Raw genomic sequence first — 72,089 nt, 5'->3', positions numbered from 1 at the left:
TGCTTTTGGGTTTGGGGTTTGTTTGCTGTGCACTTGTGTGCCATCTTTCTTTTCACTATACGACTTCATTGCTTTTCATTTGCCCCATATCATGCACTGTATATAGGCCTATAGGAGATAGAGGTATCTCACATTTCAACATTGTGCTCTGTATCAAAGTAGGATGAGCAACTATGATGGAGTATGTCTCTTTAGAAAACAGTCAAAGAGCGCCCGTCAGCCGTGCTGCATCTAATCAAAGATGACATTTCTGTAGGGCGCGACTCGTAACGCAAGGAACGATCGTAACCCACAGCCAAACGGACACTTTACAGGAAGGACTTAGAGCTATTATCACGTCGGATATCCAAAGAGCTCTGTCACCCACGGTCAAATTTCCCTTTGTTGCCATTGCTAGGATCTGCATCAACACTGACATTATCTGACAAACAAAGTAAATGATAGCTCCTGTCTCTCTACCTCCGCCTTACGGTAACTTCCTATCAAATCAAGCTGTCACCAAAACCTTCACTTTGATACCTCAATATCAATGCTTTTGCTCAGTGCCCTCCAGTATAAAATATTGCATTTTGCGGTATGCTATTCCTCCTACAGTTTTTAAGCGATTCATACCAAGCACTCTTTTTTTTCTGCAAATACAAAAAATCACAACTTCACAACAACAATAACAATCATCAATTCACAGAAAAAACTATAGGATAAAGGACAAACTAAATAATAATAAAATAATTTAAAAATAAATAAAAATAACCTTTATTTATACAGGTAAAAAACACATTGAGCCCCAAGTGTGACCTGTTCACAGGCATACAACATCCACCACAAACAAATACAATACAAAACCTGGCCTACATAGTCTAAAACTAAACTAAAACTACATAGTCTAAAACTAAAACTAGTCTAAAACAGTATAAGATAATCTAAAACTAAACTAAAACTACAAAACCTAAAACTAGACAGCTTAAGAGCTAGGGACAGGGAGGGGTCAGCAATGGGCAAAAGGGAGGGTCAACTCAATTGCAAGAACAAATCATGGACTCGCACTGTATGTCTCTCAGCAAGAGCTTGAAACTAGAAAGAGGGATCAGATGAGACAGTTTCAGACTCTGCTGTAAAGAATTCCAAGAGGAAGGGGCTGCAAATGAGAACGCCCTTTTGCCTTTCTTGGTCCGGACCAAGGGGATGGAGAATGTGATGATGTCCAGTGTGCGAAGGCCGTAGACAGATTGCTTGCGTGACAGGTGGTTAGGAAGGTAGGAGGGGAGCAGACCAAGGATGGATTCGTAAATGAAAATATACCAGTGAAGGGTTCGGCGGACAGAGAGAGATGACCAGTTAACCAGAGAGTAAAAAAAAAAAAAGCTTAGCTTCAATTTCAGTTTCTTTAGAAGGTTGTCTATGTGCAGTTGAAAAGAGAGGCTGTCGTCCAGTTGAATGCCAAGGTATTTGTAGTTTGGCACAAGCTCAATAGGTGAACCCTGACATGATACAATGTCAGGAAGAGCACTTGGCACCCGCTTGTTATTGGAAAAATGCATGACTTTGGTCTTCCCTGTATTCAACACCAGTCTGAGCTGAAACAGCTGGGACTGAAGGGCATCAAAAGCAGTCTGCAAAGCCTCGAAGGCACGGTTGATAGAGGATGCAAAGCAATACAAGATTGTGTCATCCGCATAGGCGCATACAAATGAACAGCAGCATTAGAGATTAATCCTATTTCATTGATATACTGTAAATGGTGAAGAGAGTTGGCCCAAAGACCGAACCCTGTGGCACCCCATTGGAAACAGTGAGCAAGTTGGATGAGAGATCACCAAACTGCACAGACTGTTTCCGTTGTGACAGGTAGTTGGTGAACCAGCCAACAGCATGAGGGGACAGCCCAATATCAGAGAGGCGCTGGCATAAGATGGCATGATCGACGGTGTCAAAGGCTTTAGACAAGTCGATAAAAAGTGCAGCACAGTGATTCTTGTGATTTCCAAAGCCATAATATTGTGACATGTGGGCTTCCTCTCATTTACTCAGCATTATCATACATGAGTTCCATATTAGTGGTGTCTCTTTAATGTTACACTTGTTCCTCTTTCTTGTACTCAATCCATTTTGCCCATTTCGAGTCAAACCCCTCCCCTCTCACCCTCAATATGTGTGTGAACCTCTCCATCTTGTATATTTCCTCTATCACATTCAGCCATTGTTCTTTCGTAGGTGGGTCAGTCCTATACCATGCTCTTGTTATAGCTTTTCTGCTAGCAACCAGCATGATTTTGGCTATATACATTTCACCGCCCTGTATGTTTTCCTCCGTCAAATTCCCCAAGTATAATACTAAACCCGTCATTGGTACCTTCAACCTTGGACATTTCCAGAATATGTCCAAGCACATATTTAAAACGTGGTCTAACTTGTGTTGCCTACATTTATATTTTCCAAGCTCATAATACTCTTTCAACTACCCAGCCATCATCATTTCCAACTATCTATCTATATGCCTATGCTACCCTCTGAGCATCTTTTATCCATTAGTCCATCCTACTATCTCACTTTCTTTCAACTACCCAGCTAATCAATCCAGTTAACCATCTTTTAACTTTTATACTATCAAAATAAGATGGTACAAGGTTTCTTCTGGAATGTATTATTATTAGTTATTATGTGGAGCATACCTATAATCTACCTGTGGTTCACAAACGCAATGTAAATGTGAATATATGTGAATATGAAGTACCTATTGATAGAGAACACATAGACACAGAGGGTTTGTGCAAAATGTCGGCCATTGAGAAAAATCTGCCATCTTTACCTTAATATTTTTATATTTATTTTATTTATATATATATATATATATAGCTGCTTTTTATTATGAGACATAATCCAATGGTAGTTTTGGGAATAATAAGACATATACTATAACACATATTATGATTAAGATTGGCGACTTTGCTCACATTTTTGCCCATGCAAATTGGAGCCCGATCAAGTTAGTATCTTGAAATAATGAATTCATTAATTAATGCTTTATTTGTTGGCAAGGGAACCTTTTCCATACATCACAGGCAGCAGCAGGCATATGAGCACAGCAGTGGAGGCCGTTCCACTGAGGCTCATTATAATGCATGGAATGGAATGAGGAATGGTATCAAACAACATGTCCATATAATCATGGCCTGGCCTAGTGGATAGTGAGTTGGACTGGTGATCCCACCTGGGATGGTGTCCCACCTGGGAACACCATCACTAATGTGCCCTTGAGTAAGGCACTTAGCCCTAAGTTACTCCGGGGAGACTGTCCCTGCCCCGCTCTAATTGTACGCCACTTTTGATAACAGTGTCTGCTAAATGGTTCAAATGTAAATGTAATAATGATATAAAAAGCCAAACCTGGTCCTCGATCTGCACTCCTCCTCTGAGCGGCTGGGTGGATACAGGCCCTGGGCTTGTTCGGTGACAGAGAGAGAGAAGCTTGGTTGCATGAGGCCCCCTGGTGGCCTTTTTGTAAATGACAAGAGACCACTTCTTGCACCCCCATATCTCTCTGAACTCCTTCACACCTACACTCCCTCTCGCACTCTCCGATCCTCCGCTGCCTTTCAACTCACTATACCTTCTGCCCGCCTGACCACTTTGGGGTCTAGAGCCTTCAGTCACTCTGCTGCCCCCCGTCTCTGGAACTCTCTTCCACAAGACATCCGCAATATTGACTCTCTCTCCAATTTCAAATCCTGCCTGAAAACCCACCTTTTTAAACGTGGCGTATATATTTGGTGGTCTTCATTGTGCTTCTGCGCTCTACACGTGCCTCTACACTGTCAGCATTACCCCCACCACCCCACCCCCCCCAACTAAAATAGTCACCTGTGAATATTTACTGACAAATCAAGTCCCAAATGAACCATGTTTGGTGTTTTTAGGACTCTTTAAAATGTTTTAATATTTAAATGTTTGATGGTTGTTTTTTAAATGTTTGATGGTTGTTTTTAAGTTGTTTGTTTGAATCACTGTTTTGAATCACTGTTTTAACCTGTTTGAATCTGTTGCTTGTTTTTCAATTATGCTCTGTAAGGTGTCCTTGAGTGCTCTGAAAGGCGCCTATAAATAAAATGCATTATTATTATTTTTATTATTATTATTATTATTACTTCTCTCAGAGAAACAAGTCTGTTGGGTGTACCGCTGGTGGAGGACGGGCTCATTGTAATGCATGGAACGGAATGCATCAATGAGTGCTATCAAACTTGAGCTGATCCTCAGATTTGTTTGGGACAGAGATGAACCCATAGAGATAGGCTGAGCCTGTAGTCAGGTCTGCATGTTTCATATGAAATACTTAGTTTTCGTTTGTCAGTGTTTTTATTGAAAGGCAATCCAAATCAGTCCTTGGATCTCATTGTAAGGAGCCTCGAACTATAGAAGAACAAATGTTGATCTGCTGCCATCTAGTGATATGAAGAGTTAGTCTCTCTCTCTCTCTCTCTCTCTCTCTCTCTCTCTCTCTCTCTCTCTCTACCCCCCTCCCTCCCTCTATCTTGTTCAGTCTCTCTCTCTACATACCCAGCACCCAGACCCCTAAAGCGACACACAATGGAACCTGCGGCGTCCATTAACATGAACCTTTACCTTAATCCTAAGCTTAACCGTCGCTAAATTTCAACATGGGTTTGGAGGTCTGGTCATGCCCCTTTAGTCTTTCCTGTGCAAACGTGTGTGTTATCAGGTATGTTAGCCTGGCACTTTTTAAATCCAAAATATTACAAATGAAATTTAATTGAATCTCGTGGTGGTGTATTGTTTAGGGGACAGGTTAGGAGTGTGGGTCGGCAGGTAGCCTGGGAAGATAAGTCTGTATTACACACTATGGGGCCGACCCAAGCTGTGCTTGTCCATGCCAATAGTCCTAGTATTAAATAGCCTGCTTTATTCTCTTATTATTCTCCTCTTACTCACATTGCCCATCACAGCCCTGTTAGGGAGGGAGCAACAACAAAAAAGCATTACCACTATTACCCCTTCTTCTAGAGGGGTAGTTGAGGTCTTGTGGATAGTGAGTTGGACTTGTGATCGGAAGGTTGTGAGTTCAAATCCCGCCTGAAACCACACCACTACTAGTGTGCCCTTGAGTAAGGCACTTAGCCCTCAGTTACTCCAGGGGGAATGTCCCTGTAATTCGTAATTGTAAGTCACTTTGGACTAAAAGCGTCTGCTAAATGGCAAAATTAATTAATTAATTATTTCTACCATTGTTATAGTATAGATGACTTCTTACCATGACTGATGGATATATGACTCACTTACTGAGATAAATATACTTGTTGTAAGTCGCTTCGGATGAAGGCGTCAATTCATGGTTGTCCAGAAGTGGGTTATATCAATCAGGAAGGAAGGATGGAATAAACACAGCATTCACTTCTTCACCTCATATTCCTCACATTAACTCAACATCTACAATCCACACTTGAGAGGTCAGAAAACTAGTGATGACAGGTAAGTTGCTTTTGCTAAATGCCAAAAAATGTCAACGTGTAAATGTCATGACAGGTGTGGTTGGATAAGCTCATGATTGCCTGCCAGTTTAGACATTGTTATCACTGCCCAACCGCTGTATGTACAGTATGGCTTATTTAGCTTTAGACTGGTGAACTAGAATGTTGCTGGGCAGGTTAATGAAAATGCAGAGATTAATGACAACTGAATGGCTGCTGGTGTCAGAATCCAGGTGCTATCGCCTGCCTATACTGTACCCTTGGTACAAGGCCCGCACTGGAGCTCACGGTCCTGCACTGTGGTGGTAGTATGTCGACTTGGAAACCTAACTCATTTAGATAAAGACAATAGCAAACATGTACAATATCAAGAGCTGCTTAATCCAAGTCCGGTAGCTACCAGGCCTGACCTGCACCATCAGGTAAAGGTATGGTTCAGGGGAGGCTGGTGGAGGTAGAAATCAGAGGATAGTTTTCCGATTTGGTGTGTGTGTGTGTGTGTGTGTGTGTGTGTGTGTTGTCTAGAGATCTTGGAAGGCGAGTACACATTTGTTTTCCCTTGAAACAAAACAAATGGACAAAATAGGCTGCCTATAGTTGTTTATAATGAAAGTTGCTTGATGTAAATAAGGGCAATGCATGTGCCTTTGTCCAATAAAGTGGAATTATAATTCTCTCTCTCTCTCTCTCCCCCTCCCTCCCTCCCTCACCCATGAAATATGCACCTAAGGCTTACCCACCACAGTATGCATGGTATTTTCCACACCTCAAAGAGAATCAAATTGCAGTCATTATTATCAGGCTTGTTTTGGGTTACAGAAATGTACAGCCTTTGATCTATGGTTACACCTGCCTCAGAAGACCAGGCTAGACGTAAATCCATGACAGGGATCCATGACAACGTCCCGCGCTGGTGAACGAAGCTACGGCAGGATGACAAAAAGCTATCATATGGTGTCGCGAATAGGTCTAAAATTCTATTCAAAGAGGTCTAAAAAAGGTCTTAAACCCTGCATTAGCATATAGCTAATTTGCTGTAGGCTGCTTGACTAAAAAATCCACCACAAGGAAACATGTGAGGGTGTGTTCTCCCTAGAACATTTGCTTCACTTGGAATTGAAGTTTTGTATAAATGTCGTTTGGAGCTGTGAGAACACGAAGTTGCTCCCGGAGCAAACAACCGACGCATGCTTCGCTTGAAAAGGGTGGTTTCGCTCCGGTTAGAAACGACGCATCGAGGCTGTCCATAGGAAAACAACAGTGCATGCGTGTTGATTTGGATAAGAGCGGGACGAACGGGCAGATCTATCTATCTATCGATCGATCGTTCGTTCATCCTAATCTGTAGCCTACATTGCTCTTCAAAAAACCTATAAGACCATTTCCCTGTTATGTTGGGCACGCACCTCTCGAATTCAATGCATCTATATGGACTAGTATATACAGTATATAGGCCTACTTTACGTACGTCCCAGGACAGTCCCAAGGCAGTCAACGGGTCGGTGGGCATTCAGTCGACGTGTGTGTGTGTGTGTCACAAGCTTGCTGCATGTGGAGACCCCCGGTAAATGAAAGCGTGCAGCTGTCTCTAGATCAAGTGCGTGTGTTCTTACATTCAGGCCCAATTCCAACTGCTACAACATACTTAAGTCATTATTTGGATTTGAAGGTTATTGCTTTGAAGATTGCTACTAACAATGAAATGCCATTCATTGGAAAATAATGGCATACCTGCGTCAGTCAATGGGATTCTCTGGCTTGAAGAAGAAAAGCAGTTGCATGTTTGAAAAGGTCAACATGACCATCACAACCTTTTTGAAATCCACTCTGAAACAGATTAACATCAAACATCTCTATTAAAACAGAGAAATTGCATTGGTAGCTAGCACCACCAGGCAATATAGCCTCTGATATTACAAGTCGAGATCTTCCGATTTCAATGTAGAGTACCAATTAGCTCTTTCGGGACTGCGTTAGTATCTGGTATACGCAGTCCTTTGCTACTACATAGAGACAAGGTCAATACCCGACGTAGAGCTACGATCGTTTCCACGGTCAAATTGATTCACGTTGAAATTGTATAAATCACTACGTTGACGTGGTTTTCTACGTACGACACGGGTAAGATCATATTTGATCCAAAGTACGTTCTATAAATGAGGCCCCTGGAGTTCATTTTGCAATATTTATAGCAACTTTAATACAATAAGTGATTTCTGAAGCAATGTGGAGGAGGATTCTATGTAGCAGCAGAAGTGTCTATCATGGGGTAAGTTATGGCAGAGTAGTTGAGCTCTGAGGTGATGAGCTGTCTGTAACCAGAATAGATGTCCTCCAGCTGTCCATCCTCATCCTGTGTGTCGTATTTGTTGGTGTAGATCGTCACCTGGAACACACGTACACAGTTTATAAACCTGGACTGTTCACATTGTCACACATGCGTTTTATAAACCACACTGAGGTCAGTTTCACAAGTAGTACAAAACCATAATAAGAGAGTAACAATTGCAGGTCAATCTTCTGTGCGTAAACCAACGAAATGGGTTCAATTAACAACTCTGGTCTAGGAGAGAAGTGGCTCTGGATTGTCAAAAGAGATAAAGTATTACTTTAGGAAGCTGACTCCTGGGCTGGTTACATTAATACACATGCAGTGTATAAACCATGGCAGACGTTGCTCAATAAAACATATTCCAAACACATCAAATGTCCTCAGTTGTTTTAACCCACAGTGGCATTCTGCAATGATTCAGATCACGTTTGAGTTTGCCTGTTTTTACATTAAAGGGGCAATCAGGGATTGGTACAACAAATGTTAGACTTTTAGATTAATTATATATAGCTATTGATTAAGAATATAACTTATAACAGCTTATGATGGCATTCCTGGCTGGGTGTTCAGGACGGGCGCTAGACCACTGACCCTGGTCTCGCAAGACTCATCAAAAATAAGCCTGGATTTTCCTTTAGCGACGTTGGTGGAATACCCCCCAGGTCAAGCTGCGGTCTGACCCACCTTGATGGTTCTGAGTAAGGTCTTCTTGTCCAGGCGTTTCTGCAGCTGGTCCAGGAAGCTGATGTTCAGGAAGGCCCAGACCATGAGGTAGGTGAGCCTGGAGCACATCAGAACCAGTGCCAGCAGCTCCTCGTCCACCGACTCATGGCTGTTGTTCAGGTCCAGGGTCAGCTTCTGAAGGGAGGTATGACAACCACATCAAGGACACCACTACATTAAATAGATTTCTAGGACCCCTAGGAGCCTGAACAGGAAAGGGACATCAGGGGAGGCTAGTGGAGGTAGAAATCGGGCTCATTGTAATGCATGGAACAAAATGAGGAATGGTATAAAACACCAGTCCTCATTCCATTCCATGAATTACAATGAATGGTATACATGAACCCATGTTCCTCATTACAATGAGCTCACATATTCAATAACACCCCTATAGCATTATCAACACTCCACTGCTGACTGCTACTGTGTATTGACAGAGCAGAGCATACCATATAGTACAAGAAACATCCTCATTCAAATCAACATTCCATGGTGGGTGTAGTGGCGGCCATCTTGTGGTCATCATTTGGAAGTTTTATCTCACAGCATTATTAACAACCAACTAAACTCAACTGACATCGGAATGTTCAGTAAAATGAGGCGTGCTATTAGTCCCGCCTCTGAATTAACTTCTCTCTCTGTTCTACACCTGCAGCAATAATGGTTACCCTAGCAACTATATATAACAATTCCTTGTCAGTCTGAGGGACCATGTCCATTCTAAGAATAATAATAATGCTTATAATTGATTACATTTATAGCACTTTAAAAAATAAAAATAAACAACAACAACAAAAGCAAAACAAATACATAAAACCATGTCATAAAAGCAGCAAACAAAGTCTAACAAAGTCTAGCAATATTATCATTATGAGTATTCTACTCATTCTATTTCTATGGAGCCCTCCCAATCCCCTTACCTGTAGACAGTTGCTGTATCAGGGCACCAAGCTGCTCAGAGCTGGCTTAGCGCTCCAGTTCTGTTCCCACCAGTAGCAGCTGGTGAGACTGAGTGACCTCAGAGGGATCTCTCTCAGCAGGATCCCACCCAGATGGTCCAGGTTCAGGATCCGTTCCACAGAGATCTGGACCTGCATGTCCGGGCAGCGCCGGGCCAGGTGAGACCAGGAGTCGCCCCAGATCACCTGGACGTGCGGCTCAAGGATGTGGCAGCGCAAGGTGAAGGAGCGTAGGGAGCCGCCGCCGCAGAGGCTACGGCACGACACGGCCAGGCCGGCGAGGAGCTCGTTGGACAGACAGGTGTAGTCGAGGGTGAGGGTGGAGAGGCCCCGGAACCTGGTCAACATCAAATCAAGGTGCGTTTTAAAGACTGCAACAAGTATGTGTGTGTTTGCAGGCACATATGCACAGTTGCACACACACAAGTCAAAAAAGAGTAGCTAATAAACAAGAGTATGTAGGAGCCACTCAAACACACACACACACACACACACACACCTACATCCACACCCACACCCACACCCACTTGTTGATGGCCTGTGTGAAGCCCGGACTAATGTACACCGCCAGCGGCTGTGAGAATAAGTCCTCCAGGTTGAGGGTGGCGGACCAAGGCGGTCCGGACGCTCCGGCACCAGGCCGAACGGTCCAGCTCCATGTGGGGGATGGTGAGCGAGCGCAGACCTGGAGGTCCGCCCGTCTGGCGGAGAGCAGCCAGGAACGTCCGCATGGTCTGCTGGAGGCGTCGTGACACAAGGGAGTTGAGTGACTGGGGGAAACGGACCTCCAGGTGTTCCAGGTAGCGGCCGTAAACTCTGGCGTAGCAGACGGCCGACTCCAGCTCGGAGCGGCCCTGCGTGGAGATGTGGCCGGAGAAACTGAAGGTCCGGGCCCTCCAGAGGGACGGGGAACGCATGACGTGGTGCCAGTGGCGGCAGACCAAGGTGGCCCGTGCCCGGTCCTTGTTCCTCAGACACCTGAACACCTGGCGAAGACACAAGTCCGGGAGATCAGCCCAGCCACATTTTGGCTGGTCCTCTTCTTCCACCTCCTCCAATGCTTCCTCTCCTTCCCCCTCTTCTTGGGCCTCCATCACTTCTCTTTCATCCTCTCCTATCTGCTCCTCCTCCTCCTCCTCTCCATACTCCTCTTCCGAGAGGCGGTCCTCCTGTTCGGGCTCCTCGGGGTAATCCATTTGTGATTAAATATCACCTAGAACTAATCTATAGTTGTCTATATCTACCTATGTGTCTCTGGGTTTAAGATGGACAACAGAGAAGAGTCCATTGATGGCCAGTGTGGAACCCTTGTACGACTTTGCTAATGACTGACTCAAAAACCATAGTTCTGGAACCTTGACGTTTTATTTTTATTGTCATTGTCATTTATATCACCGTTGTTACAAGGTTTTGTGACATCACAGTAGGCCATTTGGCCTATTTAAATTCTATAATATAGCAACAGAATAGTGCTGTATGTGTACACACAGTAAACTTACGATCATGTCACACCAGTATATGCAGCATACAAGTCTTTGTTAACATGTATTAAAAATGACTTGGAATTGTTTGGAATTGGGGAATTGTAGTGGGAAAACTCTTACAATGTCTTAAACAATCATTGGCAGGACACAGTTCCTGTCTTTGTATACCAAGGCCATGGGGGGGGGGGGAGAAGGGGGGTGGGAAGAGTAGATAACGGGAGGCATGAGAACTGGACTGGCAGAGTGAATCTGTGGTGGAATGTATGTGTGCTGATTAACGTGTGTGTGCTTACAATAAACGAGCGCTTCTATGATAACCTGATCATTCTCTCTTGTGCTCTGTTCTGATATTCAATTGGGATCCATTAAGCCTACAACACAGCCATAAGAACTTGCCATGGAAACAGGAATTGGTTGTGCTTTTCAGAGTCTTATGCCACCCCAAAATGAACAGCACAGCCAATTCCTGTTTCCATGGCAGTCTTGAAAGTGGTGTATAATGGAGACACGGGAAGGCGCAGTATCAGCACGCATGTGTTTGATGTGGGAAAAACAGCTGGTCCATCCTCTGGGTGGAGAAACTCCAGCTCTGGGTGGGTTGGGAAACCCATTGCTGGAATCTTCTCCAGCCCAGTGGCGAATATGAGGACCTTCGTCAGCGCCAGAGGGGTTTCTCCATCTGTCAAAAACATTTTTGTAATCAATGAACTTGGCCTACATAACGTAAAGAACATTAACAGTTATTTTACTCTTTAAATTCTAATAATAAAATAAAAGAGGGTATTATGTTAATATTGTACACTTGAATAGACTAGACTACTGATGTGTATTTTGGTGGACTGAAAAACTCCAGCCAGCACATAGTAGTTTCATGTGCACGCACAACACTCCACTTGCTCTCTGTGAGAGTTAGCTACACAATATGTACATTGTACAGTATTAAGAGTGCCCTCTGCTTCTGTATGTGACTGTAAATAAATGCTGGCCCAAATAATGATTTACTAGGAAGGAATAAACATTAATTAACAGTAAGCTTAACCACGGTACTACAGAAAACAGTTTAGGTGTCCATTTCCCCCCTCTTAAATTTTTTTGTTTTACAAACACTTCACGTAAACTACAAAACATGTTCATATTTGGCACTTTCTTACCCTCCACCTGCTGGAGCCAGTCCCTCCAAAAGACTATGGTCCTGGTCTCACTCCTCCTCCTGTTGGACTCAGGCAGCGACAGTCTTGACGGCGTAAACGCCGCCACCACGTCTGCCGCAAGCAAGGATCTTTGGTCCTCCAGGAAAATGCCTGCGAAGGCTTGGCAATGGGCCTTCACCGCCTCCAAGGCACCAAATATGGACAGGCCCTCTCTGAATCTGTAAATGTAAGAAGTGAAAGACATAAATCTAAATGTGTCAGTTCCTCTGAAATAAACACTGTAACAACCTACTGACTGCTTCCATTGTACAGTGTGTGAACATTATGAATATTTTGTGCAGATAAATATGATGAGATCTATTATACTTGAAAGTAAAGTATTTTTAACTTAACTGTTTAAAAAACGTTTTTCTTTCTCATTTCACCAAGCTTACAGTCTCAGTCCATCAGTAGTAATTTAAATGATGAACATTGCCATACTATACTTACTGTTGGAGGGCTGCATGAATGTGTCCCTCTGTGTAAAACCCTAGAACAGCAGCCACCAACTCGTCGCGCTGCTCTAGGGTTTGGAGGTAGGTCAGGGAGCCCATGAGTGACAGCTCCTCTGCTGCTGCATTGACCTTTTCCCTGGCCTCTTTGCAGTGGCAATCTAAGTCATAATATTTGGAAAACAAAAATATTTGATTACATTCTGCTTCAAGAATCATCATTCTGAGTTTTCAACACCTATAAGATTGCAAAACATCTTATTACACTGCATAATGTATTATTGTCTTGTTGTGTCACGCGTTGACACTTGTTGTGCATAGTGACTGCTTAGTGCAACGGACAAAATGCAGAGGGAACGAGACCGAGGAAGAAAATGTTAATCGGGTGCTGAAAAAATAAATAAAAATAAAAGAAAGGAAGGCTTCAGGGCCTCGCTTAGAGGTTCGTTCGAAACATTTCTAAAAACAAGTGAGGCTCCCGTTAGCACCGAAGAAGCTAACGTTACTGCTAGCACTAGCAATGCTAGTAGTAGCACGGCACAGCCCCCCCTGAGAGGCAAAGATGATGTCCCGGAGGTGGAGGAGGACACCAGCTACACCGGCAGCAGTGGGGCTGCCCAGCCCCAGGTGATGATGGTCAGGAGGGCTGCCCAGCCCCAGGTGATGATGGTCAGGAGTGGCGAAGTAGAGGATACGGAGGCGGAAGATGGAGCTACTCAGAGCAGCAGCAGCAGGGCTGAGAGTGAGAGTGACATCGACATGGACGCAGCCACAGGTGATGGAACGCAAGACGAGCCTACGGTGTCAGATATGTCATATGTCATGTAGCCTATGATGATCCTGGTAATTGGCCGGTACATATGGACTCTACAGCTACAGATGTGATCAAGAGGTCCCAAAGATGAAACCTGGATTTAGTTATCCTAAAAATAATGAGAACAGAAACTTCAGTGAAACTTTATTTCTCCGAAAACTACCAAATGGGGAAAAAATAGAAAGAAAGTGGCTTGTGTACTCTCAAAAACGGGACATGTTTTTTTGCTTTTGCTGTAAGCTTTTCAACATAAAGGATAGGCCTACATGGTGGTGAGTAACATCTCTATTCATGTCAATAATGGCTTGTGCGTATTTAATGTTGGGTATTGTATTAAAATATCTAGAAGTGATAAATCAAGTACTGTGTGTTCATTTAAATAATATGTGACTGAGGTCAGTTGAAGTCTCACAGAACCATAAAAGAGAGGTTCTGCTTTTGAGCGACATGGGGGTAAGGGGCTCCTGACTGGGAGAAAGTGTTGTGGTTCAAACCGCCTGTAGATTGCTTATTTTTACCTATGTACTAACAACCATTTTGTATCTGCTGTTATGATACTCTATTTTCCTATACTCATTTTATACTATCATAACTAATGATTAATGATAAGTCTATTCTTCTATACTGTATTTTAACTTGTTAATCGAATCCCAAGTCATGGGAGTCTGTGGGCCTGGCAACAGTGATGTTTACACAAGCGATCCTGATAAGGACATAGGACCTACAGACCTGGTCAGGAGGGAATGTGTTTGAAGATTAAATAACTGGCCAATTAGTGCTTTAGAACGCACATAGAATACACCCAAAATAACTATCAAAATATCTGTGCATCCTAAAAACATAACTGTGTGCATTATGCTTACTGGTTCCTTAAAAAACATTAGAATGTGTGTGTATCTAACGTCGCGCAAGACTAGGCTGCTCAGGATACCGTTGCCGACAGAGTGTCCGAACACTCTCACCATGACAACACTCTCACCATGACAAACGACCGGGGGGTCAGAAGCAGAAGATAACACACTCGCACGGACACCGAAAGAAGTCGAAAGCCACATACTGATATAAAACAGACGCTTACCATAAAACCTACCAGAGGGACAGCCCATCCCTAAATGTTAAGGAAAATGTATAAAGACTATGCACCAAATCGAAACGGGGCTCTTGTCCGGTGAAGCTTCTGCAGTTAACCAGCTGATCCTGGCCTGCGGAGGTGAAGCTAGATAAGACCCCTTTCCATGGAATGAAATGCTATTGTTTGCTGATGCTATTGTTTGCTGATGTGCTCGAATAAATATTCTCTTAAAGAACAGTTCAGTAGTGGTGCCGAATATTTGATTGGATCATTTTATCTTAGAAGTTATATCAAGGACGTCTCTTTGAGATTAAACGAACTCGCTTGTAAGTGACGACTCAATTAAATCAATTCTGGAGAAGTTGATCGCCTACAGTATGATGACTGCTTTATCCTAAATCCTAATCCTTTACGAGTATAAAAGGTTTGAAATGAAACAAACATGGTTGTAAACTATCTAAATAAGTAGATATTCTATTGTCTATCAGCACAGCATGTGAGCGCATTTCTTGCAATATATCGGTGCGTGCGTGTCGCGCGGTTATAATAGTAGCCTACATCATTATAAAAGGCCTCGCATATCTCCCAAACGGCCCTGGTCTTAGGTCTTTCGGAGGGACAGGATCTGGAATGAAAACTCGGCTGACAAGTCGTCTTTATACTGGGCTGCTAAAGCATTTGTGGAGTCCGACAGATCAGTCTGTTGCGCGCAAAAGTTCACGGGGACACAGAAAAGAAAATCGCTGTGCAAAAGATCTACTGATTTGACTCCAACACTGGTTAAAAGTCTTGTTCCAACCAAATAGACTCCAGAATGTGTGTATGTGTGCAGAACATGTATTATGTTAAATAATATATTATTAACAGGCACACGACCCCCCGATTAGAGCTGGTGTCTAATGTGGGACACTGAATTCACGGCTTCGAATAATGTATTTGTGGGAACGAGAGGGGAAAGACACAACCACCCATTCAGATTCAGATTCAGATTCAGATAACGTTTATTGCCATTATGCTTGACACATGTAGGAATTTGCTTTGGCATTTACAGAAGGTGCATTTAAGCTTTTTTCACATATACATGAACAAAACAAGTACAAATACAAATGCAAAGACAGGCAAAAACAGGACAACACAGGACAGACAGTGCATGAATAGTGCTGTATATAAAGTGCAGTGCAGAGTTATTTAAGGTCCAGTGCATGTTCAGTCCTGGGCAGACTTGGAGGCGGGGGGGAGGGGGAAGCCAGAGTCATTTAGCAGCCTGGCGGCTGAGGGGAAGAAGCTGAGCCTGTGGCGGGCCTTTAATGCCTTAGGCAGCCGCAACCTTCTTCCAGAGGGAAGCAGGGTGAGGAGGCCGTGGCCGGGGTGGAAGGGGTCTGCCATGATGGTGTCATGCAGGGAGTTGAGGGAGGGCAAGGGACAGCCGATCACCCTCTCTGCTGAGCGTATTACCCGCTGCAACTTGGCCTTGTCCTTGGTCGTTGCAGCAGGGAACCAGGTGATGATGGAGTGGGTGAGGATGGACTCTATGATGGCCGTGTAAAACTGGACCATCATGGACCTCGGCAGCCTGATCAGCCGTCAATCCCCGAAAAGCATGTCGACACGCATCGACACTTATTTCAATAACTGTAGGCCTCGTTATCTCGAACTGTCCAGATAAACGTCTAGGCTACAACAAAGACACATAACAATGAAGTTGTTTTTGCTTAGCTAAGCAGTGAGGATGACATTATTAATAATGTAGGCCTATTACCACTGCGTTGTTATGTGTCTTTGTTGTAGGTTGGAATGTACATTTAGGCTATGTCCACACCAATACGTTTTTTTGATAAACGTTTTTTGTATATAAAAATATCACCTTCCAGACGAGCACGTTTATAACATATCTGCATCCAGATGCATACGTATGAACGCAATATAAACGCTGTCATTGAGCATTCCACACCAGTAGTCGGCGATATAATTTTAACCCCATAGCTCCGCTGGCCAATCAGACGCCAGGAAAAGCTGGAGCGGTTCTTCCGCGTTACATCCGCGAAATACAAAATTCCAATCGTAAACAACATGCCGCCTCGGGGAGCAAAGGAGTCGTTCATTTGGACAGACAGTGAAGTAGAAGTATTGTTGAGTTTAACTATTGAGTACAAAGTACAAAAAACATATGCAACCATTGACTGGGAGTCTTGCCATTTTCGCAGTGTTTGAAACTTTTTGTTGGACAGCTCCTATGTTTGTAAATCCGTCAAGATGACATTTTATTTATTTTCTTACAATATTTTGTATGCACTGCAACATTACCCAGTGAAAAAACAAAATAAACATTCTTTATTGTACCTTTGAATTGTATGTCGTAATTATTATGTCGCAAATAATAAACAAAAATGTCTTCACTTACAGAAATAAGAGTGTGTAATAATCTACTGTGGCTCTCTACATTGTCTTTCTCTTATGCACCTCTCCTAGTAAGTAATGGCAAAAGCCCCCAAAAAAGAATAGCAATGAACAATTTACATAAACACAGAACAGGACTTCTGTATAATATCTTCACTTACAGAAAAGACTAATCTAATGTTCTCTTAAGTGTCTTTCTCCTATGCAACTGTCCTAGTAAGTGTCATAGTGTTGTACTGGTGTAATGTAGCGTTGCAGTGTAATGTTGTGTAGTGTTGTATTGTATTGTAATGTAGTGAAGTGATGTACTGATTGACAGTGCATCTGTCTAGTGTAGGTCTGGCACTATGTGCAGTAGGAGGTTCTAATGTGAAGTCAGGAGTGAGGTGTGTGTGTGCTGGGAGGTCATGGTGTGTGTAGCTCCCCCGGTTAAGAATTACGAGCACAAGGTGTCCTTTGCATACAGGCATTTATTTATTTATTTCTGAAATTATTATTTAATCAAATTATGAATTAACTGATGGCAGCCACAGACAGCCATGCTGGTCCAGGGCCTGGAGAATGTCTTGGGTCTTCTGTGCTCTAAATCCTTCACATCCTGTATCCCTGGAGGGTCACACACACACACACACAGGACAAAGGGGACAATAAGGGAAATTAGATTTGGTTATGTTATGAGGTATGTATATCTGTGTGTGTGCGTGTGTGCATGCGTGTGTGTGCCTGCGTGTGTGTGTGCGTGACACAGTTAGTCAGGTCAGTTGTTGTGATGCTGTGACATACCTGGTCTTGCAGATAAGCTGTCCCTTTATGGATCAAGGTATTTAGTGAGGACCCTCCTGACCCTCTTCCGCTCTTCAACGACCAAACATACAGTAAATGATGCTGCACATAAGCACCCAAAATGCACCCTGTAGCTCCTAAGTGACAAATAATATTTATCAGATGTTAATAGAAAAAAAAATCTTCCCCAAAAATATCAGTCTGTTTTTCAGTCAGTCCTTAAGGGTCAAGGTACTCCGTGAGCACTCTCCTCACTCTCTTTCCCTCCCCTTCATTACAGTCAGTGAGATATCTATTGCACTGTGTAGGAGGCTGTGAGTCCCTTTCACCTTGTATTGTTCCCAACACAGAGTGATCATCCACAGCCTCCTTACTGGCCTCACAAAAATTGTGGAGGACAAAGCAGGAGTAAATGAAATAGGGCAGGTCATCCATGTTTATGTCCATAGGCCTTCTAAGTGCAGCAAATCTGGCCTTGAGGCGACCAAAAGCACACTCAATGACCATACGTGCCCTACACAAACATAGCCCAAAGTACTGCTCCTGAGGTGTGGAGCCACCGTTTGAATATTCCTTCATCAGGTAAGGCAGCAGCGGGTAGGCAGGGTCACCAAGAAGAAAGATTGGTATGGCCTCCTCGTCATCCACAATCTGTTTTTTCAGAGCAGGGATCTTGCCCGTCTTCAAGAACATGTTTAGCTTTGAATTAGCAAAGACCCGTGCATCATGCACACTCCCAGGCCACATTATCACAACATCCAAGAATCTGTACTTGTAATCACAGACAGCCTGTACATTAAGGGAATATTTGCCTTTCCTGTTGATGTAGTCCATGGAGTTGCTAGATGGCTGCTTGATTTCGATGTGGGTGCCGTCGACTGCTCCAAAACATTGTGGCATGCCATGAGCACGATGGAAGGCCACAACTAGATCCTCAGCCGCAGGCTCCGTAAAAGGCAGCTTGATGTATTTTGGACCCAGGTGGGTGGCGATCGCTGTTCATGTCTGCCTAACAATGACGGACACAGACTGTCGCGACACGCCAAAGGCGTTAGCAGTCTTCCGTAGCCTTCCCTCGTCGCTCAGGTAATAAAGTGTTACCGCAACTCTTTTCAGTGGATCAATTGGTGCCCTCATGTTTGTTGTTTGCCCTTCGATATATGGGCGCAGTTCTTCGCTCAGCGCGATGACAGAGGCTCTGGACATGCGAAAGTTCTCCTTACATTCATCATCCACGACAACGCCATTCACAAAGTTATCCCACCAACTGCTGGTTCTGCCCGGTCTCACCCAAAACCTTCGCCTGGTTGCCCTTCTGGTTGTCCTCCGCGGTGTATTGAAGAACATATTGTAGATGTTCTCCATGTCCATTTGTTGCTGTCGGTGGTAGTAGAGGAGCAACAGTACATTTTGCTGTAAAAGCCCAATCAAGCTCAATAGCTTCTGCAGCACGAACGCAACAACCCTGTAAGGCGCCATTGTTGTTGTTGTTGTTGGCTGGGTTAGCGCTTACTTAAACTCTGCTCCTACTTCCAGTCATCGCCAGATCGTAGCCACTTAATGGTTGGTCCCAGTGTTCGTTCTCTCCACTCTCTAGTTCTTACACGTTACCCTAGCCTAACCCTATTCTCCTTGTTCCCCGCTAAGGATTCCCTGTCTGCCGACCTGCTGCCGTTCTGACTACCTGCCTACCTGCCTGACCTCCAGCCTGTCTGCCTACCTGCCTGATCCCCTGCCTGTCTGACTACCAATCTACCTCCAGCCTGCTCCTCCTGACACCCCTACCCTACAATAAATCATTATTATTGTTTTACTACCTGTTCCCCGTTGTCTGCTTCTGGGTTCCGCCCTCTGGTCGTGACAGAAAGTGTGGGCATGACACAGTTGATTAAATAATTAACTGTAAATAATTGTTGAAGTGCCTCTTGCTAATGTGACGGGGTGTATCTTTTCATGAATCACTCTCAGCTGGATGGCTCACGTTCATTTATTCTGTAGAAAACAGTGCATCAATTTCTGGACACGGGACTTGCAGGGTCATCGAGCTACATTCGCATCAGTGGTTAAGAATGAACTGAGGGAGATCACGTTACGTCCCGTGCAATTGCACTGTCCAGCTATATTTACACCGCATCCGGGTCACGGACACAGCATCCGGGTCACGGACACAGCATCCGGGTCACGGACACACCCCGGATATACCACGTCATTAAACCCCTAGAGGGCGCAGTTTATACCTATTTTAGCTATAATTGAACTTGACCTTTCTACTCCGTTACATACACCCCCCTTAAATTATACTAAAATGGGGCAACAGCATGAAAACCGGAGGACAGTAAAAAAAAAAAACAGGAGCGAAAAAACAAACAAATGACAAAACAAAAAAACAACGTGGATCTGGAGCACTGATGTACCAAAACTCAACATTATAAATTCTTCCATAAGAAGTGTGTAAGGACAGATTGGTACCAAAACCCGTACTTATCACAGAGGAGAAAGAGATGCCATCTACATCCCACAGTTGTACATAACTTTGCCCTTACAAGAGGATCTCATGACTCTAGGTCACGACTCAGACCGGAAGCAAAATAAATAAAGAAAAAAAACTGGATGCACTACGCCCCTACATAGACGCCGCAATGAAACTAAATGCAGAACTTATGAAAGGCTCAGTACTCCCTTTAAGCATCTGCCCTGACATCTCACAAATAAGCCTATTTGGGTTCCTAACACTCCTCCCACATCTCGTGACAACTGATGGAACTTGAGCACTCTGTGAACGTGTGCAAACTACCTGCTCCGGCTCAACCTCAACTAGAATTGGAAGGTCACCATGGGCATCACATCTAGCTTCAGGTGAGTGTACTGTGTCACATACTGTGTCAGGGGGATAATCAGTGTGGCAGTCAGGTACAGAGTCATCAGGAACACTATCCAGCAACTCATCTGGTCGGTCTTCCTTCGAGGCACTCGGCACGGGCATAGTCCCTCCGTTGACTTCTTCCTCATGGATGCTCTCTGCCCCCGCGTGCTCAGGCGACTCCAAGACCCAGTCCCTGGTGCGCAACCGAGAGGCCTCTTCAACATCAGAGGTGACAGAGCCCTGAACACTGGCACAGGAAGCTATAGACTGCGACTCCTCTAGGGATGCCGGGTTCCCATCTTGTTCCGGAACTGTCAAGAAGTCAACCGGAAGCAGCATGTTCCTGTGTACAACCTTCTCTCTATTCGTGACAACATCTCTGATCCTGTACACGTTGATGTCCGATCTCACAGACACCACATCGAAAGGAGTTGATTCCCACCGGTCTGCGATCTTCCTCTTCCCTCTCTCACCTCGATTGGCAAGTAGCACTTTGTCACCAACACCCAACGGCAGTCCTCTGACCTTCCGGTTGTACAGTTTGGCGTGACGATCTTGTTCCCTGATGGCATTCCTTTGAGCGATCTGTGCTGCTTCAGAAAGATCTCTCCTCAGATGTTGCACAAACTCATGACGACTGACAACGGCATCATCCTCCAGCACATGATGAAACATGACATCCACGGGCAGCCGTGGGACCCGTCTGAACATCAGGTAGAATGGCGCGAAGCCCGTGGTCTCATGCACAGTGGAGTTGTAGCAGAAGGTCAGTGTCTGGAGCATCTGTGGCCATCTGGACTTGCTCAGTGGAGGGAGGGCCCTTATCATGCCCCCGAGGGTCCTGTTGAACCTCTCTGTGACGCCGTTGCCCATGGGGTGGTATGGAGTCGTATGGGACTTATGCACACCTGCCATCTCTAGTAGATCTTTTAGAAGCCGACTCTCAAAGTTAGCTCCCTGATCCGAATGGATTCTTTTGGGGAACCCATATATGCAAAAAAACTTGTCCCATAGACAGCGGGCAACTTGTTTCGCAGTCTGGTTCCGACAGGGGAAGGCAAGAGCTACTTTAGAAAAATGGTCCGTAACAACAAGAACATCAATGGTCTTCTTGTCGCTCTGCTCTGCGGTCCAAAAATCGATGCACACTAAGTCCATAGGAGCTGAAGTGCGGATGCTCTCAAGAGGTGCTCGGGCGTGTGGTTCAGGAGTCTTCCCCAAAATACATCTCTGACAGTGCTTCACGTGATTCTCAACATCCCTCTGCATGCCTGTCCAGAAGAATCGTTCACTGGCCAGAGAGGATGATCTTGAGCGACCCTGGTGGCCAGCAGCATCGTGGACTCCATGCAAGACTTGTCGCTTCAGAACTTCTGGAGTGACGAACTGAAAGATCCTCTTGTCCCTGATGCGGTCTCTCTTCACACGGTAGAGGAGTCCACTACGCACTCTCAACTTCTTCCAGTGTTTCAACAGCCTGAGCACACAGCTAGACTCAGCTGTTCTCTCGTGTGCATTTGGTTTCCTATGTCGCTGCATATAAAAGAGAACCCTGCTCACTACAGCATCTTGTTGCTGGAGATTGTGTAATTGACTCTGTGGGATGGCGATGGAAGGGTCTTCCTTGGGCAATTGCAAATACTCCGGATTAATGTAGGGCAGCTGAGAAACACCCCCAGTACGATGGACGTCCATGACAGCAGACACCTCCTCAGCACTAATGGCACCTCCAGAAGACTCAGGACTCAGGACCTCATCTGTGTCGACATCAGTGTGCTGAACACCTTGACAGTTGGTAGTCAGCCGGAAAGCGTCCTGCACCGTACCAGCCACTACTCCATTCACCTGATCCAGCAAGGACAGGTAAGGCTCCCTCACCAGGCGATGGCTCACACAGGACTTAACAAATGGCTCACGGCTCAGCGCATCAGCGACTATGTTCCTAGGCCCTGGGATATAATTCAGATCGAAATCATATGCAGCAAGTTTGGCCACCCACCTCTGTTCGCATGCATCTAACTTGGGCTTCGTTAGGATGTAGGTCAAGGGGTTGTTATCCGACCACGCTGTGAAATGCACTCCCTTCAGCCAGTGGGAAAACTTCTCGCATACAGCCCACTTCAATGCCAGGAACTCAAGTCGGTGAGCTGGATAGTTCAACTGAGCATGTGACAGCGTCCTACTAGCGAAGGCAACTGGTCTTGCAACTTTATCACCAGGCTGGAGCTGAGAGATGACGGCGCCAATCCCATCGAATGAAGCATCCACTGCTAGGATAAATGGCTTTGCGAAATCAGGATGGGCCAGGGTTACAGAATGCAGGAGATCGCGCTTCAATGTCTCGAAAGCATCCCTACACTCGGGCGTCCAGTCAGCTGGTTTGAGCTTTACAAGATTGTGACATTTCTTCACTGGTTTTCTCCCTCTGCGTGCCTTTTCTCCAGCGTTCTGTCCAGAGAGAAGCTTGAATAGGGGTCTGGCCTTAGAGGAACAATCTTCAATGAAGTGCTGATAGTAAAGCATCATGCCCAAGAAGGACCTAATCTTCTTCTGTGAAGGAGACACCCCATCACTGTCCATCAGATCGGATACCTGTACTTGGCTAATGGCTTCAACCTTTCCAGGGTCCGTCTGCACTCCTGACTCATTGATGATATGGCCGAGAAACCGTACTGATTTCCGCAGAAGATAGCACTTCTTTGGAGCCAATTTGAGATTGTTGTACTTCAAACGAGAGAAAACCATCTCTAGACGCTCGAGTGCCAGCTGTTCTGTAGGAGCGAAGACCATAACATCGTCTAGGTAGCACAATAGACTGGTGAAATTCTGATCCCCAAAGATCGAGAGCATCATCCGCATGAACGTAGCCGGGCTGTTGGACAACCCTTGAGGCATCCGGTTATATTCATGCAGGCCAAAGGGAGAGGAGAACGCAGTGTATTTCTTGTGGTCCTCATGTAAAGGCACGTTGTAGAAACCAGAGGTAAGGTCCATTGTGGAGAAGTAGGCATTACCACCTAGTGCAGCCAGCGCGTCAGCCTGATGAGGCAGCGGATGTGCGTCTTTCGTTGTCCTCGCATTAAGCCATCTGAAGTCCGTACAGATGCGCAATCCTCCATCCTTCTTCCACACAAGAACCAAGGGCGAGGCATATTCGCTGTTGGACTTACGAATTATGCCCTTCTCCTCCATGTCGTTGATGGCAGACCTCAGCTTCTCGTAGTGGTTCGGTGGCACTCTGCGGTAGGGCAGGCGAAATGGCCTCTCGTCCACCAGATGTATCTTGTGCACGAAGTCAGACGCCTCACCACAGTCCAACTTGTGGCGTGAAAAGATTGACTCGTATTTCACAACAAGCTGACAAAGCTTCTCTCTCCACAGGTCAGAGACTTCACACGCGTCCAAGTCTAGGTCGCGTAGACCAAGTTCCTCCAGTGCCTTTCTGATGTCTTCTTTGGGCCTTGCTACAGACTCACCAGTCACGGATTGTGGGGAAGACTGAATGTGGTCGGGCGGGGACAGATCTTCAGCGGCAATGCAGGGGAACACGTCCGCCAATTTGGTGTTTCGCTTCAGCACTACCGGCTCACCGGTGGGATTCACAACCTTCATAGGCAGCCATCGGTCGCCCCACATCGGCGTAACAACTCTGCCAACCAGAACTTTATTCGGTCTGCATCTGGACTGAGTTGGTTCCACAACCACCGTACTGCCCTCTGATATAGGTGCCGACACAGGGAGTCTGCCCCATACAAGATGCTCACTATTTGGCTGTAGCACCACACACTGTTGTAGCTTCAGTGTGCCAACCTTCTCAGGCACTGTCTCACCCCTCCATCTCTCTGTATTGGAAAGGAGAGAGAAGAAGTGATGACAGTCCCCATCACTGCCACCACCATGTTCAGATATCAGCCGCCAATAGCTGTCAGTCTTCCTCATCAACTCTATGATTTTCTTGATGGCATTACTGCCTAGTATCATGTCATCGGTCTGTCCAGGCACCACAAGCATTGGGATGACCATCTTGTAGTCATACACCACCACATCGACATTGTATATTGCCTTAGGTACAACTCGGTGACCACCACATCCTATGATAATGACATCATCAGCGGGGCATCCTCTCAGATCAGGGTTACGCTGCAAGAGACGCGCCTCCGCAGCTTCGCTAAGCGTGCATGCCATAGAACCACTGTCTATCATCGCTCTAAGAGAGACATCTGCAGCGGAGACAGTGGTGTAGAATAAACTATCAGACCTTTGGACTCGGTGTAGACCTTGAAATACTACTGTTTTGTTCGAAGGCGCTCTGGAGATGAATGACTTGTATGTTGACTCACAATCAGCCATTTCATCATTGGGAGAGATATCAATAGGATCTGCACAGTCCTCCCTTGAATGCAGATCTATAAGTTTCCCTGCTGCGCCGACTGGGCACGCCCCTGCATCGGACACTTGGATCTGGGGTGTCCAGGCGAATGGCACTGGAAGCAGAGCCTCTGGTCACGGCAGTGAGTCCAAGCAGAGTGTCTAGCGTCGCCACACACAGCACACGGCAGGTTATTCAGACCCTCAATCCTGGGGGGGCTGGGTCTATACTGCTTGTTTGACATGTCCTTAGCAGGAGCAGACTTCTCCACTAGGACTTTCTCTAGCATTGAGATGATACGTTCAAAGGCCTCTGCCCCCTTGTCTGGGCGAGTATCCTGCTTTTCAGGTGAACACATATCAGTGCCTGACATCTCAACTCTGTTCACTAGCACACCCTCACTGGGCCTTTTACTCATGGCTGCGGCAACACCGTTCGAGCACACCTGAGTGTGGAACTCGTCAAGTACATCTTGGACCTCTACAGCAGTCCACTTATCGATCGTCTTTGATCTGAAAGTCATGGCAAGCTCTTTGGATGGACAGTTCCTGATGAACATACGTGTCACCTCCAGGAGAGGGCACTCAAGTGTTTTACCTTGTTCTTTGAGGCGATCAGTGGCAACATCTGCAGCTTGATTGAGGCGTAGCCAGTAGTCATACGCATCCTCACCACTCTTCGGCAGCGTGGTGTAGAAGTCGGCTAGGGGGATAGGTGAACAGGGAACAGCAGCAAAGTGCTTACGTAGAAGACCATAGATGGCCTCTGGGTTTTCAGCGACATTAATGCCACTGCTCCTCGTCCCATACTTCACTACATCCTTAGCCCTGCCCCTGAGATGGGTGAATATTTCTTCCGCCTGCTGATCTGCTCTGATGTTCGCCTTTTTCACATAACTCCTCATTATGTCTTCCCACTCACGCACATTCACTGCGTCCTTATCATCCCCTCTGAACGTTGGAGGCTCCTTCACCCTCCTGTGAGGTACCAACTGGACTTGGGACAGGTCTAGACTCTGGGTGGATGTATCAGTGGGCGTGGTCTGTACATGCGCAGTGCTAAGAGGAGGTAGCGTTGAGTCAAGGCGTGCAAGTATGCTATCTGCCAGCTGTAGACCAACATCTCTAATTATGTCACTCATCTGGCTCACTACATTAGGTAACTGGAAAGCAGAGATTGGGGATGGGGCATCACTGACCCGTGTGCTCGGTGCATGATCAATGTCGTGGCTCTGAGAAGGAACTGTGTCCCCACTAACTGAAAAGGCCCCAGCAGCATCCTGACTACCCACAACATGAACATCACCCCCCTGAACAGGACTATCATAACTCAACACTGGAATCCCCCTACCTCCACTGAGGAGGATCGCTCTACCCCTCCCAATGCTACTGCTTAGTGGCGTACTGAAACATCCTGGTCTGTGGCTCATGTTGAATTACAATTCAAGAAAACAGTACTATACAGACTAATCAGATAAAAGACCAGTAAAGAAAAATGTCACCAAAACAGCAATAAAACTAAAATAAATCACAGATCACATTCATTAATTCAACAATCCATTTGTGCATAACATCACCGAATGAACTGAGTGAAACCATACGCCGCCCACCAGACAGCACGCAGGAGCGGTCCAGCAGAGTGATCCAGCAGAGTGGTCCCGGGTCAAGGTGAAGAGTTGACTTCAGGTCCACAGGTCACGGCACCAATGTGACGGGGTGTATCTTTTCATGAATCACTCTCAGCTGGATGGCTCACGTTCATTTATTCTGTAGAAAACAGTGCATCAATTTCTGGACACGGGACTTGCAGGGTCATCGAGCTACATTCGCATCAGTGGTTAAGAATGAACTGAGGGAGATCACGTTACGTCCCGTGCAATTGCACTGTCCAGCTATATTTACACCGCATCCGGGTCACGGACACAGCATCCGGGTCACGGACACAGCATCCGGGTCACGGACACAGCATCCGGGTCACGGACACACCCCGGATATACCACGTCATTAAACCCCTAGAGGGCGCAGTTTATACCTATTTTGAACTTGACCTTTCTACTCCGTTACACTAATATGTTTTTAAGACATAAATAATATCACAGCACTGGTTTATAGGCTATTTATAGCACAAGTCTTGCGCTGAATGGTTGGGTCATTTGCTTTCATTCATTCGTAAACTCCAGCAGTCCCGATCAATCTCTCCACTTACATTACGTCTTCATCCAAGACATGGCATGCATACGTTATTAATCTGTGTAATTTAACGTTTGCTATTCTGTTGTTCAAAGAATAAAACTGGAAACATGTATCACATGATTGTCGTTGTGTGAAAAATGAATATGTAGCCAATGTGCACGTATAGGCTATCAATCAATCAAACTTTATTTATAGGCTACAGCATATGGATGTTACGTGCCGCTTTCATAATTGTATTTAGCCTACAAGTCATGCATTGAATGTAACCTCAGGTGCTGAACAGTATTATGATGAACCTGTGTGGGAAGGGACATTCGGGCCGATTGCCTAATTATGGACAGCCGTGCGCTGCGAAATGCTGGGAATGATTCGGGGGATAAAAGTTGCGACGCTGCCATTAAGGGTTGCTGGGAAGTAGGACTTCCATGTTTGCTAGATTGTTTATTCGAGCTTGTACAGCGAGCGAGAGATTAGGAGGGGAGGCTAGGTGCCTCCTTTAGTTAGAGAGGGCCGGGGGGTGTGCTCTCCTACATTCTCCAGCCTTGGATTCCAGTGCTCGGCCTGCTGCCGCTCGACCAATGTGCGCATACATTTTAACCCTCCATGATTCCATGTTTAATGTATGTGTGTTTTGCCCTGTCTGTCGGTGTTAGGGTTTAGTAATTGCGGAATACCGGGAGGGTTGCTGTGGGTGTCGCAACTGTGCTAAGATCAGAAGATCATATCACTGCCGCTACTTTTGAGCATGCATAATATTGGCGTTGTGTGAAGCCCCTTAGTGTGGGATTGAGTGCTTCACCTGCTTTTTGTCTGGTCTTTTAGTACATGTGTAGAATGCCGTGTATTCACCTGCCTTATGTGTGTTTTTATGAGTACAGTGCCAGGTTTTAACTGGGTTGGAGTGGTTCACGCTAAGGCAGATAAATAACTGAGCAAGCCAAGTTGAGTGCGATATTGTTACCCTACCGAATTCCCCCCTATGAATTTTAACGTACTGCACTCAATAAAGATTGTTGTTTTCTAAATCAGCGTGTGGTGTTATGTTTACTAAAGGAGACTGAAACGCAGAGCTCAAGTCGGAGCGTACTCCATTTATTCAACGTGTTAACCACATAACGTAAGTCGTCATAACACAAAACAGAACACGGCACTGTAGTGAAGTCCAAAAGTCCAGACGTAACATTTCCCCCCCCCTCACACAACCTAGGTGTGATACTCAGTCATGAAGTCACGCAAGTGTTCGGGCCTGTTGCGTGCTCGAACCAGACGTGGCAAGACTGTGGAACGAGCATGTTTTGAATGGCGCTCGTCCTGAGCTGACATTATGGATGACTGTGGTAGGTGACTGGGAAGCTCTAACTGGGGCAGACCTACAGACTTTGTGAAAATGGTTTAGTTTCCCGCAGTTGGAGCAGGTTTTACCACGGGCCGGGCATGTCTGAGCTCTTGAATTATGTGCAGAAGAGCCACAATTCCCACACGGCTGGTGTGGCTGGTCGCGTGACCAAGAGGCCAGTAAAATGCTCTCCCAGCCGCTGGCTGCACTCACGTGGAGGAGGGGCACCTGTAGGCTGTGCGCGCCCGCTGCCAGTGAGCTGGGAGAGGCTGAAAAACTAACTGCACATTCCAAGGCTGTTTCAACCTGGACCGCTATGTTCAGAGCTGCTGCTAATGTAAGTTAATCATTTTCCAGTAACAGTTTTTCCCTAATCTTGTTACAGTTCGTGTGTAAGATGAGTTGGTCTCTTATCATTTCGTTCTGTAAAGTCCCGAACTTGCATAAGCTCGCCAAACCCCGCAGATCAGCCACGTACTGTGTCACTGTCTCACCTGTACGTTGGTGTCTTCGTCTGAATATGACGCGGCGGAGAAGAGCGCTTTGTGGAGGGGCGAAGTGTTGCTTCAATAGTTCCACAGCGTCTGTGTATTTCGCCGCGGTGCCGAGAGTTCCGAACACGCGCTGACCCTCCGCTCCTAAACAGTGTCGCAGCAGCGCACATTTCCTCTTGTCGGATATGTCCTCCAAGCTGGCAGCTAGGATATATTGTATGTCTTGAAAGAGGAAATCCAGCGGTTCCACGGAATCGGTGGTTCTGCCGGGACTGCTAGGAAAGGAGAGGGTGGTGGCAGAGAACAATCAGCCATCCTCGTCGCCAATGTTATGTTTAATAATGGAGACTGAAACTCAGAGCTCAAGTCGGAGCTTACTCCATTTATTCAACAACGTGTTAACCACATAACGTAAGTCGTCATAACACAAAACAGAACACGGCACTGTAGTGAAGTCCAAACTGTCGTAAAAGTCCAGACGTAACAGGTGTGTTGGTACAGCACTGGCTATTTATAGCCAGACTTGCGCTGACTTGCGCTGAATGGTTGGGTGCAAGCAATGCGCACATGCATCGATCAATCACTTTATTCATACAGCATATGGATGTTACGTGCACACTTGTCACTTGCCGCTTTCATAATTTTATTTAGCCCATATAGCACAAGTCATGGAATTCGGCAGAGTCGTGTACCCGTGAGGTGCAAACGATATCAGATCATCGCTGGCACCCTGTCGCCTATAGGCATGAAACATACTCCCCTGCTGAAAGTTTAAATTGGATCGTTCTTAACCACACCTCTTGGCTTAAGTTTCACACTGACGTAGGTGCCTGCAGGGCAGGCCCGGGGTGGCTAATCGGGAGGATCTGGAGTTTTCCCGATGGGCCGGTCTGGTTTTGGGCCGGTCTGGGCCGGTGTTCAGTCGTGGTAGTACTTGCAAGCCGATACCGTTCTGGGCGGCTGGGCCGGTACCATTCTGGGCCGATGCCATATATAGGGTGACCAGATGTCCTGCTTTGCGTGGCCACGGGGCCAGTGTCCATCGCAGAATCTATGGAACGTCTTCAGCCTATCAGGAAACAGCATTCATGCTCCCATGGCAACGGCCCCACGTGGATATAGGGAGCTGGCTGAATGTGCTAACCACCCGCTGACTCAAAGGGCTCGTAAAGTGAAACTGTGTCAACAATATCTAGTTTTCGTATTTTTTTCAACACCAACTTGAAGTTTTAAAGTACCCACTCGATATAATAAACAACAGTTTAACGATCACTAAATACTGATAATGTGTGCATTGGATTCACTGTTCTCCTTTTGCCGTAGGCTACTGAACATACTGGTAAGGGACCACTTTACTTGTAAACATACTTTTGTTTTAGGACGTGTTCAAAATCAAGGACTGTGTGTTCATCTGTTTATGTGTTTTTAGCATGTTCATGTTCTCAGCATGTGTGATGTTATAAAAACGGGACGGGTGGATTCGGCAGCTTTAAGACCGGTTGGGCTGGACATTGTCAATTCCGTCTGGCAACCGTGGTAGCAAAATATGTGCATACATTACAACATCGTATCTGGTAGCCTACTGGACTGGGTTGCACCAATATGGCGTAAGTCATTACTAAATGCAGGCATTTAGTAGTTACTAAACCCCTAGTTGTTACTAGTTAGTTTCAAACTAGTTGTTTACTAATTTCGGTTGCACCACGCCAATCTTTTGCCAATCTTAGCTAGTAAATACTCAGTTTTGGTAACTGTTTTTTGTTTCTCTACTGTAACATAACCAGGTACATTAATAATAATAATAATAATTAATAATTACAATTTACAATACAAATACAACAATTGGGGGTCCCTCCCCAAAAAATTGGGCGCGTGGCGCGCGCACAAAATCACCCACCAAGCCCTCATTCTGACCCAGGAAAAACCCTGGTATGTACTGTATAACATGATAGCCATCTATGAGCAATGCACTGTATATAAGATGATGACCACGGGTCTTTCTGCTGCTGACCAAGGGGCTGAGTCCTGTTGATGGGGCCAATTTTTCTTTTAGAGTCTGTAGGCTACTGTATTTGTTTATTAAGATTTCATAAATATGATATATTGTCTGAATTTTTTTCTTGTTTTATAAAATGTTATTATTTATTATTTTCATTTCTTGTGCTGGTTTATTATGAACAACGTGTAAAATTGCAGGAAACTAGCACAAATAATTGGGTGGGAGAGAGGGGCCGCCGCTGCCAAAACGTGCACAGTTTTGGGTCGCTCCACCGCCCAAAAATATCACTCCAAACTTTTGGTGAAACTTGGCAGCCCTGCTTATGGCCTTCCATAATATATCCCGTCTGGACGTGTTCAAATATCCCGTGTGGACGCGTAAAAAAATATCTTCCATAGGAGCACACACTGGGTTCGACGTCATAAAGGGACCAAGTCATTTGATTGGACAAGAGGCATTGCTTGAGTGCTGATCAGATTTCCAGAGCGAGTTTACGAACGCAGCCTTTCAGACGCGTGAGGACACAGAAGGAAAGCCGCTCTGAGGTAAGCAGCTGAAACACACTTTAACACACGGCTAACTAGCGACATGCGTAATCAGTGTACGGCGTAAAGTCAACATTATTACTGTCTGAACACCGGTGTTGAGTGAAGCGAGGTGATACTATCATATTATGTCCGAGGCGTTTCTACTTGTCTGTCTCTGACATGTCAGTTTGAGGCGATGCTAACGTAGCTAGCCCATGTGGCTGTGTGAGGCGTGGGGGCATGGGGGGGCTGAAGGAGAGAGAAGCCTCTGTGCTGCTCCACTATTCAGGAATGACCGTCATCTCCTGGCTGTTTGTGGTTAGGCTCAGTTGTGTTTTACTGTCATAATGTTATTTGGTAGTTATCGTGTTCGCTAACTAGCACGTAGCTCGTGGCTGGCTAGTCAGGCTAGTTAGCTTAGCTGTCAAAAAAAAACTGGCACCGCCCAGAGTTGTGTGCGCGTGTGTGTGTGTGCTAGCCGTTTACAGTGAAGGCAGGTCAGGTGAAGCAGCTGGAATGCTTCTATGTCGTCGCATTAATGAACCAGCTGACATCTTCCATCGTTGTCTAATTACACTAACGAACTTGTTTCGGTAGCAACCTAGGATCTAGCATCTGTCTAGCCAGAGAACATTAGCATCATGACAGTTTAGCATGACAACATTAGCATCATGACAGTTTCATGGCAAAGAATAATGCGTCATCCGACTGCGCTCCTCTTATCCATGGCTGCGTTCGTAAATACGCTGTGGAAATAATATCAGCACTCATGGAATGCTTCTCGTCCAATCAAATGACTCGGTCCCTTCAGGACGTTGACCCCAGTGTGCGGTCCGACGCTCTCAAAGCGAGTTTACGAACGCAGCCCCCAGTTTGCCCATCATCACCATGTTGATTTCACAACACTGCTGCTGCCTGCCGTAGTCAGACTTCTACTATAACACATCTAGCTAGTCCAACATCATCATCGTTAGCTAGGCAACGGTTGTCAAGTTCGTTGATATGCAAGATAACGCAGCTTCATATCTACAGGTTTAACAGGAGTTGGGCGGCTGTGAGGTTTTTGCTACAGTGTAACTTGTTGTCATGTTGTGGCTAGCTAGCTTAGTAGCCGTCAATTTGATCGATAGCCTGTTATTTCATTAGGCCCAGGACTACTAACCTGAGAACCTGCCAGCTACCCTCAACCCCCCCCTCCCTCCCCTTCCCCCCTCCCCTCCCTCCCCTTCCCCCCTCCCCTCCCTCCCCTTCCCCCCTCCCCTCCCTCCCCTTCCCCCCTCCCCTTCCCCTCCCCTCCCCTTCAGTAATCCTTGTCACCTCTGATCTAGTCTTCTGTCTCTCTTTCCTGATACAGAGGAAGGAGCTGTTACTCGACGATGGAGCACAACAAAGCCGAAGGCAAAGGTATGTTTGGAGCCACTAGGTGACCTGATGTGGGAAATGTAGTAGAAATAAATAGCCTAGGCCTACTTTAGTTTGGTTCACCATAGGCGAGGCTGGTGGAGGTAGAAATCGAGGGCGGAGTGAGTGAGACTAGTCATTGTCCTAGTTTATTAAAAGCATACAAAGAAATAAGAATCCTTCCTTTTTTTCAAACATTGTGACTGCCAATGGCATCTGGTAGTAGCATCGATTTTTGCTTATGACGATAGTTACACTTACTTTAGACAAATGTCTAAAGCGACCTGATAAATGTAAAATGAGTCATTCTAATGCATGGTATGGAATGCAAATGTCTTTGATTCCATTCCATTCATTACAATGAGCCCTTCCTCCGATTTCTACCTCCAACAGCCTCCCACTGGTTCGCAGTAATTCTTATTTTGCGGCCTAATCTAAGTCTTAAGATTTTGAGTCGGACCATCGGCATCCTATTGATTTGACTGCACTCTACTTGCAGCAGTCTCAATGCTGTGTCCATTATCTGTCACATCTGAAAGACAGATACAGTGCAATGTTACACCCACACAACATAGCTTTTAGTTGGATGCAGCTTCTGATAGGCACTCTTTAGATTCCCTCTGGGTTGCTAAGCGTTAATGTTGCTGCATTAAGTTTTGCTAAGAGAAGGTGCTTAGTGCTTTCTACCCTTTTGTCAGAAACTTGTGACACACTGTTTTCACAAGAGTGTGTGTGTGTGAGAGAGAGAAAGGGGTGGGGGGGGAGAATGAGAGAGAAGGGACTAAGTCAGGGTATCTGTGGTGTCTTAAAAAGTATTAAAAGTTGATAAATAAATTTTGGGAAAATTTATTAATTAATTAGAATTTTATTTTAGAGTTTATCCTCTGGAACAGAGCTTTGGCTTATCCCGAAGGCCTGGTCCTCCCCATTGACCAATAAAAACAGGTCATTGTTTTATTGGGGTGTTTCATAATATTCATTTGCATGTAGCCTTTATGCCTGAAAAAAAAAGTTCTTCCTTAGTCGGCATTTTAATTGCATGTTAAAGAAAACAGTGTTAGGGCTCCTAGAGAATGGTGTGTGTTATGAAACATGCAGTGGGTAGGGCTCAGGGTCCATTCTCTTTACTGTCACTCAATGTCATTCCCACACAACTGCTGACACCGTATACCAACTGATGAAACAAAGGCCTCTTTAAATATGGAAAAGTGTAGTCTTTGGTCTCAACCCTCGGGCATCTCAGGTGAGCTTCTGAGCTGTAGGTGAATAGAAAGAAGGCTTGGAAAGGAGGTTTGCCAGACACTTTAATACCTCTTAAGTTATTCTGCAGTCAATAATGCATGAGCAACACGATATGCTCCATCTAAGGACCATCCAAATGTCTTGTCGAAACAAATGATTTTGAGGTCAACTTACGCATGTTTACTAAGTGTGATTGACGGGGAAACCAGTGCTCAGGTGTGACTGTTTGCTGTGATTGGCAGGTAAGGGAAAGTGACCAGAGGATGGCACAGCTTAAGTGCTAGACTAAGGTAGACCACTTGTCCATGTACTAACCTCCCAAGATGCAGTAGGGTGTCTACCTCTATCAGGGATGCAAACTAGTCACCTTGCGGCGGAATCCGCCGTTTTGAATCCAAAATAGCTCACCTATGACTATCCAAATGTCATGTCGAAAAGTTGATGTTTGAGGTCAACTTACCTTGACTGGAAACCAGTGCTCAGGTATGACTGTGCTGTGATTGACAGGTAAGGGAGACCAGGGGAGCACAGGCGGACACATGGAACGACCAGATAGCCTCCCCAACATGGAGAGGTGAGGAGGAGGGAAGGGTGGCGTGTTGTGTATGTTCAATAAAATCAATACAGTTGAATATCTCAATATTATTTTTGCACAACACTGTCCAATCCAGCCTTAGCGTCGTTGTTTTGTTATGCGTGTTGTTTTATCAATAACATACGGTATGCTACCAAGGTGGTACACACAAGTTACAGTTTCAGTTACATTTAAAATGTTGAGTAAATATATTGTATCATATCATCCTTGCCAACTTTAGAGACATATATATTGTGTTGAATTTAATTACATATAAAACAAAAGATGAAGCCAGAATTTTTATTTTTTGGGAATCCAACATATCAGAATGTTATGCTCTTTTTTTTCTTCCTTTTTTTTTTTTTTTTTTTTTGCTTTTCAAAAGCCAGGCATGAGATTACATGTAGCACTGAACTGTTGTACTCTGCCCCCCCCCCCCAGCCTGCTCCCCAAGGCAGTAAAGAGGCGAGTCCATGCCCTGAAGAGGCTACAGGTGCAGTGTGCTCACATAGAGGCCAAGTTCTACGAGGAGGTCCACGAGCTGGAGAGGAAGTACGCTGCCCTCTACCAGCCCATCTTTGACAAGGTACCCTGCTACACCACCTGCCTCCGTGCCTGGGGTAGAAATCGAAGGACGGGCTCATTCTTAATGCATGGAATGAGAAGTGGTATCGAACTTGTTTGATGCCATTAATGAAAAATTTTGGCATTTAGCAGACGCCTTTATCCAATGCCAAGTTTTGGAAGTTTCTCTAAGTAACTGAATCAAAACCACTATCATATTACATTCAACTTATCGAACACGTTTGATACCATTCCAATGCATGGAGTGAGGAACGGCATCAAACACGTTTGTCCGCCCATCCTCCATTTCTACCTCCACCAGCCTCTCCTGCTCTATTCTAACTTATCATTGACGAGATGCAGTACTAGGCTATACTGCCTGTCTTTGTAGGCCATGTGTCAGTGTATCTCATCTTTATAGTCCAAAGTGGACCCGTCTGAACTCTCTCTTAACTGCACTGAGAACAGGGGATGTAGGGTAGGTAGGGCTGGCTGATTTCTTTTCTCACCACACCCGATTCGCTGTTTTAATTATTTTTTAAATTCTGCTTTCTTGTGCAACTCGCAGTGCCACACACTTCTCCCACGCAGAATCAGAATTGCTTTTATTACATCTAATGTAAGGGTACACAAGTACAATTCTTAGGCTCAGGTTCTTCAACATTGGCATAGCAAGGCAAGGCAAGTTTATTTTTATAGCACATTCCATACAACAGATGCGATTCAAAGGGCTTTACATATAGCATTAATATATATAAGTAAGTAAAGCTTTATTTATATAGCGCCTTTCGTACATGAAATGCAACTCAAAGCACTTGAGAGATACAGAAATAGAACGATAGTAATAGAAATAAAAATACATATATACATATATATATATATATAGATAAACATTTAACAACATAAGACAATGAATAAACAGTTACAGATAAAAATGTTGTTACTGCAACTGTATTCAAGCGCTGCTCTTCCTGTGTGAGATTGCAGGTACTGCGTCTGTATTTAACCGCTATCTTGCTCGCCACATGGCTTTGCAGCAGAATACAAAATCAACAATAATAGAATAAAGTAAAATAAGGTGATAAAGCGATGGTAGTCGTACAACAGCGGGACCAGTCATACTGCAGTAGAACAGTAGTGCAAAATGATGTGCAGGTTACAATTAGTTCAAAAGTGTAATATCATACATATGCAATATAATGCAATATCATACAATTCAATATGCAATATAGTACAGATATATGCAATATACTACAGGTCGGCTGCATGCCTCTGTTTGAGTGCTAGAATAAATGAGTCGTGCTGATGCTTTGAGTTGCCACAGACTTTAGTTTACTTTACTGCTAACAGCTAGTGGCTAACGTTTCGTTCTAAAACGAAAGTATGTTTACAAGCCAGGTATCACTTACCGGTAGCCTCTGGCAACAGTGAATCCAACCCACAGATTATAAGTATTTAGTGATCGTTAAACTGTTGTATATTATATCGAGTGGTACTTAAAACAAGTTGCCTGTTATGAAAAAAACGAAAAGCAGATATTGTTGACACCCCTTTGATTCTGGGACTGGTTTCTGGTCTCACCAGCAGCGTCACTAGGCTACACTTTTAAAAAGGGTGCTATAATTGATTTGCCATTTGTAAGAGAAGATAAATAGAATAAAAACATGAAGGCACTAAAACTAGAAATCAGATAGTAACTCTTTTTTTTTTTTTACAATGCTGAATGCTGCAGTTTAAATTGTTTTAACTTTAAACCAGTTGGGCACTGAGTACTGCAGAGTACTGTTTTGTTGCTTGAATAAAGGCTTGCAGTCTTTAATAGCCAACTGTTGTTGTGGACTATATACTGGGGAAGTATTTGTTATTATTCAGGAGTAAAACAATAAATACAAATATCGGATTGATATCGGTATCGCAGATACCTGAAGCCCAGGTATCGGTATCGGTAGTGAAAAAATGGGATCGGGACATCCCTATTTTTAAGTTAAAGTGAAAATCGATTTTCATTTTTGAACATCGTCCTAAACTATAAATGCGAATGAATTGATCAAATCGATTCATCGCCCAGCTCAAGTAGAATTGTTAGCATTGTTAAGTATCTTTGTTTCTAATTGGCTGATCGGACAAACAAACACACTGTGGAAAGTTCAACTCCTAACTTTATTTTGTCTGCAAAAAAAAACTGCCAAAATGTTTTAACCAGTTACGGATAGACTCTTGTTATCTGTTGTCAACGGATGACTCCCATAGACTCAATCTGGAATTAGCAGATAGCATCGTTTGGTGTGGCCGCGGCCTCGGAAGTGTCCGTTTCGGGGCACTTGGTGGCGTAGCATACTATACCGCATCATCTCAAGGTTTCTGCTTAAATTCCCACCCTCACCATATCTTGCACGTCATTCCTCTCTTTCATCCATCCTTCCTGTCAATCTCTACTGTCTCTATCCCAATAAAAGCAGAAATCCCCTAAACATATGTGTGGTGGCCTGGGAAAACCCGTCGGATGTCGCTGGCGTTCGTTCGTGGCAAAGAGCAAATATAGATGGAAATCGCGATTTTGATATTATGTGGTATTCTAGTACTTTGAACTCCATACTACATTATGGTGAATAAACATTTTAAGAAAACAAAAGAGAAAGTACTTATTTTGATGTTTTTGTGGCGGGTAGTTTGCTAGCGAAACAACATCACGTTGAACGTGTCTCATTCTCAGTTAAGCAACGCACGCACACATGAGCGAAAGGAGAGACGATACTTCCACCTGTGTTATTGCCAGTTTACTGATGCTCACAATAAGCATAAAGTAATAAAATCTTAACTAGAAGACACACAAATGGATCTGTCCCTCGCATACCGACGAGGCGAGCAGACTACCACCGCATCACAAGCAGACAAACGAGACCGGCCGATCTGCATAGGCTCCTCCCCCGACCCGGAGGAGAAAGGGGAGGATTTCTCCCCTTTCACTTTTTTTGACATGCTACATTAACTCTTTGACTGCCAGCCATGTTCAGAGCGGAGAGCTCCACACTGCCAGACTTTTGGGGCATTTTCGCTGAAATTTGAAGACCCACCAAATATTGACTTTTCGGACTACATAAACATTGAACATATCTACCAAAACTTTAGACTCTCTTCTTTCATCAGAAAAAGAAAGTTTGTTTCTAGCCTCTTTGAGTGTTTAGAAATCGGCCGTAGAACATAGGGTGGTTTCAGCAAAAACACCTGATTTTGACCAATAAACAGAGAAAACGAGCTTTTTCTGCAGAATTTTTAATTTTTTTTCTTTCTGCACTTTTTCTGTATCATCCGACACTGAACTGTTTGAAGAGTCGCGCGATGGCCGCGATGCTCCGCAATGCTCCGCGCCGCAATGCTCCGCGCCGCGTTTGGCACATACCCTGATCCGTTTCGCCATTACTACAACCCACAGCAAGCCACTTCCTTCTCCAGGCTTTTATCGAACTACTGCCCCCATCTGGGACCGAAATACATTACGCCCAAGTCTGAAATTCACTTGCTAGGTGTAGAACATGTCAATAACGCGATCCCCGTGAAAAAAAAAAAAAAATCTATAAGACGCCAATTGGCGTCTTTGGCAGTCAACGTTACTATTCTATAAGACGCCAATTGGCGTCTTTGGCAGTCAATGAGTTAAAATGCTCATAACTTTTTAAAATAAAGGGCTATCTCAGTCATTCAACCAGTTATGAATAGCTGAGAACGTCTAATTTATGGAAATATAAAAAAGTTAAAATGTCAAAATGCCACCATGTGAAGGGTTTTCCCAGGCCACCACACATATGTAAAAAAAAACAACAACAACATTAATCTCGAAATCTGACATAGTTTGGTGACCATCCTGTCTCTCTGCACAACGGCTTTGTGACTCCGTAGCCCTGATCTTGGGTCAGTGGGGACACGGCCTCCGTGCTAGACTCAACGCCACCACAACGAGTAGACAACTGTTCCTCAATCGGTTCAGGTCTATTTCCAGAGCTGGCCACACGCTCCCTGCGGAGGCTAGCCCTGTAGACAGGCAGCGTGCTTCCTGCCACACCTGTCCTGTCTGTGCTTGCTTTTAATAAAGTGTGTGTGTGGGGTAGGGTGTGTGTTTCTGCGGGCTAGTTAAAAATAATCGTCCAGTGTGCTGATGTGTGAATATTTCCTGCCAGTCACTCCATTCCTGGTTTAATAATAGCCGAGCTTTCTTTCTCTCTCTCTCTCTCTCTCTCTCTCTCTCTCTGGCCCTCTCTCTCTCTCTCTCTCTCTCTGTGTCTCCCTCTCTCTCTGCCCCCCCCCTACAGAGACGAGAGGTGGTTATTGCCTCAGTGGAACCCACAGATGCGGAGTGTGAGTGGCACAGCGACAGAGAGGAAGAGGAGGAGCTAGCGGTGAGTCAATCTTCCTGTTTGTCTCCCGGGAGCTGCTAGGTGTGGACTGGCTTTTGTTCCCACCCAGCCCTGACACACCTGGTCCCAGATTAGCTGAAGCAGGTGTGTTCGTGCTGGGACAACCTGTTCTTTCTCTCTTAAGACTAGTGTTGTTCCGATACCATTTTTGGATCCCGATACCGATACCGATACCTGACCGTGCAGTACTTGCCGATACCGAGTACCGATCCGATACCACGGCGTTTGAAGAAAAAAAAAAAAAAAAAAAAAAAAAAATGTAAAACAGGAAAAAATACAAACAGAGAGTGAATACTATAGAACTTTTTTTTATTGTCTACCTGGTATGGTGACAAGAAAATCAACCCCTTATAAAACCTGAAATGTGGCTCTCACAGATGCCAATCAGTGCAATATCCATTTAAGATATAAAACAGTCGTAGTAGTAGTGCAACAGCAAGTGAACATTTACAAACAAAATAACTTTAGTACTTAGTAGTAAAAAAAAAAAAAAAAAAAATCGGATTTTTTTTTTTGTTAGTACTCGCCGATACCGATACCAGCATTTTTGTGCGTATCGGTGGCCATGCCGATACTAGTATCGGTATCGGAACAACACTACTTAAGACCGTGATTTTCTTTCCTCTGAGGAATGGATGTGTTTTTAATTGATTGTATTGTGTACATGTGCTGCTCCTCCTTGAAAAAGAGACCTTGGGTCTCAGTGGGACACCCCAGCATAAATAAAGGTTTAATAAATATGTTTTTTTTAAAAAGAAAAGTGCACTGACTGTCCTTGGCCTGTAGGAGGAGCTGAAGAAGAAAGCAGCGGTTGAGGAGAAGAAGGAGGACGCTGCCCCAGAGGTAGACCCCAAAGGCATCCCAGAGTTCTGGCTCACTATCTTCAAGAGTGTGGACATGCTCAGTGACATGCTACAGGTAAACACAACATACACACACACACACACACACACACACACGAGTATGGGCATATGCAATGATGTGCCACGTGTAAATCCACATACCAGCTCTGACCTTAATCTAGATAAGAATCCTGCAATACAAACACACGCACTCTCGAGTGGAGACTTGCTGCGTTGCCCAGCCCTGCATGGTTATGTGTGGTCCTGTGTTGACCACGCCCTTCTCCCTCCCTCCAGGAACACGACGAGCCAATCCTGAAGCACTTGCAGGACATCCAAGTCAAGTTCTCTGAGCCTGGGCAGCCAATGGTGAGTATTACAATGATAGATGATACGGTTCATAATATTCTCCAAATTCTCTTCTCATACTCTGTTTCTATTTGTGATGATTAAACGGAGCTGTATTCCTAGTTTGAAATCGAGAGTGCCTTTTTTCATGAAGGCAGAAAAATTGCTAGATTATCCACGTGGGGCTCGTAAGTGACGTAGCACAGGCGCAGACCATATCATCGCAAGGTCCCTGGTTCGACTTCTGGCATCGATATACCCTGCATGTCATCCCCCTCTCTCTCATCCATCCTTCCTGTCAATCTCTACTGTCTCCATCCCAATATAGCAGAAATGCCCTAAAAAAACATTTAAATGTAAAATAAATATAACAATATAACATTTAAATTATAAATAAATTCTAGCATTGCGACTAGTGCTAGCATAGATGTTTGCTTTTGATGGCTGACGGATAGATGATTCACTTAGAACAAGTACATTTGTCTAAAGTAAGTCACTTTGAATAAAAGCGTCTGCTAAATGTCCACAATGTAATGTCTTGATCCTCTTCACTGTCCCCCCCCCATGCAGAGTTTTACACTAGAGTTCCACTTCCAGGCCAATGGCTTCTTCAACAACGCCGTCCTCACCAAAGTGTACAAGATGAAGTCGGAGCCGGACAGCGCCGACCCCTTCTCCTTCGAAGGCCCGGAGATCATCGACTGTGAAGGGTGAGAGCTGCGGCCTTTCACAGCAGATGAACAAACCCGCAAGGCTCGGTTTAGTTATGCCTCTCTGGTTCATGCATGGGCTGCGTTCGTAAATGCGCCGGAGCGCACACTGGCGTCAACGTCCTAAAGGGACCAAGTTATTTGCTTGGACAAGAGAGCGGCATTCTATGAGTGCCGATCAGATTTCCAGAGCGAATTTACGAATGCAGCCATAGTCTAAAAAAATCATAATAAAAGAAATCCTTCTTCTAGCACGACGACTGCCAATGGCCCCTGGCCTGAGCGTAGAGTTCTTTTCCTTCTATGACTAGTGGATAGATGATTCACTTACTTAGTGAAATGTATTGATTCTAAGTTGCTTTGGAGTAAGGCGTCTGCTAAATGCCTAAAATGTAATGTAAATGCTGCCTCTCGCCACAGATGAACAAACCCATGGGGCTTGGTTTAGTTCTGCCTCTGGTTCGTGCGTGGGCGAGATCTGTGTGAAGTAACTCTCTTTCTATTGTCTTGTTTTTTCTTCTCTTATCTCTCCACCGTGCAATTTCTTCCTCCTGCCCTATCATCATCTTCTTCACCTTCTCTTTTTTCTTCTTTCTTTCTCCAACCCCTCCCCGCTCTTCTCTCCTGCTTTCATCCTCCCTTCTCTGTCTCTTTCTCTCTCTGTCTGTCTCTCTCTCTTGTCTCTATCTTCCTCCCTCCCTCTCTAGTTGTCAGATAGACTGGCACAAAGGGAAGGACGTGACAGTTAAGACCATTAAGAAGAAGCAGAAGCACAAAGGTCGCGGCACCGTGCGCACAGTCACCAAGCAGGTCCCCAACGACTCCTTCTTTAACTTCTTCAACCCTATCAAAGGTGAGCGCAACGTACGCACACACACACACACACACCTAATGCAGTCTCCCCTCAGTTCCTCTAGAGTTTATAATAATACTTTTTTGGGCCTCGTGAGTGATGTAGCACAGGCGCAGACCATAGCAAGGTCCCTGGGACGACTTCTGGCATCCATATATCCTGCATGTCATCCCCCCTCTCTCTCATCCATCCTTCCTGTCAATCTCTACTGTCTCCATCCCAATATAGCAGAAATGCCCTAAAAATGCCATTTAAATGTTATATAAATTCTAGCATTGTGACTGCCCCTGGTGCACACACACACACACACACACACACATGCATAGACACCCACCCCCCCCCCACCCCCCCCACACACACACACAAACATATACACACCCTAAATCCTACATCACTCTTAAGCTGCACAGACAGATCTAATCACCTCTGAGCCCATAAAATGCCACCACACACACACACACACACACACACACACACACACACACACACACACACAGAACTCTTGTCCACAACAATGGCATGTACACTAACAACATATAATTACAATGAGTCATTCTAGGCTTCTCGGCTATCAAAACACACACATCAAATATTTTTGTAAGTGTAATTCAGCCTGCAGGTGGCGCCACACTCCCTGTCCTGTCTCCATCCTGCCTTCAGCACAGGAAAGGTTTCTCTGACACACGCACACTCGCACACACAATTGAGTAGTATTGTGGTCCTCTATGGCTCATTTGGTTATACTAACAATGCTGAGGTTGTGGGTTTGATTCCCACTGGGACCATATATACTGCAAAATGTATGCACTCACTGTAGGGCTGCAACAACGAATCGATGAAATCGATAATGAAATTCGTTGGCGACGAATTCCATTATCGATTCGTCGGGTCTTGTTCCATAACAAACCTACTTCCTGTTGACGCACGCCACGCTGTCTTGCCACGGTGTAGGCATCGCGAATCATAGCGAATCATAGCGCTACCTATGGCCGGAAAGGGCAGAACCTATCCGGTACCTACACCGGCGCGGCGGCTACATTTAAATCATGCTACTCAAAAGCCTTGAGCGTGAATCTGTCTGTTGTCTGCTGTCAGGACATGCTAGTGAGTTAGCTAGCAGGGTTAGCTCGCTGCTGCCGCTAGCTGACTGTCACTACGCTGCTCGTCCAGCTGTAGTCTGCGTAGCTGTGCTGAGAACCAGAGCAGTAACTATGTTTCTATAGAGGAGGGTTACAGCTAACTTCCTATTGTTTTATTACGTATATAAGTACTGCTGGGCTCAGCCCTGCCATGGTCTCCTGCTCTCCATGCAAATGTGTTAGTGTGAGGTCTGGCGAAGCGTCAGCTAAATGACTGTAATGTAATGCGATAGCCAGTGAGTGTTTGCTCGCATTCATGAATTCAATATTGCATGACAAGTGTGTTTAGCTAGCTGGCTAACGTCAGTGGTAGAGCAGAGGTGATAAGCTAAAGGCTAGCTAGTGGTAGCCTACCAAGCTACCCGTGAGTTAGAGTGAGGCACTGACTGTAGCCTAGCCTATTGTATGGAGTGAGAGGACACATTGCATTGTTTTGGAGCATATCTGTTTTATAAAAACATTAGTGTCTTGTCTGTAGCCTATATTGCACTTTGGGTTACTGACCTTTACATTAAGCAAAGTTATTACCTAAAACAATGCATGTATTGAGCTAGAGTTCAACTACTTTATTGAAACAATCTACCGCCATAGTCCATGGCCTGTTGTTATACCTATTTGATGTAGCAACGCCTTTTTTATTTATATTATTTATTATTTTTTATTAATACTTATTCATTTTGCACATGTATAGGCCTGGCTGATTTAGAAAACCTAAAATAACATTTGCAAAAGAAATCTTTTTTTTGTGTGTATCCGATTAATAGAAAAAATAATCGGCAGATTAATCGATTATCAAAATAATCGTTAGTTGCAGCCCTAACTCACTGCAATATAAGATGTACAGTGTTTCCTCCAGGATTATTGACATTGGTGGCGGGGGGGGGGGTCCTCATCCGCGCGCATAGCGTGCGCGATTTTTCGTGCACGCGCATAAAACGTGCACGCGCGCTCAAAACAAAGACGTAATTTCACTTTACCCACGCAATACCCACTTAAACATGTGTGAGGATACGTAACGGCGTTTTGTGACAGAACTTTCACTTTCATTCATAAAATTCACCCCGTCTGTGTTACGAAGCACTTGACTTTTGGACCATTGGGACTGACTATAGCGTCATATACCATCAAAAGGGGGGAGATGCGACATGAAATATGTCAAAATGCAGCACTATCATGCACAGATCAGCCTTATAACCTTATAACATGTAATGTTAGATATAACGTTAGACAGGGAGCACAGATGTATTTTTATGAACGATATGAGGCTGGGAGGGAAAAATCACAGTATACCCACTAGAAAACACTAGACTACACCACTGAAGTAGGCCTACATGAGAGTACACGCACAAAACCGGCTAACGTTACTTATTAACTGTTTACACAAGTAAAATCACAGTGTGACAGTCAGATGGAGCATTCGGTAAACAACCAACAGCAAGGTAATGCTATCAGTTGAGTTAAAGAAAACCAACTCTTACCTTTGATGACACCAACATGAGAACTGCTTACCCGTACCTCCGCCGTTCTGTTCGTGATGATTTGAGAGGCAATAGATTATTTTTGCACCGCGCATATTGCCCTGTAATTAGACCACGCGACCACAGCTCCGTTGTGTCTCTTATTGTCCAAATGTTCCCTGAATTTTAGCTGCATGTTTTTCCAGCATGGAAATCCGTTGTCAATAAAAATTTGACTCCCCTTCTTTCCCCCTGACAATACTGTGTCGTTTGTGACATTTACCAACGTTTATGCTATCAATAGTTCGAAGCTAGCGTTAGATGCGAGGCTGCTCGGGAACATTATTTGTTTCACAAAATAGCCTGATTTAGTTGACCATGAACATCAGAGACTAGACTACATTACGAATGTTCATTTAAAATACTCTATACTGAGCACTGGTATAAGAACATGAACCAGAGAACAGCAGTAAATGCAATAACCCACAGTCGTCGCTGATGATGTTGCATTTTCGATTAGGATACGGGATTAAAGGCACCGGCGACTTTTTACACGCACATGAGTTGTTGTAAGACACATAAATGTTTCTTTCCACGGCAAAACAAACAATACACAACGAGGGTTTAGTACTACCACCGCATGATACAGCTGCATGTCATAAACTCGTGTAGAACAGCTGGGGAGTCTGAATATGTTTTCAACAAGGCAACAACTTCTCACTCCATTGAGCTACGACTGCTAAGCTAACTAGCTAGATGAGTGTAAGGTTGAGTTCGTAAAGTCGCTCTGAGAGCGCTGGAGCGCACACTGGGCCCGACGTCATAGAGAAACCGAGTCATTTGATTGGACGAGAGGCATTCCACGAGTGCTGATCGGATTTCCTGAGTGAATTTACGAACGCAGACAGTTTTGAAAGCGTGTCGCCGCGCGCCTGTTGAGAGATTCAGTCTCGATTGCAGTGCGAACACAAACGACGAGGTTAATTGCAACATTGTGGCAATGGTGGCGGAGGAAATTCTTTGGTGGCGGCCCGCCACGAATAAATGCATATAGAGGAAACACTGATGTAGTATGTCAAGTACTGTTATACAGCCTGTAAAACAGCCAGCAGGTGGCGCCATAGAGCAGGTGGCAGCATGTCCATCCTACCCTCAGCAGAGGAAAGGTTTCTCTGTCTCACACACACACTCACATACACACACACACTCACTCACTCACTCACACACCCAGGGCTATTCAGGGATGTATGATTCCGAGGCTGGTCTGTGTAGGCACAGTGACGGGACTGTAGTTGGACTCCTCAGTGTGTAGGACTTCAAAGCCAGTGTTGCATGAAAGCCAAGGTTTTCTTCTCCCAACAGCAATTCATAACTGCAGCTTGGTGTGTGGCCGTGGCAGTTAGGAAGTCTTTCCCTAGGCTAGGCAGCCTGTGTTAATGCATGTTATGGATCACAGAGTAACGGAGAAGATTCATGATGTTTAAAGTCGACAATGACATACACACCACTGGAGGACAAACACACCATTCCTCATCCCGTTTAATAAATTTGATGTTTAGCAGATTTTCTTATCCAATAAACAGATACATTTGACCATCAGTCATCCATAGAAAAAGATGATCTGTACTAGGACCAGGGGCCACAATGCAAGAATGCTTATTATTCTTTTCTATTTTATTTACAGTAGCGGAACTGTACAGGGGAGTAGTGGTGATGAACAGGTAAACTAGGTCCCAGGGCCTCAGGAAAGAGAGACGATTTTTTTTTTACTACCAACAACACTCTAGAGAACAGGCTTCAGAGCCTGATCTCTACCTCCACCAGCCTCCACAGAGGTACCCTCAACAGGCTTGTTTCTCTGGGAGAAGTGGTCTCTTGTCGTTTACAAAAAAGGCCACCAGGGGGCCTCATGCAACCAAGCTTCTCTCTCTGTCACTGAACAAGCCCAGGGCCTGTATCCACAAAGGCACGGCAAGTTTATTTGTATAGCACATTTCATACAACAGAGGCAATTCAAAGCAGTTTACATACAGCATTAAAATAAAAATACAGTAAGAGGAGGATAGTAAGAAAATGACAAGATAAACATTTAACAAGATAATACATAATGATATGGAGAAGTGTTAGTGTTTAATCATAACTGCTGCAAAACATGAAGGTCAAAGCATATCCAAAACGTCATTCTTCCACCTTAGAAATATAGCAAAACTCCGCCCCACCCTGTCTTTGCCCGATGCCGAGAAGTTAGTCCATGCCTTTGTCTCCTCCAGGCTCGACTACTGCAACGCACTTCTCATCGGGATCCCTAGCAAGAGCCTTCAGAAGCTCCAGTACATTCAGAACGGCGCTGCTAGGATCCTGATGAGAGTGCGCAAATACGATCACATCACACCCATCCTCCACTCACTACACTGGCTTCCCATCTCCTCTCGGATCATTTACAAAATCTCACTGTTAACTCATCAATGCATTCACGGCAACGCACCCCCTTACCTCAAGGACCTGGTCAAATCCCACAGCCCCTCCACTCGCACTCTCCGCTCATCAAATGCAAACCTCCTCAAACCCACCAAAACCCACCTCCGCTCCATGGGAGACCGGGCCTTCTGCTCCATCGCCCCCGATCTGTGGAACGGCCTCCCTGCCCACCTGAGAGCACCACAGTCGGTCGACTCTTTTAAGAGCGGACTTAAGACTCATCTTTTTAACAAAGCGTTCCAGTAGCCAGATTTGTAAAAAAAAAAAAAAAAAAAAACTTTAGTTTTATGCCACAGTGTCTTTTTAACCTTTCTGCTTTTGATGTTTTTAGTGATCTTTATTGTGTTGTGCTGTTTTTGTTTCTTTTATTGACTGTAGCACTTTGAGATTCTTGAAATGTAAAGTGCTTTATAAATAAAATCCATTATTATTATTATTATTATTAAAGCATCTCAGAGTGCTGATCTGGGATCAGTTTGGCCTTTTATATCTTATGAATACGATAACGGCTGCGTTCGTAAATATGCTCTGGAATTCTGATCAGCACTCATGGAATGCCTCTTGTCCAAACAAGTTTCTTGGTCGCTCTATGACGTTGAACACAGTGTGCGCTCTGGCGCTCTCAGAGCAAATTCACGAATGCACCCTATATGGGCACGTTGTTTGATACCATATCTCATTCCATTCCATGCATTATAATGAGCCCGTCCTCCGATTTCTACCTCCACCGGCCTCCCCTTTTACAGACGGCCCAAGTATGTGACCAGTACCACAGTCCACTGGCCATTCCTGTTATAAATAGCCTGGCTTTAAATGTACTGGCTTACCTGAATTACTGACTTATGAATAGCCTGAAGGTAGATACTGGAGTCAGGACCCGCGATTTGGGTTTGTTGACTTGGCTGTAGCTGAAGTATTAGCATTGTTCAGTGTAGTCCAATGGGAGTGGTAGCGCTCCTGTTAACCTGCTATACATGCCCAGCCCTTAACACTGCCTGAGTGGGTAGTATAAATAAGCATAATAATTGGGCTGGTTTCACAGACGAGGCTTAAGCCTAGTCCTGTTCTAAATCTCACTTTCAATGTGAAATCTCTGTTGAAGATGCTTTTTAGTCTAGGATTAGGTTCAAGTCAGAGATAGGAAATGTTAGAATAGGTATAGCATAGCATAGAGTACAGCACAGTGTTTTATTTGTATAGTATAGTATAGTGGATAGTGTACATAGCCTTTATTTATGTAAACCAACTCTTTTCCCTTGTTTTTAGTTTTTTTTTTTCTAGCACCACGGGAGCCCCCCCCCCCTCCCAAATTTTGTTGTGTGGTACCTGTACTATATCAATGACAATAAAGACCATTCATTCATCATTCAAGTCATGTCTGAAACCGGCCCGTAATGTATTACATTTATAAAGCGCTTTTTATTGTACAATAATCTCTTTTATTTTTTATTTTTTTATTTTTAAACAAGCAAAGCAAATATGTTATTTCATATCATAAAAGCAACAATCAAAGTCTAGGAGGAAGGGTAGGCCAGCCGATGACGATGAGTCTGTGTCTTAAGGCTTTAAAAGACCCAACAGTCTGACCTGCCCTCAGATTGTCAGGTAGAGAGTTCAGAAGGCGGGTGGGGATAAAAGGGGGTGAAGGTGACTCCCTGTCTTATCAGATGCACCTTTATTTGAGGGTTTGACTCACCTGTGTTAGTCAGCCTTCCTTTCATACATGCCTTAAACCAATCCTTAGTTTGCACTTCAAACGTCTGCGTTCTCTTTGGCTGAGAGGGCTTCTGTCTCCTTTATTGGTCATGTTCTGAGGCTCGTCATTGGAGGCTATAAATGGGTCGTCTGACAGGTGTGCCCAGGTGTGTGTGGCCACAGGGCGGGGCTTAGACAGTCGGTTAGTGAATCAGCCATCAGTATCCAAACACTGAGGGAGTTGGGGGTTGTGTGTCTCTCTCTCTCTGTGTCTGTCTCTGTGTGTGTGTGCGCACGCCAAACAATTCAGTGTGTTAATAGCAGAGTAACAATCTACACTGCCTTACCTGTTATTATTATTATTATTATTATTATTATCATTTCCATGAAGGAGGCACATTCTGTGTCATCCCCCTCTCCTCTTCTTTGTCCACCCCATCTGCATTGTCTCAGGCACTGTGGGGAGGAATGGAGAGAATGCCACTGGCTCTCTAACGGCTAACCTTAACCTTCACTCCTCACTGGAATGCAGCCTTGCCTGCTCAGAACGTGTGTGAACTGTTTCCTTGGCCATGAAGGACGGATGTCTATTTGTTTATGACTGTTTTGAGCTATTTCAATGCATTGTTGAAGTGTCAGAAGACAGACGAAGATGTTTAATCGCATTCTTTATATATTCTTTATATTCTTCTATATTCAAAGCCACCGGGTTTACTTTCTTCTTGTGACTGTTGAGAACTTGATTGGACCATGATTATTTTGTTGACTAGACTGTGGACAATTCCTGTGGAAATTGTGAAGTGTGCTTGCTAGGGATGGACGGTTTCCAATTATTGAAACCGAAAAACCGTCAGAGAGTAAAACCGCGGTTTTCCGGTTAACCGAAAATTACATAAAAAAAAAAAAATAGAAAAAATAAAAAGAGCGCCAATTTCAAATTATTGAGCCCTACTGCTACAATACACTCATGTCGAACACCATTAAAACACCGTAAGCACAGTCGCAACACATTTAGGCTACTTAGTTTCACAAATATAAGTGGAAAGGCAGACTTTTGTAAGCTACACCATACATGAAAACACATGAACACTTAACACACCAGCTCCGCTGATCCAGGGTGCACGCCTGCACGGAAGATCATCTCTTGGAACAGCGTCTTCAAAGTTTCAGCTGCTGCTCAATGTATTTAAATATTTGAATACTGCTCAATAATCACTGAAATATTAGACTTAGAATTAGGCAGTGAACATACTTAAAGCTTTTCATAAAAACCACATGCCGCGAGACTGACTCGTCCTGAACTGTCGTAAGTCAATCAACAAAGAATGCCCCATCAAAATAAAAGTGCCCATGGTAGAGCTGTCAAAATAGAGCTTTCAAAATAAATGTACTAATACAGATAGAGATAAATACAGAACTACCTTTGTGTCACTAAGTGACCACGTATCTTCTGAGACATGCGTTCTGTCATCACTTTCAGTAGCGCCTTCACACACAGTGGCGCTGTGCACAAACACTCTTGATCCGTATAGCTCTTGTTTTATTATATTGTGGTTTAGTAAATACTGCACTTGGAGTTACATTCAATGCATGATTTGTGCTATAGAGCGTAAATAAAGTTTGATTGATTGATATCAAATCACATTTTATTTCTATAGCGCATTTCTCACAAAAGTGACCCAATGCGCTTTACAGAGAGCAGCGAAAATGATCTTATTAAATGTAAGCGAGTAATTGTAAAAAACCTTTCCTATCTACCAATAACTGAAGGCAACTATCTTTCCCATAGAGTGATTCGTTACCCTTAAATATAATCCCAATTAGATATGAATCCTCAGTTATTCTTCACAACTGACCAAACCTCTCACTCATTGCGCGGCAGATTCAGACTGTATCATTGTTATTTTCACACACGACAAACATGTGACATGTTCCAGTTTTATTCTTATTCTATTTTATTCTTCTAAAAAATATATTAAAAAAAACGGTTTCAGACGGTTTTGATAAAAAAACGTTTCTATTTTTATAAACCCCGGTTTTCGGTTTAACCGAAAAACCGTCCATCCCTAGTGCTTGCCCCCCCCCCCCCCTACGAAGACAAAGTCCAATTAAATGTTTAAAAAAATAAAAAATAAAAAACAGACAGACAATCACGTTCATGTTATAAAACCTGTGGCAGATTTCTTTTCTTTTTTTACATTATTTTTTCATTTTGTATGACTGAAATTAGATTAGATACGTTTCAACATTATTGTCATTGCAGAGTACAAGTACCAGACAACGGCACACATTATATTAGATTATTCAACTTTATTGTCATGGCAGAGTACAAGTACTATACAACAGAATGCAGTTTAGCATCGATGGAAGGAAGTTTGGTGCCAATGATGCGCTGGCTGTTTTTCACCACCTGTTGCAGGGCCTTCCGGTCAGACACATTGCAGTTGTCGTACTACACTGTGAAACAGTTGGTGAGGATGCTCTCAATGGTGCAGCGGTAGAAGTTGGTCAGGATCCTTGATGTAGATGGGGGACTGTTCACAGCGTCCAGTTTTTCTGAAGTCCACAATGATCTCCTTGGTTTTACTGGTGTTGAGGGCCAAGTTGTTGTCAGTGCACAACGCCGCCAGTTGGTGTCACGGTTGTCATCCGTGAACTTACAAAACAGAAAAGTAACTAATGCTTCGCAAGAGCTGCCCCGCATCTAACTCAGAAATCACTGACTAACCACTCAACTAGTCTTCAGTGCGTTCACATGCAACTCTTCCACCCGGCAAATGCCTGGTGGCGCCCCCGCGTTCAACACACCAAAGATAACAAACGAAAACAATAAACAAGCGTTAAACGCTTCTACTCCTAGCACAGTGGTTCACATATAGCTCTGATGGTATCTAAACCACCTGCCCTACCTTTTCTGCTTTGCATACGCAGAACACAGCACTCACCAAACTGTTTCTGGTCCCTCAGAAGCTAAAGTTATGCTCATTGATGGTTCTTCTAGATATGGTTCGTTTTCCCCAAAAAGGTTCTTGATGAAGATGGCCTTTAGTATCAGATTTGTGATCTTGCGCACTTTTTCCGGAGGGTTGGTTGTTTGATCTTTCCAGGTCCCCCCCCGAAGCATCGGGTGATAGTTGCGGAAGTCATCCCAGGTTTTGAACGTCAACAACATGGGGATGTTGTGAAAGAACATCTCTGGATTTCGAATCACCTCTGAGAACAGTATTGCCACCGTCGCTGCAGCGTCGTGACCGTTTCTCACATGTCTCAGAGGTTTCCCATTGATTGCCTTCCAGAGAAGATCAGAGCACTGACTCTTAAAATCACTACTTAGACTTGTGGCTAACTTGTCATAAGTGACCCTACTTTCGTTGTACCCAAGTTTATTTAGGCTTTTAGTCTCCCAGTTTACCTGATACTGTGGAACTGCATACATGTTGTCAGGCATTAGCTGTACAATGAAATCGCCTACAGCGATATAGACTGGATCTGGACCCAAACTCCTCCTCGTTTCCTGCCATCTCTTATAGAGAACTAAAATAGTCCTGGCATACTGAGCAAAACTGTTGATTGCTATTGCCTTTACTGAACCAAAAACAACTCTTTCCGTTTCATTATCTTCACAGCTAATTTCCTCCATTTTTGTAATCACCGTTTCTTTTGTCCATGAAGGACAGATGTCTATTTGTCTAGGACTGTTTTGAGCTATTTCAATGCATTGTTGAAGTGTCAAAAGACAGACTGGAAGATGTTTAATCATGTTATTTTCAAATCTGCATTTATATTGAATGACACCGGGTTTACTTTCTTCTTGAGAACTTGATTGGACCATGATCATTTTGTTAATTATTCCTCTGGGTTTGTATGACTGATTCATCTGTTCATGGTTAAATATAATCTCAACAGCAATTTGTGTTTTTTCAAAAAGTTCCATAATTTCTACAACAAATTCTGTCATCACTTTCAATAGCATCTTCAATCACACAGATAAACAGACAATCACTGTTAATATTATAAAATCTGTGTGAAATCTCTCGGGTCAGTTGGTTGGTCTGTTGGTCAACGGACGCACGGTCGGTCGGTTGGAGAAATATTTTTTCTAAAAACAAAATGTATTTTTTGTTTTGTTTAAATATAACAAATATGTTTTTATTTTTTTATTATGATAAAAAATGTTGTCTTTTCTAAAAATAAAAGATCATTTCCCGGTCGGAAAATCTGTTGGCCCGGACTGACAGTCGATGGACGGACGGTCTTCAACCACACAGATAAACAGACGATCACTGTTAATATTCTAAAATCTGTGTGAAAAAACCCCTCACATTTTCATAAAAAAATAAATAATCCGGATCGGAAAATCTGTTAAACGAACGGATGCGGTCGGTCTTCAACCACACAGATAAACAGACGATCACTGTTAATATTCTAAAATCTGTGTGAAAAAAAACCTCACATTTTCATAAAAAAAAAAAATCCAGATCTGAAAATCTGTTAAACGAACGGACGTCGGTCTTCAACCACACAGATAAACAGACAATCACTGTTAATATTCTAAAATCTGTGTGAAATCTCTCTCGGGAGAGTTGGTTGATGATGGGTCAACGGTCGGTCGGTCGGAAAAAAATTATTATTATTATTATTATTATTATTATTATTTTTATTATTATTTATGGTTTTTTAAAATCTTTTTTAAAATAAAAAATAATTTCCCGGTCGGAAAATCTGTTGGCCGGACTGACAGTCGATTGTCGGACGGTCTTCAACCACACAGATAAACAGACGATCACTGTTAATATTCTAAAATCTGTGTGAAAAAACCTCTCACATTTTCATAAAAAAAAAAAATCCGGATCGGAAAATCTGTTAAACGGTCTTCAACCACACAGATAAACAGACGATCACTGTTAATATTCTAAAATCTGTGTGAAAAAAACCTCACATTTTCATTAAAAAAAAATCCAGATCCGAAAATCTGTTAAACGAACGGACGTTGGTCTTCAACCACACAGATAAACAGACAATCACTGTTAATATTCTAAAATCTGTGTGAAATCTCTCTCGGGAGAGTTGGTTGATGATGGGTCAACGGACGGTCGGTCGGTCGGAAAAATATTATTATTATTATTATTAAAAAAAAAAAATATTATTATGATTTATGGTTTTTTAAAATAAAAAATAATTTCCCGGTCGGAAAATCTGTTGGCCGGACTGACAGTCGATTGTCGGACGGTCTTCAACCACACAGATAAACAGACGATCACTGTTAATATTCTAAAATCTGTGTGAAAAAACCTGACATTTTCATAAAAAAAAAAAAATCCAAATCGGAAAATCTGTTAAACGAACGGATGCGGTCGGTCTTCAACCACACAGATAAACAGACGATCACTGTTAATATTCTAAAATCTGTGTGAAAAAAACCTCACATTTTCATTAAAAAAAATCCAGATCCGAAAATCTGTTAAACGAACGGACGTCGGTCTTCAACCACACAGATAAACAGACAATCACTGTTAATATTCTAAAATCTGTGTGAAATCTCTCTCGGGAGAGTTGGTTGATGATGGGTCAACGGACGGTCGGTCGGTCGGAAAAATATTATTATTATTATTATTAAAAAAAAAAATATTATTATGATTTATGGTTTTTTAAAATCTTTTTTTTTAAATAAAAAATTCTTTCCCGGTCGGAAAATCTGTTGGCCGGACTGACAGTCGATTGTCGGACGGTCTTCAACCACACAGATAAACAGACGATCACTGTTAATATTGTAAAATCTGTGTGAAAAAAACCCTCACATTTTCATAAAAAAAAAAAATCCGGATCGGAAAATCTGTTAAACGGTCTTCAACCACACAGATAAACAGACGATCACTGTTAATATTCTAAAATCTGTGTGAAAAAACTCACATTTTCATAAAAAAACAAAAATCCAGATCGGAAAATCTGTTAAACGAACGGATGCGGTCGGTCTTCAACCACACAGATAAACAGATGATCACTGTTAATATTCTAAAATCTGTGTGAAAAAAACCTCACATTTTCATAAAAAAAAATCCAGATCCGAAAATCTGTTAAACGAACGGACGTCGGTCTTCAACCACACAGATAAACAGACAATCACTGTTAATATTCTAAAATCTGTGTGAAATCTCTCTCGGGAGAGTTGGTTGATGATGGGTCAACGGACGGTCGGTCGGTCGGAAAAATATTATTATTATTATTATTAAAAAAATATATATATATGATTTATGGTTTTTTTAAATCTTTTTTTTAAAATAAAAAATTATTTCCCGGTCGGAAAATCTGTTGGCCGGACTGACAGTCGATTGTCGGACGGTCTTCAACCACACATATAAACAGACGATCACTGTTAATATTCTAAAATCTGTGTGAAAAAAACCCTCACATTTTCATTTAAAAAAAAAAATCCGGATCGGAAAATCTATTAAACGGTCTTCAACCACGCAGATAAACAGACAATCACTGTTAATATTCTAAAATCTGTGTGAAATCTCTCTCGGGAGAGTTGGTTGATGATGGGTCAACGGACGGTCGGTCGGCCGGAAAATTATTATTATTATTATTATTAAAAAATATATATTATTATGATTTATGGTTTTTTAAAATCTTTTTTTTTAAATACAAAATTATTTCCCGGTGGGAAAATCTGTTGGCCGGACTGACAGTCGATTGTCGGACGGTCTTCAACCACACAGATAAACAGACGATCACTGTTAATATTCTAAAATCTGTGTGAAAAAACCCCTCACATTTTCATTAAAAAAAAAAATCCGGATCGGAAAATCTGTTAAACGGTCTTCAACCACACAGATAAACAGACGATCACTGTTAATATTCTAAAATCTGTGTGAAAAAAACTCACATTTTCATAAAAAAAAAAAAATCCAGATCGGAAAATCTGTTAAACGAACGGATGCGGTCGGTCTTCAACCACACAGATAAACAGATGATCACTGTTAATATTCTAAAATCTGTGTGAAAAAAACCTCACATTTTCATAAAAAAAAATCCAGATCGGAAAATCTATTAAACGGTCTTCAACCACGCAGATAAACAGACAATCACTGTTAATATTCTAAAATCTGTGTGAAATCTCTCTCGGGAGAGTTGGTTGATGATGGGTCAACGGACGGTCGGTCGGCCGGAAAATTATTATTATTATTATTATTAAAAAAAATATATTATTATGATTTATGGTTTTTTAAAATCTTTTTTTTAAAATAAAAAATTATTTCCCGGTGGGAAAATCTGTTGGCCGGACTGACAGTCGATTGTCGGACGGTCTTCAACCACACAGATAAACAGACGATCACTGTTAATATTCTAAAATCTGTGTGAAAAAAACCCTCACATTTTCATAAAAAAAAAAAATCCGGATCGGAAAATCTGTTAAACGGTCTTCAACCACACAGATAAACAGACGATCACTGTTAATATTCTAAAATCTGTGTGAAAAAAACTCACATTTTCATAAAAAAAAAAAAATCCAGATCGGAAAATCTGTTAAACGAACGGATGCGGTCGGTCTTCAACCACACAGATAAACAGACAATCACTGTTAATATTCTAAAATCTGTGTGAAATCTCTCTCGGGAGAGTTGGTTGATGATGGGTCAACGGACGGTCGGTCGGTCGGAAAAATATTATTATTATTATTATTAAAAAAATATATATATATGATTTATGGTTTTTTTAAATCTTTTTTTTAAAATAAAAAATTATTTCCCGGTCGGAAAATCTGTTGGCCGGACTGACAGTCGATTGTCGGACGGTCTTCAACCACACATATAAACAGACGATCACTGTTAATATTCTAAAATCTGTGTGAAAAAAACCCTCACATTTTCATTTAAAAAAAAAAATCCGGATCGGAAAATCTATTAAACGGTCTTCAACCACGCAGATAAACAGACAATCACTGTTAATATTCTAAAATCTGTGTGAAATCTCTCTCGGGAGAGTTGGTTGATGATGGGTCAACGGACGGTCGGTCGGCCGGAAAATTATTATTATTATTATTATTAAAAAAAATATATTATTATGATTTATGGTTTTTTAAAATCTTTTTTTTAAAATAAAAAATTATTTCCCGGTGGGAAAATCTGTTGGCCGGACTGACAGTCGATTGTCGGACGGTCTTCAACCACACAGATAAACAGACGATCACTGTTAATATTCTAAAATCTGTGTGAAAAAAACCCTCACATTTTCATAAAAAAAAAAAATCCGGATCGGAAAATCTGTTAAACGGTCTTCAACCACACAGATAAACAGACGATCACTGTTAATATTCTAAAATCTGTGTGAAAAAAACTCACATTTTCATAAAAAAAAAAAAATCCAGATCGGAAAATCTGTTAAACGAACGGATGCGGTCGGTCTTCAACCACACAGATAAACAGATGATCACTGTTAATATTCTAAAATCTGTGTGAAAAAAACCTCACATTTTCATAAAAAAAAATCCAGATCTGAAAATCTGTTAAACGAACGGACGTCGGTCTTCAACCACAGAGATAAACAGACAATCACTGTTAATATTCTAAAATCTGTGTGAAATCTCTCTCGGGAGAGTTGGTTGATGATGGGTCAACGGACGGACGGTCGGTCGGCCGGAAAAATATTATTATTATTATTATAAAAATATATATGATTTATGGTTTTTTTAAATCTTTTTTTTAAAATAAAAAATAATTTCCCGGTCGGAAAATCTGTTGGCCGGACTGACAGTCGATTGTCGGACGGTCTTCAACCACACAGATAAACAGACGATCACTGTTAATATTCTAAAATCTGTGTGAAAAAAACCCTCACATTTTCATAAAAAAAAAAAAATACGGATCGGAAAATCTGTTAAACGGTCTTCAACCACACAGATAAACAGACGATCACTGTTAATATTCTAAAATCTGTGTGAAAAAAACCTCACATTTTCATAAAAAAAAATCCAGATCCGAAAATCTGTTAAACGAACGGACGTCGGTCTTCAACCACACAGATAAACAGACAATCACTGTTAATATTCTAAAATCTGTGTGAAATCTCTCTCGGGAGAGTTGGTTGATGATGGGTCAACGGACGGTCGGTCGGTCGGAAAAATATTATTATTATTATTATTAAAATATATATATATATTATGATTTATGGTTTTTTAAAATCTTTAAAAAAAAAAAAAATCCCGGTCGGAAAATCTGTTGGCTGGACTGACAGTCGATGGACAGACGGTCTTCAACCACACAGATAAACAGACAATCACTGTTGATATTCTAAAATCTGTGTGAAAAAAAACTCACATTTTCATAAAAAAGACAGACTAATATTATAAAATGTGTGAAATCTCTCGTTTTTAAAAAAATCAAAACTAAAAATGTAATGAAATATTTTTTGTTGTAAAAAAACATTTAAAAGGAAAAAAATGTATTATGATTTATTTTTGTTATGTTATATTTTTGTTATTTTTGTCTATCTGTTTCGTCCGGACAAACAGACAATTTTTAAAAATAATGATAATTTCCCGATCGGAATATCTGTTTCGTCCGGACGGACAGACGGTCGATAGTTGGTCGGTCTTCAACCACACAGATAAACAGACAATCACTGTTAATATTATAACATCTTACAGTGAATCTGAAAAGATTTTATAATATTAACAGTGATTGTCTGTTTATCTGTGTGGTTGATGACGGACAGATAGACACACCGTCCGTCCGCCCAGTATATCACTGTCATTGTGAAATGCTGTTTTCCATAGACCGGGCCTCCGGATGTATAGAGCCACTTGTGTGATTGATTGGTTGGTGACAGTATGCTTGTAGAAAGGTAGATGAAGGGCTGACAGTATGCTTGTAGAAAGGTAGATGAAGGGCTGACAGTATGCTTGTAGAAAGGTAGATGAAGGGCTGACAGTATGCTTGTAGAAAGGTAGATGTAGGGCTGACATCATTACTCCCTCTGGGGGGGGGGGGGGACAGAGACAGTTTACTGACAGTATGCTTGTAGAAAGGTAGATGAAGGGCTGACATCATTACTCCCTCTGGGGGGGGGGGACAGAGACAGTTTACTGACAGTATGCTTGTAGAAAGGTAGATGAAGGGCTGACATCATTACTCCCTCTGGGGGGGGGGGGGGACAGAGACAGTTTACTGACAGTATGCTTGTAGAAAGGTAGATGAAGGGCTGACATCATTACTCCCTCTGAAAGTCCTTGACTGTTGTCAGTGACAGAGATGGGCTTTGACGTGTGTGAGTTTTTCCACATAAGTCACTTCCTGATGACAAAGCCTCCTAAGTGATGTCATGCTGTGATGTCAAATAAGCGGTCCTCAGTGAGCAATCTAGTTGGATGTTTATATAAACATGAGCATGTTAAAATAATAATTATTATTTTATTTCTTTCTCTTGTAGTTTTACCAGATGGTGAGATGGTGAGTAATGGAGTATTTTCATAATGCACCATTTCAGAATGTCATTTAGGGCTGTGCAGTAAAAATCCATACAGCGGATTATCACAATATCAATAATCAATGCTTTTGGTCTATTTCTTCTGTATAATAATCAATAATTGATGCTATACATACTGTACAGACTAACACTGTGGTACACACGATGCAGTAGGATATTTCACGTTGACGTTTTAAATGTTTAGTAAATATGAGTATCGCATATGTATTATGTTGTGCTTGCCAATACCCAACCCTAATGTAGTTCGTCATACTGTGAAGTCCTTGCCAATACCCAGCCCTCGTGTAGTTTGTCAAAGTCAAGTTTATTTATATAGCACATGTTCATACAAGCAAATGTAGCACACAGTGCTTTACAGGATAAAGAAAGGTAAATAAAAACATGGTTCAATTAAAACCAGACACACAAAACAAGAAAAACTAAGCAAGACAGATAATGTATGAAAAGGAGAATTAAAAAGTTGAAGAGAAACAGAGCAAAGTTGTTAAGATCAAGAAGGTTTAATGATGACATGTATGATACCATTGACGATGGCTGACAGTCTGAACCTGCTCCTGTTCCCCCCCTGCAGGATGAAGACTCTGAGTTCACCCTAGCCACAGACTTTGAGATCGGTCACTTCTTCCGTGAGAGGATAGTTCCCAGGGCCGTGCTCTACTTCACTGGAGAGGCCCTGGAGGATGACGAGAGCGTGAGTGTTGCACACTCACCCATACAGTCACACACACACACACACACACACACACACACACACACACACTCACCCACCCATACAGTCACACACATACACACACACACACACAGTCATACGCATACACACACACACACCATCACCATCTAAGGAAAACAAAGAGAAAATTCTATGTAGAACTTAGTCATTCTTAAAAAAACTATTTTAGGTTAAGGAGAACACACAGTGGGGAGCTTTGGTGGTGTAGCTCACTAAGGCGTCTGCCATGTAACCGCAGGGTCCCCGGTTCGATTCTGGCCGTCGACATATCCTGCATGTCATCCCTCCTCTCTCACCCATCCTTTCTGTCAATCTCTCCTGTCTATCCCAATAAAGCAGAAATGGCCTAAAAACAGAAAAGGTGAATACACAGAGCTCCAACACCTAGTGCCTGTTTGAACACCGGTCAGGGTTGGTTAGGAGGTTGTTACAGTTGACGTGTCACTCACTGATCTCCTCTTGTCTTTGCAGTTTGATGAGGAGGAGCTGGAGGAGGGTGATGAAGAGGTAAGTGTGTCTGTCTGTCTCTCTGTCTCTTCTCTTCTGTCTGTCTGTCTGGGTGGGTGGGGGCTTTAATTGTGCATTATACGGTTCTATGAGTGTCTCACCCTTCTCTCTGTGTTTCAGGAGCAGGATGAAGATGGTGATGACGATGACGAGGGAGACTTTGATCCTAAGGTCAGTGTTGATGCAGTGTGTGCTTTTTAACAGTTTGGTTTGGTGTGTTTCCAATAGTGTGTGTACACGTGCGTGTGTTCAGCTATTAGCCTTGTCTAACTTGAGCGTGTGACACCATGAGAACACGTCATGTGGAAGGCCTCCAACTCTCACTGCAAGCTGCTGCTCAGTACCGCCAGTCATGTTGTACAGTGTTTCCCCTACCATTGCCTTGGGGGGGCGGGCCGCCCCCCCAACCGAACCCCCCGCCCCCCCAAGAAAGAGGAATTATTACGGACGTAGACAAGCGTCAAACATAGACAAGTAGGCTAAAATATCCGCTTTTTTAAACGCACCCAACCCGAATTTGGCGAGTGGCAAGCCCATGGGCTCGTTGGTAACGTTAGTCCGCCAGTAGTCTCGCATAGCCAAACCTATCTCCACACTTCGCTTCGCGCTGGACACACTCGCACACTCGCGTACAAGATCGTGCGTGAGTGTGCGCGCGACGCGAGATAGTTTTTGCAGGGTGAGATGTCTGCTGATGAAAGTAAGCAAGTTGAAACGTTATCAAATATAATTGCTGAGTGTTCTAACAGAGCAAGTTGGTTCAAATTGGTCGTTATTATTGTGACTAGAAAGTGTCTGATTATAGTTCCATGGTATGTAAAATAGTGTCAAAGAACTAGCAAGCTAACTAGCAGGTGAGGAGATGAGCTAGTCACTAGCACACATGCCAGCTAAAGAGCTAACTGGATGCACTTTATTATTTTACTTAAAGTAGATATACTATCTTTCTTATTCTGCTAGAATTGGGCTTTATGGTAATACCATTATGGCATATTTACAGTACATTACACAGTGGATTGAAGCATTGGAAATGTCTGTTTTTATAGTTGGACATACGCTTGGACATACGCTTTTTTTTTCAGGTGAGAGAGTAAAGTCAAAATGACATTATCTGACTGCATTGCCCACAGCAATCCAATATTCAATTATAATTATGTTATGAATAGGGATGCACGATATGCATTTTTTCCGACCGATACTGATACCGATGTTTACCCGCTTCTCGTGGCCGATAACCGATATGAGAACCGATATAAAAAAATAAAATAAAAATCCTAGCACCAGGGGAGCCCCCCCATCCCAAATTTCGTTGTTTGGTACCTGTACTGTATCAATGACAATAAAGACCATTCAGATATAATTTCACAGTTGATAACCTGTAGTTCATGCACACCTGAAGGTAAGAAAGGCTATGTAGTGAGCAAAGATTGATGATTTAATATTCCATAGTGATCTCACCAAATCTAACTTACATCACTATTGTTAACACAACAAAGAGAACACTTCTGACTCTTCAAATGTTCATTTATTATTTCCTCTAACAAACAGAATCTGTTATAGACAGTGCACAATGCTTTTTTTAGCCAAGATCTGGCCTCCTTTTATGAAAACAAAAAAGGCTCACCTAAGAGTAATTTATTACCGCGGATGGCTGTCGCAGTATGCGAACCGGAGAACTCCTGCGCATGCAGCAGTGTCTTCATATTGAAGTCCTCATCCAGCCACTGGGCCGTCAAACTAAGCATACTGACTGGACTAACGTCAGAAGTCCATATGTCCGTGGTAAAACTTATCTGGCTTACGCTAGTATCGATCAGACTATGGATGTGTGTGGCGACTGTATCATACATAGCAGGCAGGCACACGTCTGCAAAATAGCGGCGACTTGGGAGTGTATACCGGGGCTCTAAATGTGAAATTAGCTGGCGAAATCCTTTATCTTCTACTACAGAGAAAGGCTGGTCGTCGAGGGCCATCAACTCCATTATTTTTTCATTGATTGCTTGAGCTGTCTCGAGTGAACTTTCTGCAGTTTTCAAATGCGTGTTCAATAGGCACAGCAGCTTTTTTTTTCGCGGCTAGGCTACCTTGTTCTGCTATTACTAGTGCTTGATATTCCTTCCATACAGCGTGCTTGCAATGGTGAATCTTAAGGTGACTTATGAGATTCGTTGTGTTGTAACTCGTAGACCTTTGCCCACCTCTCCGAACTTTTGTCGAACATGTATTGCAAATTGCAAACGCACTATCTGCCTCAGAAACTGTGAAGAATGTCCACACCGGGGAAGCCATGTTTCGCTCTCGTCTCGTCTATACACTGCGTGCCTGTACGCAGGCGCAGCAGCATGAGCGCGGAAACCGGAAGCAGAAATATTTCCGGCTTCATATTATCGGCTCTATATCGGCTACAATTTTATAAAACCGATAAATACCGATAAACATTAATTTCCCATTATCGGGCCGATAAATATCGGTGCATCCCTAGTTATGAATTGATATGGATCAATTTATACCTCTTATTAGATTATAAATACTCTGGTTGTTATGTTTGCCTTTTGGTTGACAGCAAAAGAGGGAGAGAGGAGGATAGAGAGGGAGAGAAGGAAAGAGAGCAGGATGGTGCACCAGAGAGAGAGCGCAAGAACCAGGTGAGAAAGTGGACAGGTAGTCAAGACCACATACAGTAAGTAAGTAGCCTTGAGAACCGATGGTTCTCCAGCCTAATGGCCCATAGGGCAGGAGCCTATCTCCTGTTTCCGTAGCGTGAGGCGGCTTAATGTACAAGTTAGTACACCCCCTGGACATGACGCTGGTATGTCGCAGGGTCTTACCCCCTGGTGGGGGGGGTGTCCATGCCACGGTCCATGCCACCCCCCTAAGGCAGCAAACCTAGGGGAAACACTGTTGTATATTCACCCCTTCACCCAAAACCTTCTCTGCCTGTTATGTCCAAGGCTCATTTAGTTTACTCTAAATAGTCCTTGCCCCCCCATCCCTACTTGCAGTTGAGACTGGATAACAAAGGGATAAATGAGCACCAAACCTGACCAGCAGCAGTCCTCATGGGAGTTACTGGCCATGCCACAATGTCTTTGCATGTCGGACACCTCGAGTCCAGATACCTTCAAGTCAGTGGAGGTTGAACGTCGAAGGGCTGGATCATTGTAACGAATAAGGAATGGTGTCAAACAAGTGTGTGTAGTGACGGACAGCCCTGCAGTCCATCAGGACTGCTGCCGCAAGGCAGGGGCCTCATTCAGGACGCTGCAGCACACTCAGGCTGCGTTCGTACATTCGCTCTGAGAGTGCTGGAGCGCACACTGGATTCAACGTCATAAAGGGTCCAAGTAATTTGGTTGGACAAGAGGCATTCACATGAGTGCTGATCAGATTTCCAGAACGTGAATTTAAGAACGCAGCCATGGTCACTGTCTAGAATCTCCTGTTGTATAGAATAGTGGTTCTTGACGGGTCTGTTTGTGACATTTCTACCTGAATAAACCCATGAAGTGTACCATTAAACCTGTGTTGATTGATGTTGTCTCTTCCCTCCCTTGTACCCCTCCATTGCAGGCATAACCAATCAATCATTCTCACCCCATGCATTTCTAGGTAAGGGAGAAATAAGGATGGCACTGCGTTTTTGTTTTCTGGCTTTTTTGGCTCACCTCTCTCTCTCTTGCTGGCTCGCTCGTCCGCGCTCTCAACTCTCACTCCATCCTCTCTTCTCCTTGTACTCTTTACCAGGTGTCTATCTTTAACTCCCACCCCTGACAAGTCGGTCAGAAAACACACCTCGAAACACACTCTCTCTCCCTTTCCTCTCTCCCTTTCCTCTCTCGCCCCGTACACGCCTTTCTTTTCCTTACTTAGTCGACCCAGGTGTCAGTTTAACCTCCTCTCCTGACTTCCAAGCCAGACTCCCCAGCACCTCTATATCTCACACTGCGTCTCGCCCCCTCTATCTCCTCCCTCCATCTCCTCCCTCCATCTCCTCCCTCTATCTCCTCCCTCCATCTCCTCCCTCCATCTCCCTGTCACCTCGTGGCTCCTCCTTTTCATCCCTTCTTTTTAGCTCCCGCTAGCTAAATTAGCTGACCTCTGACCTCTGTCTTCTTCAGCCTCATCCACTCCCTCACTCCTCCGCCGTCTTTCGTCACACACCCCCCTCTCTCTCTCTCATCCCCCTTTCTTTTTCTTTCTCCCCTCCAGAAAGATGAGCCCCAGCCTGCCGAGTGCAAACAGCAGTAACCGTGGTGACCAGGGGAGCTTGGCCGGAGGCCTGCTGCCCGTCAAATCTGTCCTCATCCAATCAGCAGGCCTTCCTGCCCCTGCAGGCTCCGCCCCTTATGAACTCTCATACAAACCGCAATAGAACGCAACCAAACAGTGTTTTTACATGCATGACCTTTGACTTCTGTCCTGTCCCCCATTTTAATTAAAACATTTTGTTTGGCCTAATTCATACTCAGAAAAACAGAAGTGACCTGGACTCTTAAACAATTCACCATGGCAACGTAGAGTACGAGTCTACTACTTCACAGTAGGTGACTACTGCAAAGAACCTCCAAATATTCTGAATTTAGATACCGGCGTGAATGGAAATGCATCACCACTTTAGTTTTCATGGAAAATCAGTTACTCAGGGTTTTTTAATGCCAATAAGATAAGTGTTAGTTTAACCAGGAAACTGCTGGACAAGTTTGACGTAACGTCACTGCGGTTGCTGAAGTTATTTTTCTCCTTTCTATGTTATGGTGTTTTTATTAGACACACAATGTATCATTCTGAATTCGTTTTTTTTTTTTTTTTTTTTTCATATTCATTGTCATGTCATTGGACTATTTATTCTGGTCTCATGCAGCTGTACGAAGTGGTGCATTATGGAAAAGCATTTTCAGGCCCGCCCACAATAGTGAAGACCCATTGTCATCGGCCTATAGCAGCAAACTCAAGATCTCATCCCAGGCTTCGCAGATTTACGAAATGTGTATACTGCCAAATTGTATTTTTTAATATGTGAAATGATTTCAAGCGTTTCAAGAATTTCTTTCAATACTACTGCTTTGACTGCCCGTATGTGTAGGGCCTAACTACAACATGAATAAGTCAACTAACTACTACTTCATGTGGAAGCACAACTCGTACTGTAGTTGTTATAACATTGTTCTAAGGTCATGTGGGACCCTGGGGTGCAGATGTGCTACCAGTCTGTCTGTCTCCCTCATTGTTGTGATCAGCCATGTTGGTGGAGGTTGGAACTGGACCAGTCCCCTGCTGTACCCCTCGGCCACGCCTGGTTCTCAAGGGGAGGGTATATGGGTCACAGACTTGGTTTAGGAGTGAACCAGAGAACATCAGAGGTGTTGTGGCAGTTTTATGCATCCGTTGTAAACGGTTGCCATCCCAGCAGGAAGCCAAAAAATCCACCTCATTCTGCTTAACATTGTTTTGACCGTATTCTTCCTAACACATACTTTAGTAAAAAGCAAAAACATTTAAGTATCTCAGAATATTTCCCATGTTTGTCTACTATAGAATGTCTCCCCCCCCCCCTACATGTTGCCCATGTACTTTGTCTCAGAAACGTGGATGTTGGTCGGTCGGTCGGTCCTGTGGTCATCGTTGCCTGGTAACAGTGGTCATAGATATGATGGTGTGAAATGCACATTTTCCCTTTTTAAATAAAGATTGTATGTCTCGTTTTTGAACGTTAAAAAGAAAAGATCTCTCCAAGCCACGGTGACATTTTCAACCCCCCCCCATCCCCTAATTGGACCGTGTGCTAGCAATGGCCTTATCTGGTTCCTCACAATTTGTTACTTGCGCAATGTTCTTTTCAATTTGTACAGAATTAGTTAAGATATTCTATTAAAGTTGTGCAACATGAGACTGTTCCTTAGTTTCCGTCTTCATTCTTTTGTCAACGTGTGTGCGTGCACGATAGCATATGATAAAATAATCCTATAAAATCCCTTGCCACAGCATAATTACACAATGTGTAATACACATACAAGTTTTTGCCAATGAAAAATTTAAAAAACTGGCCACGTGCAGGAACTTTTCTGGCCTTACTGTCATTGGCTGTATGTGGCTGAGGAGCGTTTAGAAGGACTAGTTACAACTTACTGTCATTGGCTGTATGTGGCTGAGGAGCGTTTAGAAGGACTAGTTACAACTTACTTGTGTTGACATGAGAGCAGAAGAATTGGCCTAATTTCTCCCTCACAACCAGTAAGGGTTGGCAGACAGAACGGTATCTAGGCAGACACAGAACGGTATCTAGGCATGAGGAATTAGATGAGCGTCTGCCAAACATCAGGCAAGACATCGGGAATTCCAGGAATCTTCATATGTTGATTGGCAGATAGGGAAGGCATGAAAGGTCCTCTGTGAGATCTCACTAATGCATTCTGGGAGATAATGGGTGAGTGCTCTAAGAGGTCTCAAGATGGGACGGTGACGTGTGTATCCTAGCAACCCAGATTTTCTACAAAGTGAGGACAGGTACTCCTTGTGCTATCTTCTTGTCTATAAACACCTACAAGTGTGTGTTCATGATGTTGGTGTGTGTGTGTTCATAAAAACAGGGATGGAATTGTGACAAAAATAGTGCCAGAACATGAGCAATATAAATCTGGTTCTAATCATCACCAAGGGAGCAGCCATCGTCAACAGACTTCTGCATTGTTGGGAATGGAAGAGAGAGAGAGGGGGGGGGGGGGGGGGTGTTGTTGTTGTTGTTCTGATGGGAAGGAGTGGGGAATATTACATTCCGACCCCTCAGTCCTCCATGGCCAACTAACCACAAGCTGAAGACTCCAGCCCCTTACAGTAACACACACACACACTCTGTAGGGTTTGACCTACACCAAGGTTATGAACAAGGCCCTATTGATGCTGCGGCAGCCATGTGGGGGACTGGTGAAAGATAGGCAGTAACAAGGAGAGGGATTGTGTCGGAGGGCACTAATACAGTCCAGTCAGTAACCAGGCAGTCAACCAGGCAGGGAAGTGGAGGACTGCACAGCCTGGGGATTGTGGCACTGCTCCGACACTTTCCCGCAACGCGAGCAGCGTTGAAATACAGAAGTAGTCTAAAGGGTGTGAGCTTGCGAGGTGGGAGGGAGAGACACTTTGCTGAAGCAACGGCGCAAAACACGTTAGAGGTGTTTTATGTTTTTATGAGAAGCGTATTCGGGAGGAAACTGTGGCATGACAAGTTAGACCGTGGCGGGCTGCACTAGAAGTACTTCTGTACGTACAGTATTTTGTCCAGCGAGTGAATGGGGGAGGAGGGTATTGAGACCAGTGATCATTTAGCAGGCTTTTTAGTCGTTTAGTCTTGGTCTTTGGACGAAGATGCACACTGGATTTGGTAATTTTTAACATTTAGTAATTTATGTCCTTCTTGGTTTCGGTCTAGTTTTGGTTGACGAAGACTGAAGGCATTTTGGTGTGGTTTTGGTCTACAAAAACATTTTAGTCAAGTCTTCGTCGATGACTAGGGTTAGACTAAAATGTTGAGTTTTTGTGGGTTGAAACTGCACTGTTGTTTTCAGTTTTCGGGAAACTGGAATTGAACTAAGTATGGAGGTGACTGGGTGTGACTAGAACTGGTGTGCATCTTCGTCTAAAGACTAAGTGACAAAAAAGCCTGGCAAAATGAAGGTTGATTGAGGCTGGTCTGAGATGTGTTTAGCCAGCTGGCCCCTCACCAGAGCACGGCTCGCTCAGTCCTGAGGAAAGACAAGAGAGAGACACTAGAGAGAAGAAACACGAAACACTGTGGTGACGTTGTTATCTGACCCCTGACCTCTGACCTTCCCACACCGGAGAGCGTTCCACTAACGCCTCCTCAGATGCACTGGTTTGATGAGGTGTCAGGTCAGAAGGATCTTTCTCTCTCCCTCCCTCTCTCCATTTCTCTCTCTCTCTCTCTCTCTGTATTTGTTTTGAGCAACAGCGGAAATAACTAAACAGTGCCGCAAGAGGAAGCCTCTTTGTGGTCAGGTGTGTGTGTGGGTGGGTCTATTTGTTTTGGGCAACAGCGGAATTGAGTTAACAATCATACATAAAGTGCATAAAGGAGTCAGTGTGTGTTTGCCTGTGGTCAAGTGGTGTATCTGGTGTGTGTGTGTGTGTGTGGGGGTGTGCGTGCGTGCGCGCGTGTGAGTGTGAGTGTGTGTGTGAGGGAGCAGCGCAGCCTTGCCTTAAGGAGTGTCCGCAGGTCATACATTTCAGGATTGTGAGGTCACTTCAGCCACAGAGCCGACGCTGGGCGTTGGCACGAACACAATCCTGTGGTCTGTTACACACGGCCCCCCCCCCCTCCTGGTCTGTTACACACACCGCCCCCCCCCCCCCCCCTCCTGGTCTGTTACACCCCCCCCCCCCCCCTCCCTGGACGTCAAGCCTCAACACCAGTCAGGTGGTGCTTCTTTCATCCTCCCATGACGGGGGAATTAATTCATGTGGTCGCTGGCGAGAGTTTTGACGGTAAATTCTCCAGACACAGACAGTGCAGGGTATTGTGTGTGTGTGTGTGTGTGTGTGAGTGTGCGCGGGGTATTAGGTCTCTCTCAGGACATGGAAGGAAGTTGGAGTCCTCTTATTATCAGAGCACTCACCACTGCAGGTGCTTCCCGCCAGGGGAGGCTGGCGGAGGTAGGAATCGGTAGCTACCTCCGCCAGCCTCCCTGTCCTCTGATTCCTACCTCCGCCAGCCTCCCTGTCCTCTGATTCCTACCTCCGCCAGCCTCGCCTGTCCTCTGATTCCTACCTCCGCCAGCCTCCCTGTCCTCTGATTCCTACCTCCGCCAGCCTCGCCTGTCCTCTGATTCCTACCTCCGCCAGCCTCCCCTGATGATGTCCGTACTGCCCGTACCAGGTGTTGTGTTGGGTGACAGTACCAGGTGTTGTGTTGGGTGACAGTACCAGGTGTTGTGTTGGGTGACAGTCGCGTCAGTGTGGATGATTGATAGTAGAGAAGAGGAAGCCATTGACACTATTGAGATACGCCCCAAGGTCTCTCTCACACACTAGGCCTCTGTCTCCTCACCTCACATCTCCGGCCAAGGGAAGCCCAGATAGGGTGGATTCTTCCTGCTCATCCTCCCCTCCCTCCCCTCCCTGCCTCTCTCCCTCCCTCCCTGCTGCAGCTGCGCCCATCACACTGCAGAACACTTGGCAGCAAGGTGTGTGTGTGTGTGTGTCTGTGTGTGTGTGTGTAGGTGTGTAGGTGTGTGTTTGTGTGTGTGTGTTTCTGTTTCTGTGTGCATGCCTGTACCTGTGTGTGTGCTGCACCTGTGTGTGTGTGTGTGTGTGTGTGTGTGTGTGCGCGTGTGTTTCTGTGTTTCTGTGTATGTGTATGTGTGTGTGTGTGTGTGTGTGTGTGTGTGTTTGTGTGTGTGTGTGTGTGTGCGCGTTTGCGTGTGTTTGTGTGTGTGTGTGTTTCTGACTGTGCATGCGTGTGTGTTCATGCCTGTGCATGTGTGTGTGTGTGCGTACGTACTGTATGTGTGTGTGCGTTTGCGTGTGTTTCAGTGTGTTTGTTTCTGTGTGCGTGCATGTGCGTGTGTGCCTGTGCATGTACGTGCGTGCCTGCGTGTGTGTGTGTGAATATGTGTGTGTGTGTGTGTGTCTTTTGAAACGTCTCCCTAGTCGGAAACAGTGATCTGAGCCAGATAGAGTGCCAGAGGGAGAGGGGAATAGAGGTGCTTTATTCTGCCCATGCCTGCTCCCTGGGGAGCCCTGAATGAGCTGAACAGACAGCACAATAAAGACCCCATTACCCCTGAGATCTGATAAAGGCACCAGCAGCACCGGCACACACACACACACACACACACACACAGATTTGAATTAACCAGGTGTCAATGCTTCAACAGAGAGGCTCAAACATTAGAAGCGGGTATTATTCTCCTCTTCAATGTCCTTCCTCCCCTCCCGTCAGCGAGCCGTAGGAGGTTGTCTCCTCTCCTCTCTCTGCCTTTTAGACGGGGTTTGAAAAGAGACCTAAGCACCACCGTCACAAATAACAAAACACCACTTGGGGGGTGGGAGGGGGCAGAGGAGGTGGTGGATCCGACGGAGGCAAACGCCGCTTGATAGTTCTAGAGAACACCAAGCACCCGATAAAAGAAACAATAAACATGCAAATTGGGCTGGCCCTCCACCACCACCACCACCTGCGGCGACCGGGACTCACTGTACATATCAACAAGCCCCACGGCCGCCACACGGGTGGGTATCATGGGAAACACGGTCCGCAGAGGGACTCAGGGGGGGCTAGGCGTCCTTGAAGCGAGGGAGGGGGAGGTGGTGGTGGTGGGGGGGGGGGGGTGTACACAAACTACTTCAGGAGAAAGCGGGGGAAGAAGGCCAAACAAAGCCTGACTAGAAGACCTGTGCGTGGGTTTGGGACAAACACGCTGTGTCGTAGCCTCTCTCTCTCTCTGCTCGGGAAAGCAGAGTTGGAGCTTCCCACTCCTTCCTGATAGGATGTCTGACCCTGCCTGGACGGTCAGTGTGTTTATGTACATGTGGGATAAGAGGGACGAGGTCCGGGTGGGGCTGTGGGATACAAATATAACTGCTTTAATAGTCTGCTGATGAACGGCCATCTCCCATCTCTGTGGGAAGCCAGTGTGTTGGTGGCATCCCGGTATGAGAGAATACAGTGGGTCTCTATAGCAACGACTTCTGGAATGTTTGTCGTCATCCCTGAGGGAAAGGGTCACTGTTCTTAAATAGTTCTCCGATGTGAACGAGGTGGATTATGATTCTAAGGCCCACCAGTGTGTGTGTGTGTATGTGTGTATGCGCACAGGCATGTGTGTGAGTGCTCTGTGTTCAATCTGTACAAGCCGTTGTGTGTGTGTGTGTGTGTGTGTGTCTTTGTGTCTATACAGACTCTATAGTTACTATAATTACGCTTTTTTTTATTACATTATCACCAATGGCCCGTCCCTGTGGCGTCCGTGGGAAAGAATGCACCACGCCCAATCACAAGGCTGCTCTGACTGGCTCAGTCTGGATTTATGAATGGGGAACTAGGTGTGGCGCGCTTCACCTGAATCCCGCTCAACACGACTCCCTTTCAAACACCGGTAAAGCTTTCAGGCCTGACCTACCTAGCTACCTACCTGGGCAGGGACTGTGTATGGTTACATAACAAAAAC

General features: G+C 44.1%; 1 protein-coding gene and 1 pseudogene across 3 annotated transcripts; one reads left to right on the top strand and one right to left on the bottom strand.

The window, feature by feature from the left end:
• Positions 1-7,722: 7,722 nt before the first annotated feature.
• On the bottom strand, positions 7,723-10,693 carry LOC308169799 (F-box only protein 39-like; annotated as a pseudogene). Its single transcript has 4 exons — positions 10,025-10,693; positions 9,459-9,834; positions 8,500-8,673; positions 7,723-7,869 (listed from the first exon to the last, which is right to left on the bottom strand). The product of its transcript is annotated as an F-box only protein 39-like (transcript).
• Positions 10,694-31,440: 20,747 nt separating this feature from the next.
• Positions 31,441-66,797, top strand: nap1l4a (nucleosome assembly protein 1-like 4a). Of its 2 annotated transcripts, XM_080545358.1 has the most exons (15): positions 31,441-31,487; positions 32,824-32,873; positions 34,620-34,686; positions 35,128-35,272; positions 39,558-39,644; positions 40,449-40,580; positions 40,802-40,873; positions 41,423-41,562; positions 42,270-42,415; positions 59,613-59,632; positions 60,241-60,360; positions 60,871-60,906; positions 61,027-61,077; positions 64,480-64,518; positions 65,119-66,797. In XM_080545358.1, the coding sequence occupies exons 2-14, from the start codon at positions 32,846-32,848 to the stop codon at positions 64,483-64,485; spliced, it is 1,050 nt and encodes a 349-aa protein (XP_080401484.1). In that variant the 5' UTR covers positions 31,441-31,487; positions 32,824-32,845; the 3' UTR covers positions 64,486-64,518; positions 65,119-66,797. The 2 variants fall into 2 exon arrangements, with proteins under 2 accessions (XP_080401484.1, XP_080401483.1); XM_080545357.1 differs by lacking the exon at positions 64,480-64,518.
• Positions 66,798-72,089: the final 5,292 nt, after the last annotated feature.

The sequence above is a fragment of the Nansenia antarctica genome, assembly GCF_963989245.1.
Source record: "Nansenia antarctica genome assembly, chromosome: 14".
Classification (NCBI taxonomy): Eukaryota; Metazoa; Chordata; class Actinopteri; order Argentiniformes; family Microstomatidae; genus Nansenia; species Nansenia antarctica.
This window is presented reverse-complemented; position numbering and strand designations above follow the sequence as displayed.

Coding starts and splice junctions, on each gene's coding strand:
- nap1l4a (XM_080545357.1), top strand. CDS start 32,846: ATGGAGCACAACAAAGCCGAAGGCAAAG. Junction 34,687..35,127: donor AGCCTCCCCAACATGGAGAG/GTGAGGAGGAGG, acceptor CCCCCCCCCCAG/CCTGCTCCCCAAGGCAGTAA. Junction 59,633..60,240: donor TTTTACCAGATGGTGAGATG/GTGAGTAATGGA, acceptor CCCCCCCTGCAG/GATGAAGACTCTGAGTTCAC.